The sequence below is a fragment of the Lissotriton vulgaris genome, chromosome 1_1 (assembly GCF_964263255.1).
Source record: "Lissotriton vulgaris chromosome 1_1, aLisVul1.2, whole genome shotgun sequence".
Lineage (NCBI taxonomy): Eukaryota > Metazoa > Chordata > Amphibia > Caudata > Salamandridae > Lissotriton > Lissotriton vulgaris.
Window position 1 is genome coordinate 1,396,981,861 of NC_141685.1, and position 72,089 is coordinate 1,397,053,949.

A 72,089-nucleotide genomic window follows, 5' to 3' on the forward strand; every position below is an offset into this window, starting at 1 on the left:
AAGTTAGTAATAAATAATGCAGCAATCACACACGCTAGTAATTTGACAGTGGGTGCTCCCTTTACTAGAATTCCCCGGGCATTGCTAAATTTTACACACATTCAATTAATTTATACAAAATAAAATGTATAGGTCCAAATGTTAGCTATATTTTTAAAAAGAAACCTAGGGGCAGATGTATCAAGTGTTTTGCATGTCGCGAAAGCTGCGAATCTCTATTTTTCAGCGTTTGCGACATGCAAAAAAGAAATTGGCATGTATGAAAGAATTCGCATCACACAATAGGAATTCGCATGTTTGCGAATTCCTAATGTGCGAGAATGGAGAAATCGCAGAATAATTAGCGAATTCCGATTTTACATTGTCGCATAATTGCGAAATTCGCATGGATATGTAAGAAATATTCGCAAATTGCGATTTTGCCTATTTTGCACATTAAGGAATCGCTATTAACACCAGGTAGAAGCAGGTGGTAAAAAAAAAAAACCTATAATTGAACACCCAGAATGCATTTTCACTGTTTCCAAAATGGCGGGACTGTACCTGATTGCCAGGAGGATGCGCATCCAAGCTCTTGGTCAGAGAAGACAACGGCAGGAAAGGATATTCCGATTACGCATTACGCTGTTCCAACAGACACAGGAGGAGATATATGAAAAATACAGGCTACATCCTCACACCATTCTTGACCTCATTACTGAATTGAAACCATTTTTGACACACCCAACTGCCAGAACACAATCAATACCAACACATGTGCAGGTATTGTGCTCACTGCACCTTTTGGCTTCTGGCTCCTTTCAAACAGTAATAGCAGAGGTTGGTGGAGTCTCACAGAGTGCCCTATCAAGTTTCTTCCATGTCTTCTTGGATGCAATGATCAGTAGACTTCATCATCATATATATTTTTCAAATACACATCAAGCCATACAGGAAGCCAAGTTGGATTTCTATCAAATTGCAAGATTTCCACATGTGATTGGATGCATAGATGGAACCCATATTGCCATCACCCCACCAGCAGCCATTGAATATGTATTCCGCAACAGAAAAAGCTACCACTCACTGAACATCCAGGTCATATGCAACGCTAAATACATAATCCAGGACATTGTGGCAAAGATTCCAGGGAGTACACATGACTCTTACATCTTCAGACATAGTGCAATACAGAGACGTCTCAGTGCTGGTCAGTTTGGAGATGGATACCTGCTGGGAAAGTAATACTCATCCATCCTCCCTTCCACCCAACCAATGTAATGGAACTCAGAGTCACTTTTTCCTCTCTAACTTGCAGGTGATAGTGTCTACGCAGTGCGTGATTTCATACTCACCCCATACTTGAATCCTGCAAATGCAAGTGAAAGACGCTACAACAGGGCACACCGGTCCACACGTGGGGTAATAGAACGTACATTTGGAATTCTGAAAAGCTGTTTCAGACGCATACACAAAAGTGGAGGTGCATTGCAATACAATCCAGAGACATGTTGCAAAATAGTGACAGCATGTGCAATGCTGCATAACATGGCAATCCGCAAAGGCACAGAAATTGAAGTGAGTGACTCAGACACATCTGATGAGGATGATGATAACCCTCCCCCAAGAATGGCAGTGGCAGGACTAGGAGCCATGGCTGGTCGTCAAAGGAGGGCAGAGATTACACGTAACTACTGCTGCATAGGTACTTCAACATGGTAAGTCATTTTTTCCATTGGCGGCTGCCAGCATGTTGCTCAAGTGGAGGCATGGCCTCTTGCTCTGCTCCAGTAGTGGAACGCCTTCCACTCCTGCGTTGCACCATGATGTTTGTTGGTGTGGGGTTGTTGCTACTCCTACTGGAGTTGTCCTCGCTTTCTCCCGAGCACAGGAGAGCCATTGCACCTGAGTGGGTTGTTTGCATACTTTCCAGTACCAATGTCATATTGTCCACACTCTTTCCAACAGAACGTGTGCATTCACTCAATTCACGCTGCATGTTCACACTGCGACGTGTGAAGTTGCTGGTGACTGCACATAGCCTGTTGATGGCTTTGGTGTAGTTGTGCATTGTGTCCTGCGCAGCCTGTGCAGCCCTGTTCCGTGCCTCCTCTGTGTTGACAAGTGTCAGGCAAAGTTTATCTATGGCATCAGCCATGCGTTCCTGGTTCTTGTTGGATTTGACTACCTGCCTATTGATAGATCTCAGTGCCTTATGTTGAAGGCGTTGTACCTCAAGCATGTTGTGCTCAAGGCCTGGAAACACTGTCACTACTTCACTTTGTCCTGTGTTATTTACAGATGGCTCAAGACGGAATGCACGTGCCCTCCTTGGACTTTGTGATTGCTGTTGTGAATCTTGGGAGGACACAGTGACTGTCTCATTGGACACTGCTTCTACATCTGAATTTTCATCCTCTCCCATTGGTTCTAGAGGTAGAACTCGTCGGCGCTTCCTTTGTATGGTCACAGGGGCATTAGTGACTTCATTTTCTATATCTGACATCACATGGGGAGGTGACAATTCAACATCATTGTCAGTCCAGTCCTCACTGGTATGTCCTGTGAATGTAGAGTGCAAAATATGAATTTGTGTTCATGACAAATTAAAAATTCTCTTGGCAAAGTATTACTTGTACTGCACTGTTTCAGCATTACGAAGTCCCTATTTAAAAAGTAATATAAGTAACTATGATTGAGTGTTACTATGTCAATGGGACTACCACTCCCATAATGCATTGCTATGTTCTTGTTTCACAGTGTTAATGGACTAATGTTAATCTTATATGCAGTGCACACACACACACACACATTCTTTGTACACACACATGGGTGCACTTTCAAATCCTCTTACCTTGTGCTGTTGCTGTGGGTTCTGAGCTGTCTATGTTAGCCACTCCACTCACACTTTCAGTTGTCAGTGTGGATTCTATCAGTTCCTCATGGGGTGTGGGTTTGTCCACCATGGAAGTTCCGCCACCTGTCAGGTTGGCATCTTTGATCCTCTCCGCAAGTCTTTCTTTGGATCTGAGTCTCATGTCATACCACCTTTTTTTGATTTCATCAATGGAGCGAGTGGTGTCTCCTACAGAGTTGACTTTCTCCTGGATCTCCAGCCATATTTTTCTTTTCCTGGAGTCAGGTACCTTAAATGATTTTTTCCCAAACAGGTCCTCATGGTTACACACCATTTCTTCTATTAGCACTTCTTGCTCCTTTTCTGAAAACTTCTGCTTCCTTTTTCTCTTTTCAATTGGCTGCTCCTCCTGTGCCTTCTGTGACTCCATTGCTGAACAAACAGGTCTGCTCTGCCTCAGCACACTCTTCCAACTGCCACTGGGTGTGGCTCTGGGTAGCAGGTGCAAGCAATCACTGGTACTTCCTGCTTGTGATGTCATCAACTTGTTCCAGCATTGCATGATTCCCGTTTTTGCGAACTCTTAAATTGCGAAAATCGCAATTATGCGATTCGCACATTTATCGCATTATTTTCTGCGATTTTTAAGAAATCGCTATTTTCTCGCAACAATTTTGTTACATACCATTTTGCGATTCCGAAATTGCGATTCGCAACAAATCGCTATTACGGACTCGCAAAATGGTTTTTTGATACATCTGCCCTTAGAGTCCCTCTACGTGTAGTCAATGTCAAACTGACATCGTGCGCACGTTTAGGGATACAATAATGGCCAGCTCCCTTATGCGGAAGCCCGGCACGTAAATGTGTGGCACATGCTGCGCCCGCAGCTGCGCCACATCACAGGTTCAGGGATGCTGCGTCTTACACAGTGGTCGAAGTGGGGGAAAAAAAGGAGGGGAACAGTGGGCAGAGAATCAGAGGGCGGGAATAACCCAAGGATTGGATCTCTGGGTGGAGCCAGAGGTGTGGCTAGAATGCGCAGATATCCCAAGTTTTAGTATTTGTTTGGCATTTCACTGCCCAGTTTTATCAACCAATGGATACACATGATTATTTAAGGTTATAATGGTTATTGACATTAAAATATATTCACAAAGTGGGATATGCTTCTAATCACAGAATGTACCAAATACGACAAAATGTGGAAACACAAGCACTTTGTCTCCGAGCCATGGAGTTTCTGTCATCAGCACTTCACCCTTTTTCAACATCAGTTCAAACATGAATGGCAAAATATCCTAGTTTGCAAATGTTTTCTCTAAAATTATGGCTCTGCCATATTTGCCTCATAATGCAAGATCTGCTGCATGATCTGACCATTTAAACTAATAAATTGTTCGTAGCTCAAACATATCAAAAATTTATATAAAATGTGACTTGTGTTGCTGCAGAGTGGATGGCCTATTGTAAAGGTTGACTGGTCACCTTTCCTACTCTTTCATTTGTATGTTACACTGGTACTAATAAGGCAAAATCTTTCCAGAGACTGTTAGCATGTGTACACACGTCAAAATAATAAAATATCTGAAAATATACTGCATTACGCTGCAGCCTTTTTTTTAATGCATAATTTAGTCTACACTACGGCATATTGTTGTCATCCTTTGCTGCATAATTAATTCCAGTGGCCCCACAGCAGGCAGCACATGTTAAAAGTGCTTGTAAATGAAGCAGGGAGACTGTGAAGTTTGCGAACTTAGTTTGGTGTGTGCAAATCCTGCATTGCCAATCCCTGGTGAATTGCAGCTAGTGCTGCTGAAACAAGGCCAATGGAGGTACCTGTGGGTGAGGCAGACTGGCCTCAAGGGCAGGGCCAGCCATAGCACTGGTGGTGTTCTGTGCATTAATGTTTGTTAGTGCCCCCCAATGACCACCTCTGAATTGATTCCCTCACTACCACCCTTTAACTGTGCCCCCCAAGTCTCCATAACCACTCTCTCTCAGATGCATTTAATTTGATTTACAACGCCACTCATACCATTGTAGGGTGTCAGAGCACTTTACATCACACACATTACACAGAGACAATAAATATGTGTGTAAATCACTGTATAGAAAATGTTACATAAGACTAAGGACTACAAGGTGTAGGAGTCACATGACAACCATCATAATGACCCCCTAAATTTGTAAAGTTACTGTCACCCGGCTTCATTCACAAGCACTTTTAACATGTGCTGCCTGCTGTGGGGCCACTGGGATTAATTATGCAGCAAAGGATGACAACATTATGCCGTAGTGTTGACTAAATTATGCATTAAAAAAGGCTGCAGCGTAATGCAGGATATTTTCAGATATTTTACTATTTTGACGTGTGTACACATGCTAACAGTGTCTGGAAAGATTTTGCCTTATTAGTACCAGTGCAACATACAAAGGCAGCAGTGAGAAAGGTGACCAGTCAACCGTTACAATAGGCGATACACTCCGCAGCAACACAAGTCATATTTTATAACTTTTGATACGTTTGAGATACAAACAATTTATTAGTTTAAATGGTCAGATCATGCAGCAGATCTTGCATTATGAGGCAAATATGGCAGAGCCATAATTTTAGAGAAAACATTTGCAAACTAGGATATTTTGCCATTCATGTTTGAACTGCTGTTGTGGAAAAGGGGATTAGTGCTGATGACAGAAACTCCATGGCTCGGAGACAAATGGCTTGTGTTTCCACATTTTATCGTATTTGGTACATTCTGTGATTAGAAGCATATCCCACTTTGTAAATATATTTTAATGTCAATTACTCATTATACCCTTAAATAATCAAGTGTATCCATTGGTTGATTAAACTGGGCAGTGAAATGCCAAACAAATACTATAAATTGGGATGTCTGTGCATTCTGGCCACACCTCTGGCTCCACCCACAGATCCAATCCTTGGGTTATTCCCGCCCTTTGATTCTCCGCCCACTTTCCCCTACTTTCCCCCCCCCACTTCGACCACAGTGTAAGACTCAGCATCCCTTGACCTGTGATGTGCCGCCGCTGCGGGCACCGCATGTGCCACACATTTACGGAGCCAGGCTTCCGCATAAGGGAGGTGGCCATTATTGTATCCCTAAATGTGGGCACGTTGTCAGTTTGACATTGACTACACTAGAGGGATTTTAAGTTTCTTTAAAAAAATATAGCTAACATTTGGACCTATTCATTTTATTTTGTACAAATTAATTGAATGTGTGTAAAATTTAGCAATGCCCGGGGAATTCTAGTAAAGGGAGCACCCACTAGCAAATAACTAGCGTGTGTGATTGCTGAATTATTTATTACTAACTTTGACGTTGTGCTTTAACTTTGTTTAAAAGTTATCATGAATTCTACCACCAAGAAGCCAATATTGGTAAATATGTGTGCTACAAATAATCCCTAACATACACTGTGCATACAATATATTTAATCTGGTGCTTTAATCATAAGCTGTTTTAAAGTATTGTGATAAAAATCGAATCGTGCTGAAGACAGCCTTGACTGGTGTTGGATCGAGGACCCGGAAGTCTGCACACCTAGCACACAGAGATAAAGCACCTTGTCAGAAAGTTTAGCGTTTTCCCTACAGATGGTGTTTGTTGGCCTGTGGCAGGGTCAGTCACATGTCCTGGATTCCTGGCATTTAATTGAGTCTATCACAGTTCTGCCCCCCAGTGTTTTTGTGCCCCACCTGACACACATTATGTCCGAGGATGGTGATGATGTTAACATTTTGCCCCCTCCTGGAAAATGTCTGCGGACGCCCATGTACACAAAGATGCATTGCAGGCAGGAAACGGGATCACCCCATCAACAAAATCGGCCCCCACCCGCGGTGAAACCTGTCCCCACCCTGCCATCCCACTGGGAAAATGCCCGGTGCCCCGTAGGCCAGTCCGGGCCAGGATCTTTGATTAAATTACCGACGGGAAAGAGATGGAGCAGTGCCCAGGATGCTGAGTTCAGCTCCACTCTGACCAAGTTGTCCCAGGGGATCAGGACCAAATAGGAAACAAGCCCCTGGCCCGAGCCTGCATTGCCCACCCCCTTGCCAACCAATACAAATGAAGCACCGTATTTCTATCACAGGGCATTGCTACAGCTGTTTTTTTAATAGAGAGAACGCTGGTACTGGTAGTCAAACCTACATGACTCTGTAAGTTCCCTTTCACACCCACACTGCCTCTTTTATTTATTTATCTTTCCACTTAATTCTCTCATAGATGATTATAGGTTGATAAGCTTTTTTAGGAAGAAACCTTGAGCCTTGCTGCCCCATCCTCCCCGCCTACACACTGGGTTCTCTGCCAATCACTCTTTTGCAATTTCCCTCAGAATCAGAGGTCACGCCATCTATATGAGTCACTTACCAGCTATATAAGGCGGAACCCTCCTGAGCAACACCAGCCTGAGCAGCAGAGATCGAAGATCCAGCCTGAGCAGCAGAGGCAGTGGATCCAGGCTGAGCAGCAGAGGCAGTAGATCCAGTCTGAGCAGCAGAGGCAGTAGATTCAGCCTAAGCAGCAGAGGCAGTAGATCCTGCCTGAGCAGCAGAGCATGGGGGACCAATGGAAACCGGTGAGTGTGAAGCAATTGAGGAGGTGAGTGTGAGTGACACGATGGAAGCGGTGGTGGGACAATGGAAGAGATGAGTGGGAGTGACACAATAGAAAAGGTGAGTGGGACAATGGAAGAGGCGAGTGGGAGTGACACAATAGAAAAGGTGAGTGGGACAATGGAAGAGGTGAGTGAGGTGACACAATAGAAAAGGTGAGTGGGACAATGGAATAGGTGAGTGTGAGTAACACAATAGAAGAGCTGAGTGGGACAATGGTAGAGGTGTGTGTGAGTGAGACAATGCAAAAGGTGTGAATTGAACAAAGGAAGTGTTGAGTGGGGTGAGATAATGGAAGAGGTGTGTGGGACAATGAAAGAGGTGAGTGAGAGTGGGTCAATGAAGGAAATGAGGGAGAGTGGGCCAGTGGAAGAGGGGAGTGGCACAACAAGAGTTAGGTTTTTGTCGGAGTATTAAAGTTTCCAGAAATTCGTAGACCTCAGCATGGCAATTTGAGGTTTAAAGGATAGGTGGTCAAATATGACACCATCGTTCTGGGCTTGATCATCTAGAGATTGAGGAGAACCAGGAAGGCAGGACACTATTGGACTGGCCAGACTGAGCCGGTTGTTGCCAAAAACAATCACTTCAGTCTTGTCGATGCGCATGACAAGAGTTAGTCTGTTGACCGGGGTGCATAATAAGTTGTGATTTGTTTGCATAGCTGTTAAACTGGTGCCCATACTCTGATGAGTCTGGCCAGTTTGTTATGTACATATTTAGGAGACTGGCACAAAGGAGGAACCGTTTTGGGTGTAAGAGACACCATTTGGCACCACTGTTTCTGAATTTCCCAGGGGGAGCAGCCCAAAGTGTGTTGGGGTTTCTCACCTCCCTATTCACTCTGTGTGATTAGGGGCATGGTTGGAAGTGTGTGGGGGCAGTTTTTTCTTCCGTGTACTCCCTTTGTATGTGCGAAAGGACAAATGAAAAGGTGAGTGTTAGGGGTTAGAGGATGGACAATTCAAGAGAAGAGGTGAGTGTGAGGGGGTCTGGAGTGGCTTTGGTGGGAAAACTGTGTAAGAAGTATGGACATGGATAATGATGGAAGAGGTGAGTGTAAGAGAAGTGATAAAAGGGAGCCGGGAAGGCTGAATGTACGGGGGTGAGGGATAGTGAAAGAGAGGGCCGAGGAGTGAAACATGAAAGGTGGAGACAATGGAAGATGAATTGTTAACGTACAATTGGATAATGATGACGCCAAGTGTGAATATAGTGGAAAGGAGGAAGGAGGAGAATAGACAAAGAGAGAACATAGAGTGACGTGGAGGCAAATGAGTGACACTTGGACACATTATTGTGAAGGTGAGAGGGGGCAATGGAAGGGTGGACTCTGAGGGTATGGCGGAGGGACAGCTTTCGTGAAGACTGTATCTGTGTGAAGCCGAGAGGCAAACCAGGGTGGAGATTGGGTGACCCAGAAAAATGTGTACACACGTGAAGTACATTCGACGATGCTTCACTATTACTAACAACACGTGCCCTTCTTCCCAGTCCTCGTCGAGTGAAGGATGTCTGAAGTCTACGTCACGTGCAGCACCAGGGAGAACGAGCGTCACCTGAGCGTGTGACGTAGGGCAGGCACGCAGCACGCGTGCACTCGTGAGGGAGATTGTAAATCCTCGAGGAGCAACAGGTGGTGTTCTAGAGTGTGTGCCTCACGGGTGAGAGTGCCCCCTGAGTGCACTTGTCGCTTAGAGGTGCGCAACATGTTGCCTCAGTGAGAATACCCGTAAACACAGGCTGTTTACTTTCTTATGCGTTGTCCACACCGCTGCAAAGCATGTATTTCACATGTGATGGTGTCCTGCTCCGATCCTGTGTGTGCGTCAGGGTGTGGAGCGCGCGTGGCAGGAGTGATGAGGCAGTTCAGTCCTCACTGGGGCTGTAGATCACGTGCTGCACGAGTGAGGGTGTTCTTTACTCTTCAGTGTGGGGTTGGTGACTTGCCTATGGGGTCTTCAGATCATGACTTCCTCCAGTGGAGGTGTGTCTATCACCTGCGTGTGTGGTGGAGCTTGAGTGGCATCAGTGAGGTGCTCTTCAATGTTCTGTGTGTATGGTGGCGTTCCTCAGACCTTATTCTGGGTGTGAGACAGGTGCTGCTCGAGGTTGTGATGCGTGTGCTGCACTAAGAATGGAACGCAAAGAATCTTATATAGCGCATTATGCCAAGGCGTCAAAGCGCTAGAAGCAACAGAAAGAAGCATTCGCTAAATTCATGAGAAAAGACAACATGCCATTACGGAAGAGAAGAGAGACACGTTTTTAATTGCTTCCGAAAGGCATAAAAAGAGTCCAGACTAGCAATTTGAGTGGGCAGGGGGTTCACATTTTGGCATCCGCTACAGAAAAGGAGCGGTCGACCCATCCAGCTTTCCTAAGTTTTGGAATAGTCATCTTCTTAAGGCAAGATGACCTAGGATGTCTTTTCTTTCGGGAGTGTACCAATGAAAAGCTGTTCTGAGAGGCACAGACCTTTGCTGGTGTAGAACCTGAAATACCATGAAGAGCGCCTTGAATGTCTAACAGGAAGTCAGTGAAGGGAGCGCAAACCCTCCCTTTCTGAGCGATGTTTGGGGACATTCAGAAGTAGGTGTGCCGCCGCATTCTGAGTGACCTGCAATCTGATGAGCGAGGACACTTCTGCTGTCTAAATATAAGCGTTACAATAATCAAGGCACCATGGGGCATACCAACAACCATTAGAGATAAACAACGCTAAAGCGCGTTTAGCGATGTTTATCCTATCGCTGGATTTCATCGCTGTGATAGCGCTGTATCCACAACGCTTTTCACAACAGCGATAAAAAATCCAGCGAAAGCGGGGAAATTGCCGTTTTGCAGGGAACATCGCTGGAAAACCAGCGATGTTCCCTGCAAAACGGCGATAACCTTGCTGATGCGACCCTGTGGTCGTATCAGCATATTCAACCCCCTATGTTAAGCATAGGTAAGTCAGGATTTTAGCAGGCGTTAGTTTTTGGCGTTAAACCGCCGTTTTCGCCAAAATATAATGTGTGCTAAAATCCTGTGGGCTGCCTTGTAAATATTGCAATGTGAACATCAGCAATATTTTACATGGTAGTCCATCCAAGGTAAGCCCAGTGACGCCCACTTTGCCTCTCAGAGATGCAAAGGGAGGCGTCTGGAAAAAGGGTACTAACATGCGATTATGCATGTTAGCACCCTCTTGTAAATAGGACAATAGTTTTCTCTCCACTTTTTTGGCTTTTTAAGCCAAAAAAGCGGAGATAAAGCCCTTGTTAATATGCCCCCATGTTTTCAGAGCAATTGCTACTGCCACTCTAGGCTCCACCAAAAGGAATGCAAAGATTTTTTTAATGGATTTTGATTATATAAAAACAGGAGCTTACAGTTCTATTGACCTGTGTGTCAAAAGTGAGAGAATTGTCAAAAATGACACCTACGTTTTTGCCTGAAGCCACAGGGGTAGGTAATGGGTCGCACATCTCAGGCCACCAGATTTCTGATGATACCGATTGCTGTGCTCCAAAAACCAGGATCTCGTCTTATCGGCATTTAATTTCAGATGATTTTCCTTCATCCAGGTACTAACGCTGACCATGCAGAATTTAATCTTGTCAGCTGTCCCAGGCAAATCATCAGTTAAAGAAACAATGATTTGTAATTCGTCTGCTTAAGACAGCACCTGAAAGTCAAACGACCTCACCAGTCTGGCCAGGGGTGCAACATATGTGTTAAAAACGGTCTGAATGAGGGAGGTCCCCTTTGAAACTCCGCAGGGAAGCTGGAAAGGATCAGCCCTGAACTTGCCACAGCTGACTTTATGAGTCCTATTAGTCAGAAAGGACTCTAAAAGTTCAAAAGCCGTATCATTCACCTCTGCCTGATGTAGTCTTTGCACCAGGCGGGATGGGGATATCGTATTGAATGCAGTTGACAAATCCAGCGTTACCAGAATAGCAGCACCTACCCAATCTACCTGGCACTGTATAGAATTTGCAGCGGCAATCAATGTCGACTCTGTGCTATGACCACTGCAAAATCCATTTTGTGAGGGTCTAAAAGATCATGTGGAGTTATGAACTTAACCAGTTCCTGGTTTAAATATGTGTCTAAAATCTTTGCTGGTGCAGGCTGCAGCGAAATAAGGTGCAGATTTTTAAGATCCTCCGCATCCCCACTAGGCTTTTTTTCGGAGGGGGAGGACTACTGCTTCCTTCCACAGTTGAGGAAATACTCCTGTGGGCAAAATCTGATGGAAAACTCTTGCAGGAAAGGCACAATCAGGTATGGAGGACGTTGAAGAATTGTAGGAGGACAGGGACCATCAGGTGATCCTGATTTTAAGCTCATAAGAAGATTTTCTGCTTCAGACAAGGAGATTAGAGTAAAAGCTGACAAAACAGAGAGCACATAATGGTCGAACGCATATTCCGTTACCAATGCAGAGGGAAGTTCTTTCTCCAGTACGTTGAACTCAGACTAGATCTTTAAGATCTTGTCTTTGAAATACGCTGCAACATTATTGCAAAAACTTTGAGAGCTTTCCAAGGGTTGCTGAGTACCCGGTATGCAAAGCTCTTTGACCACCTTGAATAATACATTGGGAGTGTTGGTGACAGTTCAAATTTTTCTAATTTAACTAGTGGATTTGGCTGCGGCACTAGCACGTTTATATATAAGTAACACTTCTTTGTGTTTACCTTTTTCTTCTGATGTAGAATTAGCCCTCCATTTTTCTTTTGCCTCCAGCACTGCCTTCTTAGTATTTTCAATTCTTCCGAGAACCAGGGTGCGGAAGCTTTGGCTCTAGTGCAAATCATAGATTTAATAGAAGCGACCTGGTCAATGGTGCCCGTAAGCCAGTTTTTAAAGTTATCTGCACTAAGTTTATGGGCATAATTATTATTTTCAAAAGTCTCTCTAAGCGCAGATGTCATATCTTCTGCAGAGATTTTATTCCAACTCCTAAAGAGTATAGGTTTATCCTGTGACTGTCCTACTTTCGTCTGCGTTAACATTCTATAAGTCACCCCTGAGTGGTCCACCCAGCTTAAAGGAAGAGTATCCCCCACCGACAATGCTTCATGGTTGGTAAAAATCCATTCCAATTTATGTCCTACTGTATGGGTCGGGGATTTGACCAGTTGGATAAATCCAAAGCTTGACATACATCCCAGCAGTTTGATGGAGTCATTGCGCCCCTTATCTTCCAAGTGGGAGTTAAAATCACCCAATGTAGTGAGCAAGGTAAAGACATTCGGCCCCAGGACTCGATAAACTGAGACCAAGAGCCAGGGGGTGATATATCAGTAACCCGGAGAGTGAGATATTCTTGATCACTTTAAGTTTAAACTCTGCCACCTCACACATCCCGTCAAAGTCCACACTAATTGGCTCTAAGGTGCACCTAATAGACTTTATTTTAGTATAATAGCCACACCCCTCTATGGAGGGGCCAGTCAAGCCTAACAATCATAAAGCCTGAGGGGACAGATGACACCAGGTCGGGTCCTGAATCCCCCTAAGCTTAGGTCTCCGTAATGATAAACATTCTAGATCCAACATCAGAAGGACTCTTCCATGTTCTGTGTGTGGTGGCGTTTCTCAGAGGTGCAGATCACATGCCTCCTCAGTGTGTGACCGGTGCTGCTTGAAGTTGCAGCGCGTGTGCTGCACTAAGTGTCTTCAGTATTCAGCGTGTGTCGGTGATGTCTGCCCTGGTGTGGCCTCAGTGTGTGACTAGTTATCTAGAGTGGGTTTGTTCACAGGTGAGAGGGCAGGCACTGCTGCTCAAGAGAGAATGCTCATCTTCTTAGATAGTCACGGTGTGAGGCACCAGGCAAGAGCATCTCAGTTCCCACTGTGCGACAGCGACACTCAGTAATGCCCTGCATTAGTGAGGGTGTGTCACTATCCTGTGTACGTGACAGGTGGTGCTCAGGGTTGCCAAGAGTGGATTCGTGTAGTGCAAAAGGTGCTCTTCAGTTCTGATTATTTGACGAGTTTACTGTGGTACAGAACATGTGCCGCATCAGTGAGGGGGTTCTTCGGTCGTCTTTGGTTCCCCGGGGTCTTAGGTGTTCAGAGAATGTGCAGCGCTAGTGAGAGAACTTCGTGTCATGTGGTGTTCAGCGCTGTAGAGTATTTGCTTCTCTACTGAGGCAGCTTTTCGATTCCCGATGAATGATTGGTCAATCTGGGCAGGGGCTGAACGCAGGCCCCTGCAGCCCCTGGGGAGCAGGTGGGGACCCCAAACCTTTAGGGGGCTCTAACCCTTCAGGCGGTCCCCACTGAGCCCAAGACCAATGATTATCTGTGAGAGATAGGCTACTCAGAAGCCTCTATCACATTCTGCAGGGGGGGGGGGCTCATAATATTGTGTTACACCAGTGGATCTGAGCTGAACATGTGCTGCACTAGTGTGAATGGACTCTCCATATGTCATTGTGTGACAAGCATACAAGGGGCTACAATGCATATGCTATACTAGTGAGGGTGCTCTTCAACCCGTAGTATGTGCCAAGGGGCCTGGGCACGTCATAGGCACTACTCAGTACCCGCTTTTAACAGGGAGTTATGAGGATGCATTAAGGAGAGGGTGTTCCAGGGAGTTCTGAGGATGCATCAAGGATGAAGTGTACGATGGAGTACTGAGAATGCACTAAGGAGAGGGTGTACCAGGGAGTTTTTGGAGGATGCAAGAAGGAGAGGGTGTACATGGGAGTTGTGAGGATGAATTAGGGAGAGGGTGTACCAGCAAGTTCTGAGGATGCATTAAGGAGAGGTGTACCACGGAGTTCTGAGGGTGCACTAAGGCGAGTTGTGTACCAAGGAGTTCTGAGGATGCATTAAGGAGAGGGTGTACCACGGAGTTCTGAGGGTGCATTAAGGAGAGGGTGTACCAGCAAGTTCTGAGGATGCATTAAGGAGAGGGTGTACCAGCAAGTTCTGAGGATGCATTAAGGAGAGGTGTACCACGGAGTTCTGAGGATGCATTAGGAAGAGGGTGTACCACGGAGTTCTGAGGATGCATTAAGGAGAGGTGTACCACGGAGTTCTAGGATGCATTAGGGAGAGGGTGTACCACAGAGTTCTGAGGATGCATTAAGGAGAGGGTGTACCAGCAAGTTCTGAGGATGCATTAAGGAGAGGGTGTACCAGCAAGTTCTGAGGATGCATTAAGGAGAGGTTGTACCACGGAGTTCTGAGGATGCATTAAGGAGAGGGTGTACCAGGGAGTTTTTGGAGGATGCATGAAGGAGAGGGTGTACACGGGAGTTCAGAGGATGAATTAGAGAGAGGGTGTACCAAGGAGTTCTGAGGATGCATTAGGGAGAGGGTGTACCTCAGGGTTCTGAAGATGCATTAAGAAGAGGGTGTACCAGGGAGTTCTGAGGATGCATTAAGTAGAGGGTGTGAGAAAAACAAGGACCCCCTGGTTATCAATACAGACTCCTAGGGCAGGGTAAACACCTATGTGTCCTAGGCTTTTTTACCCACTTAAGTAGAGGGTGTACAGGGAGTTCTGAGGGTGCACTAAGGAGAGTTGTGTACCTCGGAGTTCTTAGGATGCTTTAGGGAGAGGATGTGCCTCAGAGGTCTGAGGATGCATTAGGGAGAGGGTGTACCTCAGGGTTCTGAGGATGCATTAGGGAGAGGGTGTACCACGGAGTTCTGAGGATCCATTAAAAAGAGGTGTACACGGGAGTTCAGAGGATGAATCAGGGAGAGGGTGTACCAAGGAGTTCTGAGGATGCATTAGGGAGAGGGTGTAGCTCAGGGTTCTGAGGATGCATTAAGGAGAGGGTGTACCAGGGAGTTCTGAGGATGCATTAAGTAGAGGGTGTTGAGGGAGTTCTGAGGGTGCACTAATGAGAGTTGTGTACCTCGGAGTACTTAGGATGCTTTAGGGAGAGGGTGTACCTCAGAGTTCTGAGGATGCATTAGGGAGAGGGTGTACCTCAGGGTTCTGAGGATGCATTAAGGAGAGGGTGTACCAAGGAGTTCTGAGGATGCATTAAGGAGAGGGTGTACAACGGAGTTCTGAGGATGCATTAGGGAGAGGGTGTACAATGGAGTTCTGAGGATGCTTTAGGGAGAGGGTGTACCTCAGAGAGTTCTGAGGATGCATTAGGGAGAGGGTGTGCCAAGGAGTTCTGAGGATGCATTAAGGAGAGGGTGTACAACGGAGTTCTGAGAATGCATTATGGAGACGGTGTACCTCAGTGTTCTGAGGATGCATTAAGTAGAGGGTGTACAGGGAGTTCTGAGGGTGCACTAAGGAGAGTTGTGTACCACGGAGTTCTGAGGATGCATTAGGGAGATGGTGTACCTCAGGGTTCTGAGGATCCACTAAAGAGAGGGTGTACCAAGGAGTTCTGAGGATGCATTAAGGAGAGGGCATACCAGGGAGTTCTGAGGATACGCTAAGGATAGTGCTCTTCCATTCACAGTACAGAGATCTGGAGGGGTGCATAGAATATGCTACACTATTGACGGTGCCCTGCGATCGCTAGTGTAGGGCAGGAGGTGCGAGGGGCTTCTGGGCATGCACTGCACTCCTGAGGGTGCTCTTCAGTCCTCAGGGTTGACAGAGCGTGCCCAGGGGCTGTATTAATAAGGTAGGTCTTCAATCTTCACTGCACGAAGAGTGCTGAGGGATTTAGGAATGTGTTGCACTACTGAGGTTGCTCTATCAAAGGCAGTATAAGGCAGAGTATGTTCACGAGAGCAGAAAATACTAGTGAGGGTGTTCAGAACGTGGTCCCGGTAGTTCTTAGGCATGCAGACAATGTACAGCACTAGCGAGGGTGTTCTGCAATGTGGTCCAGGTAGATCTTAGGCGTGCAGACAATGTACAGCACTAGTGAGGGTGTTCGTCAATGGGGTCCAAGTAGATCTTAGATGTGCAGACAATGTACAGCACTAGTGAGGGTGTTCGTCAATGGGGTCCAGGTAGATCTTAGATGTGCAGACAATGTACAGCACTAGCGAGGGTGTTCTGCAATGTCGCCCAGGTACATCTTAGGCGTGCAGACAATGTACAGCACTAGTGGGGTACGCCTCAGTTGGTGACACTGGTGGTCAGTGGTAGAAAGACTATGATACACTGGGTAGGGTGCTTTTCATGCTACAGTGTGTGAAGGAGAGTGCACAGGGTGAAGAGAAAGCGCTGCACTAGTCTATAATATTCAGTGAGAGTCAGGAGGTTAGTAAAGGTGCATAGAATATGCTCCACCAGCATGGTGCTCTTCAGTACTCAGTGTGTGAAGCAGTCAGTGGTATATGCTGCACTGGTGAGGGTCCAGACTTCAGTGTGTGACACAGCCTTGGGATATATGCTGCACTGGTGCAGGTGATCTTCAGTACTCAGTGTGTAACACAGTCAGTGGTATATGCTGCACTGGTGAGGGTCCAGACTTCAGTGTGTGACACAGCCTTGGGGTATATGCTGCACTGGTGAGGGTCCAGACTTCAGTGTATGACACAGTGAGTGGTATATGCTGCACTGGTGAGGGTCCAGACTTCAGTGTATGACACAGTCAGGGGTATATGCTGCACTGGTGAGGGTGCTCTTCAGTCCTCAGTGTGTGACACAGTCAGGGGTATATGCTGCACTGGTGAGGGGGCTCTTCAGTCCTCAGTGTGTGACACAGTCAGGGGTATATGCTGCCCTAGTGAGGGTGCTCTCCAGACTTCAGTATGACACGGTCAGGGGTATATGCTGCACTAGTGAGGGTGCTCTTCAGTCCTCAGTGTGTGACATAGGGGTATATGCTGCACTGGTGAGGGTCCAGACTTCAGTGTATGACACAGTCAGGGGTATATGCTGCACTGGTGAGGGTGCTCTTCAGTCCTCAGTGTATGACACAGTCTGGGGTATATGCTGCACTAGGGAGGGTGCTCTCCAGACTTCAGTGTATGACACAGTCAGGGGTATATGCGTCACTAGTGAGGAAGCTCTCCAGACTTCAGGGTATGACACATTCTGGGGTATATGCTGCACCGGTGAGGGTGTTCTCCAGACTTCAGTGTATGACACAGTCAGGGGTATATGCTGCACTAGTGAGGGTGCTCTGCAGACCTCAGTGTATGACTCGGTCAGGGGTATATGCTGCACTGGTGAGGGTGCTCTCCAGACCCCAGTGTATGACACAGTCAGGGGTATATGCTGCACTAGTGAGGGTGCTCTCCAGACTTCAGTGCATGACACGGTTAGGGGTATATGCTGCACTGGTGAAGGTGCTCTTCAGACTTCAGTGTATGACACAGTCAGGGGTATATGCTGCACTGGTGAGGGTGCTCTCCAGACCCCAGTGTATGACACGGTCAGGGGTATATGCTGCACTAGTGAGGGTGCTCTTCAGACTTCAGTGTGTGACACAGTCAGGGGTATATGCTGCACTAGTGAGGGTGCTCTCCAGACTTCAGTATGACACGGTCAGGGGTATATGCTGCACTAGTGAGGGTGCTCTTCAGACTTCAGTGTGTGACACAGTCAGGGGTATATGCTGCACTAGTGAGGGTGCTCTCCAGACTTCGGTATGACACGGTCAGGGTTATATGCTGCACTAGTGAGGGTGCTCTCCAGACTTCATTGTATGATACATTCTGGGGTATATGCTGCACCGGTGAGGGTGCTCTCCAGACTTCAGGGTATGACACAGTCAGGGGTATATGCTGCACTGGTGAGGGTGCTCTCCAGACTTCAGTGTATGACACGGTCAGGGGTATATGCTGCACTGGTGAGGGTGCTCTCCAGACTTCAGTGTATGACTCAGTCAGGGGTATATGCTGCACTAGTGAGGGTGCTCTCCAGACTTCAGTATTTGACACAGTCAGGGGTATATGCTGCACTAGTGAGGGTGCTCTCCAGACTTCAGTATTTGACACAGTCAGGGGTATAGGCTGCACTAGTGAGGGTGCTCTCCAGACTTCAGTATTTGACACAGTCAGGGGTATATGCTGCACTGGTGAAGGTGCTCTCCAGACTTCAGTGTGTGACACAGTCAGGGGAATATGCCGCACTAGTGAGGGTGCTCTCCAGACTTCAGTGTGTGACACAGTCAGGGGCATATGCTGCACCGGTGAAGGTGCTCTCCAGGCCTCAGTGTATGACACAGTAAGGGGTATATGCTGCACTGGTGAAGGTGCTCTCCAGACTTCAGTATTTGACACAGTCAGGGGTATATGCTGCACTAGTGAGGGTGCTCTTCAGACTTCAGTGTGTGACACAGTCAGGGGTATATGCTGCACTAGTGAGGGTGCTCTCCAGACTTCAGTATGACACGGTCAGGGGTATATGCTGCACTAGTGAGGGTTCTCTCCAGACTTCAGTGTGTGACACAGTCAGGGGAATATGCCGCACTAGTGAGGGTGCTCTCCAGACTTCAGTGTGTGGCACAGTCAGGGGTATATGCTGCACCGGTGAGGATGCTCTCCAGACTTCAGTATTTGACACAGTCAGGGGTGTATGCTGCACTAGTGAGGGTGCTCTCCAGACTTCAGTGTGTGACACAGTCAGGGGTATATGCCGCACTAGTGAGGGTGCTCTCCAGACTTCAGTGTGTGACACAGTCAGGGGTATATGCTGCACCGGTGAGGGTGCTCTCCAGACTTCAGTGTATGACACAGTCAGGGGTATATGCTGCACTGGTGAGGGTGCTCTCCAGACCTCAGTGTATGACCCGGTCAAGGGTATATGCTGCACTGGTGAGGGTGCTCTCCAGACTTCAGTGTATGACTCAGTCAGGGGTATATGCTGCACTAGTGAGGGTGCTCTTCAGTCCTCAGTGTGTGACACAGTCAGGGGTATATGCTGCACTGGTGAGGGTGCTCTCCAGACTTCAGTATATGACTCGGTCAGGGGTATATGCTGCACTAGTGAGGGTGCACTTCAGTCCTCAGTGTGTGACACAGTCAGGGGTATATGCTGCACTGGTGAGGGTGCTCTCCAGACTTCAGTGTGTGACACAGTCAGGGGTATATGCTGCACTGGTGAGGGTGCTCTCCAGACTTCAGTGTATGACACGGTCAGGGGTATATGCTGCACTAGTGAGGGTGCTCTTCAGTCCTCAGTGTGTGACACAGTCAGGAGTATATGCTGCACTGGGGAGGGTGCTCTCCAGACTTCAGTGTATGACACAGTCAGGAGTATATGCTGCACTAGTGAGGGTGCTCTGCAGACTTCAGTGTGTGACACAGTCAGGGGTATATGCTGCACTAGTGAGGGTGCTCTCCAAAGCTATAATACCTGGGGCCTTCCCAATATCACAGGCCACTACAAATGTGGGAACTGCAGCGTTTGCCCGCTAACTGAGAACACTAAAACACTTGCTCTGGAACCGAATAAAACGTGGACCATTAGTTCACATACTAACTGCAACAGCTCAAACGTGGTGTATCTAATCACATGCCCCTGCAACCTGAGGTATGTAGGGATGACCGGCAGAAGAATAAAACAGCACATCTGCGAACACAGGAGTACTATCCGATGCCAGAAGTCAATGACAAAACTGACAGAGCATTTTCTATCCATGAAACACAGCCCGAATGACATCAAATGGACAGTCATAGAACAAATTGACAATAGCAGGTACCAAACGCAACGTCTATTCGAAAAGGAGCAACGTTGGATTTATAGACTTTCCACGCACAAATCTAGCTTAAATGACAATATCCCATGCAACTCTGTCCTCCCTAAGTAACAGCAGACCGGGATTGGTGTCCAAAGCTAGGGGCTTCCCCTGCACGTAATTCAATGTAAGAGACACTGTGGAACACCGGTTTTATTTAAAAGAAAAAAAAATTGATAATTTTTTGATTGATTGTATGAATATGGGGTTCTCCTCTGGACACAATGCCACTATAGAGACACTATGGAGCACTCCTGTAACAATACCGATCCAACAGGGTTTGCTAGTGAGTCCACTATTCCCTTGGATCCTCCACTCTGCCCACTAGTGTTAAATAGCATTATCGCTAATGATTCTACTACTTCCTATGATCCTCAACTCTGCCCACGAGCATTTATTTTAATGTTAATTTATGTTATTTTGTCTCTCTGTAGCAACAATCACTCTTCCTGAGCATTAAAGCCCCTAATTCAAACAACAGTGTTTTCTTGTGAGGCGCATTGCCCGATAAAACAACAGTGTTTTCTTGTGAGGCGCATTGCCCGATAAAGTTTTCAGGTCCACAACAGGTACAGGGTCTTTGACACTGATTAGCTACTAGGTGCCTGACAACTAATGATGCTCCATGAGCAGTCAGTCAAGCCCCCGCGACCGGCAGCATTCACTGGCTGCGGCAGGGGGGTGACGCGTTCATCCTAACCACACCCTTCCCGGAAGCAGTCAACTCCTTATTACTGCCACGAAGGGCTCGATCTCCACACTACGGGGCTCCCTTTGAAACAGCATAGGCACGACTTGCACCCGTCTTCCCTCCACAAGTAAAGTTGTTTTATTTAATCGCCGAAGCCGAAGGGTATTAATACCGGAGGCGCATTTTTTCTTCGCCTTCATTACTACCTGCCTGACCTCGCTGTTTTTCATCGACAGATTGTTGCGAGGGCTTCATATTGCAGGTTCGGGGACGCCCATGGAGCCATAAATTCCAGCGCTCCTTGTAAGATATTACTAAACGCCAAGCAGTGTTTGATTAAAGTTTATTAATTTCTCATCTATTAACTTTCGCTCACACGTAGGAGGTACCCTGGTACCGTCAGGTTCCCTCGGAAAGCGCGTTTGATTTGGATGCAGATATGTATGTGCTGACAGTAGCTACGCGCACGTACCACGATCACTTCTACCTCGACCACGAGGCATGACACCCACAATGCTTATTACTCTGTGTGCCTGCCTCTTCCACTAGCGCTGGCCACACGTATGGATGATAGCTCACAAGTAATACGTTTCCAGTGGGTTGAACCAATATAGATACAGAGATACAGCTTTTTTGTAACAAGCACGTAATGTCTGAAAGTTCTATTGGCCATAGAACACACACTCTCAGTTAGTGTGAATCATTGTTGGTCCGCCACCAGATAATACCACTGATGTTGTGGGGACCTCACAAGGTGCACTTATCATGATAAGATCTATATATGTGTATTTGTTTGTATATATATGTCTGTTACCCACAACCCTCTCCCCACCCCTTTTTTTCCCTAGGTTTTTTTCCAGAATTCAGGAGAAGAACACACTTTTTGATTTAGAATCACATTTTGTGATTCTGACTTCGCTACCAACGTGGACAGGGTGCGCCTTAGCGTGCGTAGACCATCCAGTTGGCGCTACATTGGTCCTGATGAAAACCTTACAATCACACATAGGTTGAAACATGTAGACCTCTTTTTAACTACACTATACGACTTATTAAAACACCAACAGCCCACCTAATCGGGCAACAGGAGTCCCACATTTTAATTAGTATCCAAGACACTCCAGAATAAAGTCTTTGAGTGGGTAACATTGGATACCTTTTAAACACATGATTACCTCTCTTGTACATATAAAGAAGAAACCAGCTCCACTGTAGTCAGGTGTCGCAGCACACTTGGACGGCACTCGGCTGTTCAGGTGGGACCCCGATGATGAAGCATGTCACCAACCAGGTGGGTGAGTGAGGGGTCTTCTAAAGGACAAAGGATGTCCCATAATGGGTTCTGATTAACGCACCTCGCCCTCCCCTACTGAGGTTGGGATTTATTGAAAGGGTTTACTCCTTACTTTGTTGTTTAGTTCTGATATAAGGGGACCAGGAGTCCTGACCCTGTCTCCACTGGCAAAATACCCTTCTACTCCCATATTGTTTCGCAAAATGACAGCCAATCTAGTCAGTGCAAATAATGAGTGCACCAATGAAGGAGCTTTTAAAACCTCAGTGTGTAACACGTGGTCACGGGAACAAATTCTATGCGGCACAAGTGATGGTGCTCCCCAGGCCTCAGCGTGGGAAGTGCAATTAATGACTGCACCAGTGAAGGTGCTTTTTTGTTCTCAGCGTGTGCCGGGGCCGTTCAAGGGAGGAGCTCCAACAGTGAGAATGTTATTAAATTGTGGGAGGAGCTGAGAATGTGATGCACACATGAGGGTGTTCTTCAATCCTTTATGTATGACGGTGGATCTGAGAAGTGCAAATAACGTGCAGCACTAGTGAGTATGATTCACTCCCCAGGGTGTGATAGGGACCCCTCTGAGGTCCACACAATGTGCTGCTCTTGTGAAAGTGGTCTAATTGTTTGTCAGTTCCTAGTGTGTGCCAGGAAGTCACCAGGGTGCAGACTGCGCTGTAATATTAAGGTGACGTTTCAATCCTCAGGGGTGCATGACGTGGTGCTCGAGTAAGGATGATCTACAATCCGCAGTGAGAGTGTTTTTCAATCTTCTAAGTGTGGTAGGAGTGCACATGACATGCTGCCCAGGAGAGAGTGCATTTCTTGCCTGGGAAACTCTGGGTGCAAGAAATGTGCTGCACTTGTGAGGGTTCTCTTCAGTAGTACGTGTGCAACCGGTTTGCATACAATATACTCCACTAATGAAGGTGCTGTTCAGTCCTCAGTGAGTGGATGTCAGATGTGGACATGTTTTGCTGCTTCATGGAGGGTCTCTTCACATCACGTGGCAGGGACCGAAGTCCACTTCTCAGCAAGGCTAGAGTTGTCAGGAAGTCCCTGAAACCCCTGCAGTGTCCCATGATGCACGCCTTGGAGCTGCTGCTGGAAATACTGACTCACATTTTGTAATGCACCTGATTCAGGAGTCATGTGGACTCTTTTCTGTGATCCGGGTCACATCACATGTAATGTGCCTTTTTGTCATGTTGCCACTGGTCTTCATTTTGTGTGATGTCCCAATATGGTTTTAAAACATGGAAAAGCCTACCTCTTCCTGGTCGCAGAATCACCATGGCAGTTTTCCAAGGCCGCCATTTGGACCATCCACAGTGGCGCAAAGGAAGTGCCCTTCCCTGACGGTGACACAGCGAACAGGGGTATCCAATATGGAAGGCAAGACCGCCGCGGTCTGTCGAGCCTATTTTGAGTTTCCCCACTGTCAACATTTTCATAGTGGTGAGCCCTCCATGAAAAGGCTAGTGCTGGAGAAACAGAGGGGGCCCTAGGGGGCCCCCAAGCCTTTGCCCCCATGAGAATGCATTCAGGGGGGCACAACATGTGCCCCTCTGTTTGCATGCACCCCAAGTTCCAGCACGGCATGGACTTCACAGTCCATGCAGTTCTGGAAATTCTTTTGCGTTCCACAGCAAAAGAAAAGCCCGCCAGACACAAGTTGTACTCATAATCTGGCGGGTGAGACCATGCACAGCTTCGGTGGTGCTGTGCAAGAGCAAAGCTGCCGCAGCATCACCAAAGTCGTAACCAGGCCCTTTGTTTTCAGCCACTGATATGGTGTCAATGAGGGCAGCACATTGTGTAATCCACCGACCATATTGTAATAGAGGGGGGTCAGAACAATATAGCAACCACCTCCACTCCAATGTCTCAATTTGTTTTCTCTTCTCTCACAGACACTGGTGACCGACAAACTTTGTCTGAGGCCTGGCAAGACTCTAATCATTGAGGGCATTGTACATTGTCAGACCGAACGGTAAGAGTTGGGGTATCTGAGGTGAAGGGAGCACGTTACAGAGGACAGGATAGGCACTGAAGGTGGAGGGCTGGCACCTGTTGGTGGGTCGGGGTGAAAGGGGTGAGAGAGAAGAAAGGACACTTGGAGGCTGAGAGTATGTATCTGTGTCTGGTGTGGAAAGAGAAAGTATGGACGTGCATGGGCTAGGCATTTTGGTGCATCAGGAGGGACAGTGGGGAAAGGCTGGGCATTTAGAAACAGGAGGTGTGAACTGCGGGTAAAAAAGTCTTTAAAATTTCGAGACAACCTGGCGGACATTCTCCTAACTGATTCCGATGTCTTTGTACTCCGCTGGGGACCACTGGTGGCCTACTTATCCAGGGGCTTGACTTCTGCGGTTTGTCCGCAGTGTCCGCCAACAGTGCCGGCTATGCACCTTTACAGCTTTAGCGGCCTCCTCTTTGAGACGCTGAGCCTTGGCAGCTATTCCGAATGTGTTATGGACTTTTCTGTGCACCGCCATTACTGCCTATATCACGGCCTATTTCTATCTTTGTTATTTACTAATTTACTTCTTTTACTTTTATTTTGTCACCACCGGATGGGGCGGGAGGGGGGTGGGGGGATACTGTTGGTTTGGGTGGGGGGTTACTTGTTCAGGACATCAGCATAATCCATCCAGTACGGGACGGTGACCAGCTTGGGGACTTTGCGACCCTGAACCCACCATAGCTGCTTCTGTTGACACCCGGGCAGTTGCCCGCCCTTTGTACTATTAAGATTGCAGTCTTTTGTATTTGGTCACATTTGATGCTCAATAAAAAGACAACTTTGAAAAAAAAAATGTCAAGAGAAAATGTAAGCAAAGTATCTTTTCCCCTTTAGCTTTAACATCAACATTGGGCCGGACCTCAACACCCTTGCTTTGCACGTCGATGCTCGCTTCCACTTTGGCACCTCCATCAATACCATCGTCCTCAACTCCCGTCACAACGGCAACTGGGCGGAAGAGGCCCGCTCCTATGTCTTCCCCTTCTGTCTAGGACAGAAAATGAGGGTAAGTGTTACGGCAGGGTAGTGGCAGAGGCTAGAAACCGAACCAGACTGCCAAATATGCCCTGACTTCCCGCATTCCACATGTTCCCAAACACAGGCCCTTCTCTCTCTTTTAGCCCTCTCGCACTTCATTTGGTTGTCATTTTCGTCAAGGGCACTCAGTGCTTTAAATGGAAAAAAATAAGTGCAGGTACTCACCAAATTGAGATGTGGACCAGGGGGCGGGGCTTTGGGGGTGGGGTGGTGCTTTGGGGCGGGGCTATGGGCAGTGAAAGGGATCCGGCCAGGGGCACACATTTAATGTGATTGAGATTGAATTGGTGTGCAAATGTGCATAATTATACTAACAAAGAGACTGTGGGAGAACCCACAGTTGAGGGAATGCACAGCTAAAAGACAAAATGTCTAAATCACAGTTTTTCAAATAACAGTGTACTATTCATGAGAAATGCTCAAAGGCAAAAATTTCATCATTTCATCTATAGTTTTTACTGATATAACATTATGCAAATCACATATGGTAAAGCATTGTTGACATGTACAAAAAACAATATAGACTGTCCCTGTCTGTTTTCAAAATAAAATTAAACAAACACTAGATTTGAATCATCTGCATTCGATTCCAATAACATGTCATCCTTAGTTTCAGAAGTCCCAATGCATTTCGGGTTACGAAAAACCCTTCGTCAGGGGAATGAGTTTTATGAATATGGAAATCTTCACATTCAATGTCTGGGGTGCAAATCCTATTAGCTTAGCAGTAATCTTACTGCATGTTGTTGTGTTTTGATTTCAGTGGCGACATTGAATGTGAAGATTTCCATATTCATAAAACTCATTCCCCTGACGAAGGGTTTTTCGTAACCCGAAATGCATTGGGACTTCTGAAACTAAGGATGACATGTTATTGGAATCGAATGGAGATGATTCAAATCTAGTGTTTGTTTAATTTTATTTTGAAAACAGACAGGGACAGTCTATATTGTTTTTTGTACATGTCAACAATGCTTTACCATATGTGATTTGCATAATGTTATATCAGTAAAAACTATAGATGAAATGATGAAATTTTTGCCTTTGAGCATTTCTCATGAATAGTACACTGTTATTTGAAAAACTGTGATTTAGACATTTTGTCTTTTAGCTGTGCATTCCCTCAACTGTGGGTTCTCCCACAGTCTCTTTGTTGTCTTGACATGGGAAACTAGGGTCGTTTTCCTTCTGGGAATAGCACGCACCTTCCTTACATACCTCAAAATATCCTACCTTAAAATTAGAATTTAATAACTGCTCAGATTATAGGTGTGCACCCGCACCCCCCCAGTATTGACATAATTATACTAAAGCATTTCTGGTATATTTTGATTATTCCATTTCCCTTATATGTACAAAATGGTACATTTATCATTAAAGTGGGCTTCTTTACTAAAACTTGATGCCCAGTGCTGTGCTACAGCATCACTGTCACCACCTTCCTCCTCGCTCTGGCTCTGGCTGCTTTACTCCGCTAAGCCAGCAGGAAGCCTTCCTTTCGATTTTCTGAGAGTCAGGAGATAGGCCTGTTAGCAGGCACTGCCCACACGCCTACCGTGCTATTGTCAGGGCTTTAAGTGGGCCGGGTCTTGCCGGTGCTCAGCACCGGCAGTTCTAAAAAGCAGGCGCCGGAACGGGTCTCTATCGGGCTCTCCATTCATTTTTGCCCTCACCCTCGTTGGAAAAAATTATCTTAACTCAGCAGGGCCACCCTTCACTGCCTTAGATGTACATTCAAAGTGACTCGTTATACTTATTACATAGTCTCATCATTTTAGAACTGAAGAATTTTCAATATTATATACAATGAAGCCAAAGTTGTTGCTTTTTTGATCTTCTACAACTAACAGCCTTTGACAAAGTGAATAGTGCTGGCTTGATGTAGGTGTAATATTACACCAGATTCTGGATGCAATGACAGAAGCAGTAAAATACCAGTCAGGCGACACACTATGCTAAACCACATATGTGTAACTTGTGTTTTTAAGCTATGCCCTTAATTATACCGGTCACATCCCTTTGAGAAACCCCCCCAGTTATTTCATCACACTTACAGCCCTGGCTATTGTCTCCACAGAGCGGACACAGTGTCAGTAATCACAGTGCACCTCGGACCCCTCCCAAACTTCCTTTCAGCTCAGAAGGAATGCCTACGGGCCGCCACTCAATTAGCACATTAAAAGGAGAGATTAGCACTCGATCAGAGTGCTTCATGAAAACGGACCCACTCATTGTTAGCTACGATGCGCTTCTCTTTGTTAAAGACAATTTCACTAAGCTTGGTTTACGGCCCCATGAGTACCTGTACTCTCTTTGGACAAAGAGAAGTTCCGGTACTCAGTACCTGTGAGTACCGGCCCATTTAAAGCCCTGAGTGCACTGCTCGGGCACACGCTGTCGATGAATTCAGGCGCAGTGGCTTCTGCCATGCTGCAGTCCATTGCTTCAGGAGGAGCGACTCAGGTCTTTGCCAGTGTAACATTTTGGATTACGCCTGAGTAATCTGCATATTTTGGGGAATTTCGCGTCATGCTTGTTATGCAAAATTCCTAATATTATGCCATTATACCACATTGCATATTTAAATGCCTTTAATAGTAAAAATGTACAGTGAACACGCCTTATGAAAACAGCAGAATGCGAGTGGCTGTTACTAGCTGTGCTTTCTTTTGTTTTACATTCTTTATAAAATGTGAAATGCGTCCTCCTATCAAAAATTGACACAAGGACACATTTCACCCTAAGGCAGAGCATTGAATTACTGTTTTTGATCTTATATAAGTACGTGTAATTTTACCAGACTTTTATTTAGTTATGATAAATGCAAATTATGCGCATTTCACACTCTCCTACCGTGGTCAGACCACTGTTGATTACTTTAGGTAATCAAAAATCAACATATATCCCTCTGGTTATCATTTAACACTTAACAAAAATAGTCCATTAACATCAGGTAAATTCGATCATTATTGCAGAATAACTTGGGAATGAAAAATGTGGTTTGCCAGTTTGGGGCATAAAGATATTGCTTATTAAATACTAGGGTCTATTAAGAGCAATTAAGAAGTTGATGGACTCTTTTCGAATTAGGTTATAACTTTCATTGCATTAGTCCTTCAAATAGGCCACACCATTGTGTACTACCTTTTTATGATCACTTTTTTATGTATTGTTTCAATATTTCAACCACTTGCACTGTGTGATCCCTTTACTTCACAGAGCAGCATTATTGCTTTTTTAGTAGATCCTTGTGTACAGTGCTGTAACTGTAAAAATCTGTTTTTTCGATGATCCCTGTACATAAAGGAATGTAGCATATCATATTGATTTACGTTTATCATTGCCAGTTATTCTGCAATAATGATCAAATGTACCAGAGGTTAATGGATTATTATTGTTAATTTTTTAATGAAACTCAGAGGGATAGCTGTTGTTTTTTATTACACAATACCCCTACCTCTCTGGGTATGAAGGTTGCTTCTTGGTGAATACAATGTTGATTACTTTGGATTAAAAATAAAAGAAGCATTGGCTCTCAAGAGCGGTAGAGGGATGCCTGACTCCAAGCGGGGACAGGGCAAATCTGACTGACTGTTGGAAAGTGGGTTATTAGCAGTGGCAAATGCACATCTGTCACTGGCAATACAGCCACGAACACAGTCTAGGGCTCAGAACAGGTCTTAGAAAATTATTCCCATGCTCAATCCTTGGTAGCTTGGCTGCAAGCAGGCAGGCTTTACTTAAAAGACAGGTATGTAAAGCATTTAAAAAACCCAATTCAGTAAATAATTAGGACACAACACAGAATAAAAATGCAACACCAATTTATAAAAATAGGAAATATTTTCTATCTTTAAAATGGCACCAAACTGAAAAAAAAACAATGTAGGAAACCGGAGATATGGATTTTTAAAGATTTAGCACTAAATAGCACATAGAGACCTGTAGCGCCTATTGGGATATCTGGTCATGCTAGACCGGGACAAAGTCAAAGTTTCAGGCTGATTGTGATGCAGCCCTGCTCGGCTATCCCTTGCGGTAGGTCTTGATCAAAGCTTTTACCTTCGAATTTAGCAACATTCCTGGAGCTTTTCTCTACGGGGTTACTCAAAGCTTTTAGCCAGTGCGGATTCTGTGCTGGTTTGCCGGCGTACCTTACGACAAGCTCCCGGTCAAACTTATGGAAGTCAGACATCCGGAGATTTCCAGGAGGACAAACCAGAGAGATCCAGGCTAGCACGTGGTTAAAAGATTGGCGGCTTGACTCTTGCTGTTGACCCCGGTCACCTCTCCTATGTTTGGAACCTTTTATGGAGCTTTTTCTTCAGGGGTCCCTAAATACTCTTCACCAGGCGGGTTTCGGTGTGGGTTCACTGGCTTGGGCTTCAGCTTACTCCCGATCCAACTCTGGAATTCAGACCTCCAGAGCATTTCATTGGGACGAGCCTGGATGGCAGGTCGGCTCATGGTTGAGTGTCACCAGCTTGGCTGGCCAGGTAGAGTCGATCCACTTATGAAGCTTTATTTCCAAAATTGCTCCAAAGTTCTCCAAACTTCTGGAACTTCTCCCTGAAGTTCCCCAAAGGGTCCCAAAGTGTGCAAAACTTACTCCAAGGGTCTAGACGCTCCAAGATGGTCCTTTAGAGTTTGGGAATTCCCTTCCCACAATCCACTTGGACAAAACCCTTAGAAATCCACTGGTAGTACTCCAGGCTGAGGATTCTTGGTGGTGATGTTCCAGGTGAGCTCTGTTAACCTGTAGTTTGCAGGGATCCCACTCTTTAGTCCTTTCAAAGCAAGGTAGTCCACAGGTCTGTAGTTTCAGATTGTGCAGCAGGTGCAGTCTTCAGAGTGCAGTGCCTGGTTGGTACACATCCAACCTCTCAGCAGGAACCCTTCTTCTTCCTTTTGTTTCAAGCAGAAGATCTGAGAGGCTCTGAGCCTCTCGGATACTTATTCCAAGTTCTCTGGGTCAAGCAGGAGGGCATTCCTGTCCAATGAGAAACAGGGCAACGCGCCAGGGTTTGACCATATCCTCCAAAGTGTGGCACTATAGTCTCCCAGAGAGCACTATTTCTCCAAAATTCAACATGGCTGATTTTCTGGCAGAGGGACAAGAGCTGGCTAAGCCCTCCTTCAGGATGTTTAATTTCCATACTGTACCTCCCCCTTACATCTGCTCATTCCTTTCTTAATGTTTACATCTGCCTGGGTTCAAAGAGTAGGGGTGTAAATGAAACTGGCCACTTCTGGCTGTCGCCTCCTTTTATTGAAGATTATTGTTTATGACCCCGCCCCCTGCTCTGTCCTTCCTATTTAGCAGAACCATGCCCTCCCAGAGTGTCTCTTCAACCCCCAGGGGCTCCTTAGCCCTTCATTAAAGCAGCCTGGCCAATCCACTTAACTCTGGCCTTCAGGTCTGAACACTGGAAGTCTAAATGTTGGCTTACGGACGAGAAAGTCTTACAACTTCCTGTCCGTACATTTTAGGATAAATTCAACAATAGCCTATTGTTGGATTTATCTAAACTATATTTTATGCCCCCTTAACATTATGTATTATTAAATACATTCTTGCCTTGTTACCTTTTGTGTTTGGGAATTTGCAATGGGGAAAATGAACTGGGCTGATTCTCCAACACCAGGGCTTTTAAAACATCTTTTATAAGGACCCTGGCTATATCTACAGGACCCCCCCTACTAACATCTAAGGGAAACTTTGAGGGTTCTGAATATGTCAAAATATTGCAGATCCTCGCTTAACAGTTCTCCTAGCCCAAAGTCGATTTTGGGAAGCAATCTGTGGAGTGAAATGTACAATTGCACTTGCCCCAGGGCATATAAAAACCAGTTTATAAAGACCCTCTTTATAAATACCTGACCCCTCACCCACCCACTACTGGGACGCCCAGGGGAGTCCCTGGGGGTACCCAATAAGCCAAAACATTGTACTATAATAATTATTAAGTGCCCCTAACACCAAAGTCGAGTTTGTGCACCATTTGCAATTTTAAAAGCAGTCCTGAAACACAAATCTGCTTTAAAACTGATCCCAGGCTTCTGCAGTGCACACATGCAAATGCAGAAAGGCTGCTGGCCCTAAACTGCCATGCCCTGTTATATACTAGGGACTTAAAGGTAGCTTCAATCCACCTGTCCTAGTATGTACTAGGGCCTTATAGGGGAGTTAAGTTAATGGCAATGATTGGGGCACCCTAACCCATAGTGTACCTTAGTGTATGTAAGGGTTTTTACTGTATTCTATGTGTGTTTTCAGCATTGCGCCGGTCCTGGTTAAGCAGAACCCAGGATCAGTCAGAGTCAGCACCAATACCAGTCAACAAAAAAGTTGGGGTTGCCCAGGGTACAGGATGACTGTGCAACACTGACTAAAAGCAATGATATACAAATAAAAGGCAACATTTGACAAAGTATCCAAGTCTACTGTTCCCACATTGAAGGAACCAATAAAACCTAAACATTAAAGAAACATTAGTCTCAGTCCTCTGCTCATGAATCATACAATGTAAGATTTTCCAACACTGTGGTGTTCACAAATATCGTACAAGTGGGGATTCTTCTCCACTGCCTTCCCTCATGAATTGATTTGAATTGAATTGAGCTTTTATATAGCGCAACTGTCACCCTACGGGTATCCTGGCGCTCAGACTTAGAAAAATCAACCTACACGCAACCGGAGCAATCGTAGGGGCAGTATTAAAGGTCAGTCCTAGGGAAGAGTCAAGTTTTCATGTTCTTTCTGAAATCTGTCAGCGAGTTGGCCTGTCTAATGTTCTGTGGCAGCCCATTACATAGTTGGGCGGCCACCACGCTAAAGGCCCCCCCCCCCCCATCCTGGAGCGCCTAAATCTAGTAGTCCCCAACAGGCCTGTACTAGAAGATCGAAGCTGCCTTTTTGGATTATACCAAGTAAATTTCTCTTGTAACGGGATAGGACCTAAGTTGTGCGCAGCTCTAAATACAATGCAAAGTGATTTAAAATGTACCCTTTCCTTGATGGGCAGCCAGTGAAGTTCTCTCAAGGCCAGCACTGTTGAGGACCTACGTTGTCTATGAACTGGTGCAAAGGTTTACTGTTCAGCTCATTAAAATATAATTGTGTGGCCTTTGAGCACAATGGAACCATAACATTACAGCTAATAAGAATATTCCCAAGACTTGGCTTTCTGAACCGAGAAAAAAAGAGTATGCACAGCAAGAAAGAACACAGCATTTCATTTAACATCGAGCTTCCAAATCAAGGACTACTGCGACTATGGCTACCTTTACATGAACACACTCTAACACTGATTAACTTTTAATGTGAAAATCACTCATTAAGGTCACTCAAAATGTAAAATCACGTTGAAATGCGATCAAGCAAAGATTACATGTAATACACAATTACGTGCAGTCAAATAAAAAATAAATGATACAAAATGGTAACAATGCTTCACTGCCCCTCACTTTTGGGAAGCTATTAGGTAAACTTCAGAGCATTCCCTTCTGTGATATTTAAGAACTTGGAACTGGAACAACAAGTGGGTCTGTGGACCCTTCTTCAATACAAAGCCTACAGGGCATGTGTATCCACTGTCTGCACATTCAGAGCCGGATTGCGTTTGTACTCCATTCCAGTGTCCTTTTGATGCTGCTCTCCAGACACAGCCTTTACATAAAGTGATGCTTGTCAGAGCAGGGTAGTCTCCAGCCTGAGTCCCCAAAACATATGCACAAAAGGTGTGAAGCTTTCAGCACCTGGCTGTCATCAGCCACCCTGAAATGCGACCAAGGGAAAGACAAAAGGCTGGCTTCACCTAAGAGGTCCCTTTTTCCTTGAACAAAAGAGACTACAGTCCCACCTTGACCCCACCTCACCAAACGGCAGTGCTTCAAAGAGACTTATTAGCAGCTCCTCTCAGCCAATGGCCTGATCGAATTTCTAAAGGATCCCTGCCTCTTTTTTACCCACTTCATTGTCTAGTTCATCTCTCCAGCTTCAGGATTGTCAGCAAAACACTTTCACTGTCTCTGAAAATAACCTGGCTTTCATCTTGTGCAAGAGGCAAAAGCAGGGGCATCAACAATGGATCCCACAGGCCTCCATTACTCTGGTTAACTCACACACACACAATCCATGTACCATGCAGACCACATGCACGTGCAAGTATTCATCTCATGAAGCGGCGGCTCCACCACTAAGGCAGAGGAACATCGCCCCACTGCATTTTGAGCAGTGGATAAAATAAAAATATAATGATAATAACACTATGTAATTATCATTTTATTTTTTCGGTTTCTGGGGCGGGTGGGGCTTGGCGGTGTCAGATTCAGCAAGGGGAGGAGTGGTGGGAACTTAAGTGGGCATGACTGATTGGCCGGCCGTCTTGGCCCGGCCAAACTGTTTTGCACACTTTGCATGTTCCCCACCAGGCTGTAATGCACAGCCCTGTGAAAAACATGCACTGGCTACCACTGCCTGTCTGAGCGCCGAACCACAGTGCTCAGACCAATCACAATGCTGCATTGCAGTGTTATGATTGGCTGAGGGAGCCTGTTTGTGCTTTATGCTTCAAGCAGGAGCAGAAGAGGATGACAGAAGGCGAGACGGCAGTCCCTGAGCAAGGTAACTAATGTTTTGAATTTACTGTTTTCTTTCCCACCTATCCTCCACCCCTGCCCATGTTACTTGGTGGCAGCTGCCACTGATCTCATGCACTTGGGATTTTAGCGCTAAGAAGTGGCACTTTACACTATTATGCCAGTAGGTCTTCATTCCAGTGGTACAGATCAAAATTTGTGGTCAAAGCAAGCATAGATTCACAAAAAAATGAATGCTACCTTCAACACTATATGTACTATACCTGTGACAGTGATTGTAGCCAATTTCTCACAATGAGAGCACACCTGGTGTGCCTGTCCAGGTTATAGGACAGCTCCAGGACCTCACTCATGTCATGTCATCTGGTGTGGCCCCTGCCACACTAGATTAGTGTGTGGCTACTGCCAACACAAAAAATATATGTGATACCAGGTAAATGCAGTAAATGCAGTCAAGTATTCCAGGCAGAGTAACAAGACTGTTCAGCCGTTAGGGGATATTCTCGTCCCAACACTGTGTATAGTATTAAGCTGTTAAAACAAGACAGAGTTAGCTAAAAAAAAATGAGGGCCTACGTCTCCCCATATTCACAGGTTAATTGCCCTTATAGTTCTTATTTCATCTTATAGTCCTATCAAACATCTGTCAGTATAATAGATGTAGCTTCTTGCAGTCAGCCTATGTACACCATGGCTCGATGCCACCACATACATCTCTCTCACATCTTTCACCCTTTCATCTGTACATCCATGGATCCTACCTTTAGAAAGTGCCTGTGGAGAAGATGCAATATGTCTCTAGGGCAAGTTGAGTGTGGTGATAATGTCACTTAGATACACTAAGGGCCTGATTGCGACCTTTGCAGTCGAACTGCAGCATCAGCTGTTGGGAGAATGTTGGCAAGCCGAAGGCATCCCGGAAAGCTGGATTTTGACTATACCACCCGGCTGGCAGTGTGCCAGCGGCGGTCTTGCGGTGGCGGCATGCTACGTCTCCTATACAGAGTCTGAAAGCAATGCTGCCGCACTACACCATCTCCACAGTAGTGTGTGCACTGTTGCCTTGCACCATATCATGCCTGGGGCACCATGCGCCCATGACAGTGGAAGCATAGGGGACAGTATGTGCCCCTGGCCACTACCCACACTGGGCAGAATCACCCTGGAGCCCTTCTTGAGGCCCCATACCTTCCTTTCCACCAACCTGTTCATGGCACGATTTCCGCCATGAAAAGGTCAGCGGAAAGGAAGCCCATGATCTGCATGGCAGTGCCACCCGAGATTGCGCCTTTCCCCACCGCCCCACCTGCCGGATCCTAGATCCTGCCGGCAGTCGGACCACAGAGGAAGCAGCGGGCAGCTTGCCACCCCGAGTACACCGGTCTTGGAACTGCCATACTCGTGATCAGGCCCTAAGTCTTTCACGGAGTGCTTTATAGCTGCCACTGAGCCCTGTTCCCAACAAATAGCCACTCATAGACAGCATGAGTGCCCCGGCTGAGACACAGCTCATTGAGGCTGCTACACTCCTAACAAAAAGCTCAGCACAGCCAACAGGTGAGACAGAGCAACAGGTTTATCAATCATGCCTGAGAGCATAAAGACTGACACTAGTAGTCTAGGAGCCCATGGTAGGTGTATGAAGTCCTCTTCCGATTGTTGAACCGTGCCCACCTCTAAACCAAAGTTTTCCATTCTCCATGGGGTATAATACAACTCGAGCAGATGTTTACAGCATAGCAAGCTATGTCTGTTATTCACAAAAATATCCATAGTCTGCGAGCAAAAGTGTTGCCACTGCTCACTTGCGCATGTAATCCACAAGCCTTTGGCATCTCTGTCTTGCAGCTAGCTGCAGTAATGTGTCGACTGATCTTGCATGTTGCAAAATTAGGTGCAGGAGTATGTCCTATGGCTGCTGCTCTACTGACAGTGAGGGTATGACAGTTCTCAAAGATATGTTGGAATATAAAGTAGAGATGGGTTTCTACTAGTCATCGGGTGCTTTTATTGAACAACATCTGAATTTCACATGGATTTTATGTTAGTTAGCAAATATTACATTGCTCCTGTGATATACAGATTTCATCCTTTGGGAGCCCTAGTCTGACTTTGTTCACTCTAGCTAATTAGTCTCAAATTATGATACAGCCTATAAATAACAACAGTTCCAAACTATTCTCAAACCTTTACATTTTTTTTTATTTTTTTTTTTATCCTCATTTGCCTGACCACCTCTTATTTAGCCTCCAACTGCCGACCACTCTATCCGGGTGCAGAGTTTCCTCTGTATCCTATGCTCTATTAGGTGGAACTCGGCAATAGATGGCCCGAAGAGTATCGTGGGAAAAGACTCCAAACTTGAAGTTTTATTCAGTTGAACTAGCCATTCTGAGCCGACTGGGGGGGGCCTAGTTCTTGGAGTTTCAAGGCATAATCATAGGACCGGGAAGAAAAAAAAAACCCCCGGTTATTGTCTCCAACGAACCAGAACGTCCCAAAAGATACGGCTACGCTCGCCGCCTGATCTCCTCAAGTCAGTTTTAGAGGTTGCGTAGAGAGACAACAGCCAGTTTGCGTGGGTTGGTGCTGAATTTTCAATCCAAACCTTGCATATCTCTCTTCTTGCAAGCAGTATGGCAAAGAACAGAAATGTCCTAGCGTGGCCCTTTATATTGTTGTCCCATCCAAATATAATCAAGGAGAGTGTGATGGAGATCGAAATATTAAGAATGGAGTCCAGAGTTGCTTTAACTTCATTCCAAAATTGTAATATGTTGGGGCATTCTTTGAACATATGGACGTCTGAGGCTGCGATATGGCCACATTTATTGCATTTCTTCCCTGGGATAAATTTAGAAAGTTTTAGCGGTGTAAAATATGCACGGATTGTTCCTGTCTCCTCCTACTCGGCCTTGCCTGCTGCCCCCTCAGTCTGCACGCTCCTCCGTTGGACTGGTGAAGAGGCCGCGACACCTCTGTCTCAGTGGCGTATCGGAGTTTCGAGACTTTTCTACCTGCCCGCCACTACCCTTGCTAACCGGCAGTCTCTGATTGCGAGATGGCGACGAAAGCGGAGGCCGAAAGACGTCGGAAGGCTGCTTCCCGGGGGGGAACGATCCAGACGAACATGATTGAACGCTACACCCAGCCGAGAGGCTCCCCCGGGACCGTATGCTTGGGTGCTGAAGGACTTCAAACGGACACATCGTCTGCGGCGGAAGTGTCGCTTCAAGACCTTATGGCTGCCATTACTGGACTCAAGGCTGACATGGGCCAGCAGTTCGAAGCCGTAGTGACCAAAATAGATACGGTGGCGGTGGACGTGACTCTGATTCGGGCCGATCTGGCCAAAACGAATGAGCGGGTCAAGGCACTGGATCTTAAAACGTCGAGCCTGGTGAACGATATGGTCGAGGCGCAATCCGAAATTGGCAATCTGCGTGCATCGCACGACCTACTGCTCAGGCGGATGGAGGACTATGACAACAGGGCCAGGCGGAACAACATACGCCTTGTCGGAGTGCCGGAAGGCGATGGTGCAGTAGCGACTGACCTTTTGGTCGAGGAACTGATAGTCGCCCAACTGGCTCCGGCAGGACTCAGCAAGTTCTTTGCCGTAGAGCGTGCCTATCGTTTTCCCGGAGGCCAAGTGAAGCCGGGGAACTCGCCGAGACCTATCATTGCCAGGCTCTTCCACTACCGGGACAGAGATGCTATCCTCCAGGCCGCCCGTAAACATGGTCCCATAAAGTATGACAATGCCTCCGTCTCAATATATCCTGACTTCACTCCTCAAGTGCAGCGGCAAAGATCAGGTTTCCTCGGAGTGAAGCGTCGCCTAAGGGACCGGGGTCTGAAATATGCCATGCTGTTTCCAGCTCGGCTCCGGATCGAATATCGGGAACGGGCGTATTTCTTTGATCAACCTGAACGTGCAGCCGACTGGTGGACTCGTTGCCGGCGGAGGACTTTGGGAGCGGAGGCCCTGGTGGTGCGGAAGGTGGTGCAGCGGCCCAGGGGTAACAGATGCCCTGGAGGTTTCGATTGAGACTGTGCAACGTATTGTACATATTGACTTATTCTCGAATGACTCTGCCCGTGGCGGTGCGGTAACGGGTGATTTCTCCCTTCCTCCTCAGGGGGTTCTTTGTGTAGAAGTATGGGGCGACAGGCACACTGCAGTTGGGGGTGGCTTTTTAGTCAGCAGGGGTGCAGGGAGGGGGGTGTTGTAACGGGTTTGGGTTCTGGGGTTGGTGTTTGGGGACTGGGTTATGTTTCGTTTATTTTGTTCTGTTCGCTGTTTCATGGTATTTCATGTCTTGCAATTACTGTACATAGTGGATGCTGCTGGGGGGTGGGTGTGGAATGTTTCTGCCGTAATGGGGGGGGGTGAAATGCGGATTCTTTCTTGGAACGTAAATGGTCTGGGCGACAGGATTAAGCGGGGCATTGTACTGCAATTCTTGAGGCGCCACGCCCCTGATGTTGTGTTCCTTCAGGAGACCCACTTGATTGGCAATGCCTGCAAGGCCTTAGACCGCCGGGGTTATCGACTGGTTGCACATGCGGGTTTCACCTCGGGTTCCCGGGGTGTGGGTATTATGGTGAAGTCTTCCCTTGCTCTTGCTATTGATGATGTTGTCCTTGACGGGCGTGGGCGGTATGCTGCTGTCTCTGGGAGGTGGGAGGGTAAACAGGTAGTGTTTGTTGTTGTCTATATCCCCCCGGGACTGCAGGCTACCACTTATGCTGATTTAGGCAGGACTCTCCTTGGGCTGCCAGATGGCTTGTTGGTCCTGGGCGGGGACTTTAATTCTGTCATGTCCGGAGACTGCGACCGACTACCCCCCAGAGTGTTGCCACAGTCCCAGATGTGGCTCAGTGAAATGGCTGACACTTTTGGTCTAGTGGATGTCTGGCGCTCACTACATCCCGCTCTCCAACAATACACCTTTCATTCTGGAGCACACGGCAGCCTCTCCCGTATCGATTATTTTCTTATGTTAGCCTCCACCTTGTCCACTGTTCGTGAGGTTCGGCATCTTCCCCGGGGTATCTCGGACCACTCTCCCCTTCTGATTACGATTTCTGTGGGTAGTCTGCCTAGCAATAGAGTTCCCCCGATCCCGCCCTGGCATTTTAAAAACCCCCGACTCCGCTCCGATGTGATTAAGGCAATAGATTGCTATTTTTCTGATAATTTGGGCTCAGTCACCTCCCCCACTGTTCTCTGGGAGGCCTTCAAGACGGTTATTCGGGGCTCCGCCTTGTCACTCATTGCTGCTGAGCGTAGGGTCAAGAGGGAGGCTGTTGTGGCTCTTGAAACCGAAATCACTGCGCTTGAAAGTGAGTTGGGTGGGAATGACACGCCCGCACTGTTGCACGAATTGGAATTGAAACAAGCGGACTATAAGGCCTGTGTCACGGACGCTGCTAAATTGATGCGGTCCAACCAACTTGGTCGACTGTATGATGTGGGTGACAAGGCTAGTAAGCTTCTTGCGTGGCTGGATAAGACTGAGCGTGCGAGTCGTGTTGTTCCCTCCATTGTTCGTGATTCTGGTGTGAATGTCTCTGATCCGGGTGAGGTTGTAGACTGTTTTGTTGACCACTTCCGTATGGTTTATACGCCTGTTAGTGATCAAGATGAGGCCGACTCCAGGCTACTCCTGCGTGACATAGCCTTGCCCACTGTGTCTGAAGCGGATTGCCTCGCTCTGGAGGCCCCCTTTACCGTCAACGAGATTGCCCTCGCAATTCGTTCCCTTCGTTCGGGTAAGGCAATGGGCCCTAACGGACTCCCCATTGAACTTTACAAACTTTGTCCCGACAAGATGGCCGCCCACCTGCGTCACATGTTTCTCGAGGCGGTTGAGGCTGGATGCCTCCCCCTTGAGCAGCGCCTCGCTACCATAGTGGTCATACATAAGGATGGCAAACCTCGTGACCAATGTGCCTCGTACCGCCCCATCTCCCTCCTTAATGCGGAACCCAAAATCCTCGCTAAGGTGCTGGCCAATCGGATGCTTGCCGTGATTTGTGACCTGATCCACCCGGATCAATCCGGTTTCATCCCTCGCAGGAACACTGCTCTTAATTTGCGTAGGCTCCACAGTGTTCTCGCGAGAGCTTCTATTCTCGCCGAGCCAGCAGTGATCGCCTCCCTTGATGCCACGATGGCATTTGACACCATTGAATGGCCCTATCTATGGGCAGCCCTCGCCAAATTTGGCTTTGGCCCTAACTTCATCGCATGGGTCAAGCTTCTGTATGAACAGCCGCTAGCTCAGGTAGCGGTAAATGGAAGGTGCTCGGACCCCTTCCCCTTGGGCCGCGGCACGCGTCAAGGATGTCCCCTTTCTCTGCTTTTGTTCGCTTTGGCACTCGAACCTCTTGCCGCGTGGCTCCGGTGGGAACCCTCGATCAAAGGGATCCGGTGGTCCCCTGACCTCGAGGACCGTGTCTCCTTGTATGCAGATGACATCCTCCTTTATCTTACTTCCCCTCAGAAGTCACTCAATGTTCTATTCGACGTCCTCACGTCCTTCGGTAAAAATTCGGGATTGGTCATTAATTGGACCAAGTCCTGTGTCTATGCCATAGCTGGTACTCTACCGCCTCTCCCGCGCAGATTTCCCATCCTGGTAGTGACTGACGGTTTTAAATATTTGGGGGTCCATGTATCCATGATCTCTTCGGTCCGCTATGAGCGGAATTTGTATGCCCCGCTCCGCAGACTGAAGCAGGATGTTCGGCGATGGCGCGATCTGCCCTTATCTCCGTTGGGCCGGGCGGCGCTCTTCAAAATGATGTCGCTTCCCCGCTTCCTCTATGCCCTGCAGAATTTCTTCGACCCCGTTCCAGCCCGCTATTTCCATGAAGTCGAGGGTTTGCAGCGGCAACTTATCTGGGATGGCCGTGCCCGCATTGCCTTATCTAAGCTCACTCTCTCCTGGTACGACGGAGGTATTGCGCTGCCGGATATTAGACGATACTACTGGGCCTCGCACCTGAGCGCCATCAACCATGCTACATACTCGCCGGAGCCCGCCCCTGCCTTTGCTTTAGATAAACTGCTGTTGCCCGGTGGTAACTTTAACAGGGCGCTATACTCTAAAGCCCCCTTCCGACTCCTTACGGGCCCGACGAAATGTGCAGTGCGGGCGTGGCGAGACGCTACGGTGGCCACAGGCTGGGGTGGTAGACTGACACAGATGACGCCACTGTACGACTCGGAACGACTGGGCAACCTGTGGAAGACGAAAGGGTTTGAGAAATGGGACATGATTGGGATAAGTACTGTGGGGGACCTTTGAACGCGTGGCGCGGTTAAGTCCTTTGAATCATTAAAGCTGGAATACCGGCTCGATGATAGGGAGCACTTCCGATATATGCAAGTGAGACATGCCTTGTCTTCTGTCTTCCCCTCCGGTACGGACGTTCCGCAGTCCTCCCCTTTGGAGGATCGAGTTCTAGATGGCCACGTCCCAGATAGTACCATCTCCCTGATTTATAAGAAGCTTATTAACAATAGAACTGACCAGCTCGAGAAGCTCCGGGCTGCCTGGACTGCTGACGGACTTGAATTGGACGACGAGGACTGGCAGTCCGCTGTGTCCTCCCCTAAGGAGGTGGCTATCCCAGCACGATTTCGCTTTGTCCAACTGAAAATTCTCCATCGCGTGTATCTCACTGGAATGCGTCTGGTGCGAATGGGTCTGGTTACTGACGGACGCTGCAAGCGTGGATGTGGGATGGATGGTACCTTTCTTCATGTTCTGTGGGAATGTCCAATGATTGTAGCGTACTGGTCTAGGGTGCATGACGTTATGAGTCGTGTCATAGGGGTCCCATTGCTTCCTGAGGCGCGTCGTTGTCTGTTGAATGTGTGGGAACCGACTGACTGCACTGCTGCCCAGACACTTTGGGTCACCCTAGGCAATATGATTGCGAAGAGGGATATTGCGCAGCTCTGGGGCTCCCCTAGACCGCCGGTGTTAAGTGACTGGAAAGAGAACATGGACTGGTCCATGTTCCGAGAGAAGACGGTATATGAGGCCCGGGGGCGTCCGGGGAAGTGGTCCAGAGTTTGGGCCCCCTGGAATGCTTACCGTGGAGACATTTGTTCCCCTCCACTTGACTACGAAGTCCCTCTCCCCTCCTCTCCGTGATTTACGTTCCTTTTCTCTACTCACCACATTCCTTGCTCTCTTGTGCGCGCCACCCCCCCCATGCCCTCGTTGTTTATCCAGTATCCATTCCCCCCTCCCACCTCCAGCAACCCTTGCCAATATGATACCATGTGTTTGTTGTTTGTGTTCTCTTCGACAAAAACATAAAATTAAACCTTTCTTATCCTAATTGTATGATATTACGCTCTTGCCGATAATGTCGATGCGATAGATTGCTCCAGCAACGTACTGCCTCGTATTGCACTTTTCGCTCAGCCTGTTTTTGTCATAGCGGCCGGCCCTGCGGGGTTGTAGGCAGATGCTGTGTATTGTGCATTTGTAAATAAAGGTTTTTAAAAAAAAAAAAAAAAAAAAAAAAAAATATGCACGGTGAATTGTAAAAAAATGATTGCGTCTTAGCCATGCGGGTTTGACACATTTATATAATAGGGTACAGGAATTCTGCCAGGTTTCGATGCTCTGGGCCCCCAGTTCTGAGCCCCATAGTTGTTCCGGGAGGGTGAAATCTCCGTCTATCTCTTCTAGCAGGCACCAGTACCATTTCGAGACCTCTTTACCCCCTGCAGGTTGCGCTACCAATTTCTCTTTCCTTTACATTTTGCTCTTTATTTAAGAAGCATACTCCAGCTAAAAGCAAGCAGAACCCGAACATAATAATTGCAATCAGAGCCAAAAGGTAGCCAATTTTTCAGGCAGCATCTTCATGAATCTCCGATTGGTAAAGAGGATGTATAGCGATAGGACACTTAAAAAGTAAACTAATGGTGATTGTAGGTGACAATACGGTGTGAATGCTCAGAAACATTTGTCATTGTAAATTATTATACACATGTTTTAAAAGCTCAAAAACATTTGAGAAGAAAATAAAGTGGTAAAAAATGATCAGACCCCCTCATGAAATTGGAATAATGTGATAATCTGCCTTCCTTGTGAATATTAAGCTCCATGATCCGCATTAGACATGACTGCACCTGCGCTAGTTGTCGCTCTTCTCCGGAGTATGCATCTGTTGCCATTATGGAGGATCGGTTTGTAATACGCCGCAATGTTGGAGCAGACTTTGCGGTCTGTGTTTATGTGCGTTTGCGTCTGTGCGCATATGGTATTAGCGCTGGTGTAAATGCATTTTTGGCTGTAACATTCCAGTGCGTGTAGGTTCACAAACGGTTTCCTATTTAGGGGGTCATTAGGATGGCGGACGGATGACCGCCCGCGATCGAAACCCGGAAAACCGCCGGTCCGATTAGCATTGCGGTCATGACCGCGGCGGTGTGAATTTCCGCCCGCCACTTTTCCACCGGTAGCAGTCCGCCCGCCTGCTTGACAGGTAGAGCTTGACCACAACAATTGTGGCGGATCAGGGCCAGGCTCCGCTGGCATAATTATGATGCCGGCGGTAGCCAGCTTTTCCGCTGCACTGGACCGCCATGGAAAGGGTGGTAGAGACATGTTCCAGGGGACCATTACGGGCCCCCAATGTGTTGGGGGGGTGTGGGTGCTCTCGGGGGTACCCATGGTACCCTCACATTTCCCTGTACCAGGTGGCATGCACTGTGCAGTGCTTGCCACACAGTGCACCGAGATGCAGGACATGCTCCTTTTCACTTCGCGGCGGTGCAGCTGGCAGCAGCGACCGCCGCAATGTTAAAGGGCAAATCCGACTGCCGCAGTCATATTTCAACTACCGAGCCGGTCCTTTCCCGCTACAATGGCGATTGGGGAGATTTTACGACTGTCATTCTAATGACCGCCATGGATAGGTTTTGCGCCACAGCAACATAATACAGCGCATTAATAAACATTCAAAGGGTTGCAGTGCAAATGCTACAGCACACATTTGTATGCACCAGGCGTAAACCATTCTGTAGTACGGCCCCATGTCCTCATATATTTGTTCTTGATTTTGACTATTGCTATTCATATTTGGGGATTCTATCACTGGGAAGTACTTTCAGGGGGTCTGGATATAGTTGGTTGTCTTGAGTATGACCCACACAGGTTGGGACGCGTGGAAATTTGCCTAAATTTTCAAACAACATGAATACATAAAGGAATGTATAGTTTTACATGTAAAGTGCTGTTATTAGGAAACGGTGTAGTTGTGAATAATACTCAGCTTTTTTTTAAAACATTTTTTCTTTTTATAATTTTTCTGCTATTTGATGAATTTTTCACTTTAATTCCCATTGTAAGTTTATCAAAAATGCTTCAGTGCAGTTACAACAAACATGGCATGAAAGTAGGCCTATGCTTTTTCGAGCTATTCATATAAAAAATGTGGTTATTTGCAACTGAAACATGCTCCTCTTGTATTAGCCTTTGGCTCGCTCATTCTCACTCAACCCAAGAAGGTACTGCATTAGGGAAAGGTCTCAGAAGAGCTACTGCCTTCTCCTCATTACTCGTCTTCTGCATGGAAGGTGTCAACTCAAAAGTTGCCAGCCTTGACAAAACAATCTCAGTGCTCAGTATGGTTTGGAACTATCTGTGAAAATTAGGACATAAGTGAGAATAGCAGCATACAGGGGAATTACTTTGAGTACAATAGTGACCCTGGCTGCCACAAGTCCAGTAGGTCACATCTGATCCACCGTCCTCCTCCTGTACCTATTCTGTAGTTTTTTCACTTCCAAATTTCTTCTTTTTCTTAAACTAGTCTCTCTCTCTCTCTCTCTCTCTCTCTCTCTCTCTCTCTCTCTCTCTCTCTCTCTCTCTCTCTTTTTTTATCTCAAACGTTGACCTTCTCATTAAGTATTGGATCCCAAGCTTCTCTTACACACTTACACAAACACCTCATTTTGTCTGTCATCTGAAGCTTCTTTCTCATGAGTCCCTGGAAGTCAGATGAAGTCATAGAAGGGTGCACTAGGGCAGTGACACTAGATGGTATTGTGTCCTTCAGGGGCAAAGCTGATCGGAGAAGGAAAATTGGAGATGCCACAAATTCTACTTTGAGTCAATAGTATCAGAATTACCTTTGGTCCCTGTGTCAGGGCTCCCATTTCCCATTGAACTAGCAGGCCAGGATCTTGACAATAAAGTGATCTCTTTTAGTGGCTGCAGGGTTAACCTTTTTCAAACACAGAGTTCACCTTCAGCTCTTCACGTTACCTCAACATCATCAACAAGGTCCTGATGTTATCCACAATCGTTTATTACCTTTCTCCCCTCTGATAATCTACTCAGCATCAAAATGTCTTATTATTTTTGTCACCAACTCTCCTTTTACTTTAGAGAAAGACACCCCTTAACCCTTTTATCAATCCACAAGCCTCTGCAGAGCACGCCTGTGTCATATCCCAAACCATCCACTAGTCATAGATATTGTTTCAATCATATTTTATTCAAGATCATGAATTACTTTGTTACAGATTAATGATTCTGGCATCATGCATTATATCTGCCATTTCAAGTGGCCACTTACAATTAATGTACAGAACTTTATTAAGTGGTATTTAGTGTGTTGTAGCGTAAATGTGCTGAACCTTATAAATGTTTATATTGAGATTGTTACTCTAAACCACAAAATAACCTCAGCTACCATACTAAGGGGCCGATTATGATGGCGGATTTCCCGCATCCTCCGGGCCGGCGGGAAATCCGCCGCGGATGCTGAAAAGACCCACCGCCAAATTAGGATGGCTGGTGGGTCTTCAAATCTGTCCGCCGCTTTTCCGCCGCGGTCGCCTTTCGACCGCAGTGGAAAAGCATTAACATGGCTGGCGTTGTGTATCAGACACCGCCAGCCATATTATGATGGAGTAGTAAGTATGCTTTTCCACGGCGGCTTTTCCGCCGTGGAAAAGCATACGGACCTTCACTTTGGGGGCCTGTTGCGGGCCCCCTGGGTGAAGGGGGGGGTGGGGGGTGCACATGGGGGGTACCTATGGTACCCCCCTGCATTTGCGTGAACAAAGCGACAGGCACCGCGTGGTGCCTGCCGCTTTGTGCACGCAAATGCCGTGCATGCATTTTTAACATTGCGGCGGGTGCAGCTTGAAGCTGCACCCGCCGCAATGTTCAAAATAGAGGATGTGACCGCACCCTGGCGGTCACATCCTAATCTGCACGGAGGCACCGCCGCTGCCCCTGCGGACGGTCCCTCCTACTCTATGGTGGCGGACGGACTCTGGTCCGTCCGCCATCATAATCGGCCCCTATATCTCCTAGGTCCTCTGATGGATCTTGTTCTGTGCTGAAAAGGACTCGGATACTTAGGGGAAGAATAATTATCATATGAGGAGCTAGAATAAGATCATCGTTAATTTTAATTTATTACTGATGGAATTTTCCAGGTAATTCTATCTCTAGATCAGTTAATTATAAGGCAGATTAATTTGGCCACAGCCAAATAATGAAATAGAATCAGCAAAGTATTTTACTTCAACTTGTACTTTTATCAAAACTGAAATGATTAGCATAAAAATCTAATTTTAGAAATTGAACTGATTTAATAAGCATTAACAAGCCTGTGAAACCCAATTTTGAAGAGAGCTATCTTACTCAGCCTAGGAAGATTTTCTCATATGAGAGACAATATTTTAGGAAATCAGTTATCTCTCACACAAAGCCTATTTATTTAAGTTCCGTAAGTCACAGAATCACCAGTTCCAGTTCATGGACAGGTTGTCGGCCCCTGTCCATATTGCAGCATCAATGCCACAGCTGTTTGAAGGAACCCTTCCAGCTGGAAAGATTCCACCATGCACACATACCACCCGGCAGCAAACTCAGTATATCGCAGTGTTCGCCTTGTTTCTGGAAGTCCAAGTCATCAGTCTCTGTACCACAAGATGGGTAGAGAAAAGATGGACAAGATAGGAACCACCCCTGCCTAGAGTTTAGGCAATTATGCTCCATCGATTTCTGGCTTACACCCTTTGACATCATCAAAATTTTCAGACCAGTCTATCCAGTTGGTCAGTTTCAATAGGATGTCATGATGTAGTAATTTAAAGAATACAAATGAGTAAGAATTAAGTAATCCATTACTTTGCATTTTCCTTAAGACCACTATACTTTAGTCATACAATTGGTTGTGACAGTGGAGTGGTGTGGCTCACTGGTTAGAGGCGGCAGACCCGGAAGCAGAGAACGGCCCGGGACCAGGGTTCAATTCCCGACGCGGCAGGGTTGTGAACCAGGGTCAACGGACTTGATAATTCTCACCTCGGTGCCTACTCTAACCAGAGATCACACTCGGCAGCTCTGGGCATTAAGCTTGCCTCATCTCTACAACGGCCCCCCACAGACGCCGGGGATGCCTGGTTTCACCTTGGAGATACCCAGAAAGGACCATCTCACAGGGAAAGCCAAGACGGGTTCCCCAGCGGTCTTCAGCGCCAGGACACCCCGAGATGGGGTAACAGTGCGCTTTACAAGTATCATCATTACATTACATTTAGGTTGTAGGCGAGTTTATGTTCTCATCCTTTGTCAGTTCTTTCCCAAGCATGTGCTCTAGGAAGTAACAATTTTGTTGCAAGACTAGTCAAGTAAGCTACAAACATGAAAAGAATCATGCAGTGTTACCACAAAGTTGAAACTTTACAAAAGGTTCCCATAGGCTTCAGACTATTCAGTTCCCACTAAGAAAGAAAAGCACGTTTTTGAGACCTTCATGAAACACAGCTTGGGCACGATGAATTTGTGCTGAAATATGAACTGCACATTATTTAAAACAGTGCATTAGTTCTTCAATTAGGCAAACTAGTGATTTGCAATTATATGATATGAGTATAAAGTGGCCATAAAAGAAATATTAACACTTCACTATAATTTTGCATATAATTTGTAAATCTCTCAACACGTTATAGTTTAATATATAATTCAGGATGTGATAGGCACATTTAAAATAAACCTTTACGAAGCACAAATTATAACATCACCTTGTGTAGCATCTATTTCTCCTGTCAATGTCAGTGCTCACATCACACATTCTAGTATTATTAACCATTTTCCTAACACACAAAATGGCTTTTCTTATATAGAAATGTCTATGTTATCATTTGTCTACATTCATCTATGCATAAAGAAAACATATGTTAATCTTTTTGTTAAACTTCACATTAGCTTATCAACGAGTAAATGTCATAAGAAACCCACACCAATCTTTCTGAATGCTTTTATGATGCAGTATCTAAATCAAGCTTCATTTGTGCATTTTTATTAAACTTGGTAACCTAACTCACATTTGTCATTATCATACATTAATGTCACAAATCCTTTTTCCAAGTTGAATTCATAGAGACAGACAAAATATAATGTATATGCTCTATTAAGGGTCTTCTAAAATCTTAAATCTAGTAACCCCCGCCATGTATCCATCAATAATAGTCTTTTAATAGGGGCCTGGGTCAATGTGCCGTAACTTCACTATCCTAAGTGTGTACAGTCATTAAACAGTGGTGTTTCCTTGCCAGTTATTCTGGTTGCACTTATATTGTGTAATCAAGTTACTCCTGTTCTGCACTTCTCCCTAGGGGCAGTGAAGTTAAGCAGTTTCAAGACTGCCATCAAATTACTCCTTTTCAGCACATTTTTCAGGGGTAGCAAAGTCGAGCAGTGGCGACTTAGGTCCTAATTTAAGGTTTGACAGACTGTACTCAATCTGTCAGGGTGGTGGAGGGCATTACGTCAGCCACCCTAATGGACTACAAGTCACCACATTTAGAAATGATCGCCAGCCAGCCGTCATCTCTATACCTTGAAAGGAACCGCTGTTAAAGTGGTTATTTTCAATGTTTAAAAAGTTTGGTGGACAGCCACCGTCAGTTTTGATGTCTAGTTACCATTATTTTTCAAAGTTTTTGTTATTCAGAAAAAAACTCCACTAGAGGAATGTTGTTTCTGTAAAGCAAAGATCTAATGACTCTCATACTCTGGCAGTTTTCTCCCAAATATGGAGTTTGCCACTGCTTTTTTTCTGTCCCTCACCACCAGGTTTATCTGGCAGTGGTGGGCAGAAAGAAAATACATTACACTGTCCACTCTAAATAGCAAGGATGGTGCATTGTCCTTCCTCTGACATCCTCTAATCAATTGAGCCATCAGAGGAAGTTGTGCTACCTTTAAATGAGGTGCATGGACCAACGATTTGAGTTTAGGTTGTTCCTTTGCGTTAGTGATGGAGTACCTTCTCTGCCACACTTTAAAAATAGGTCATTCGTCTACAAGGGGTTAGAAACGAAAATACAGCACCAATGACAGAAAGACATCCAAACTTAATATTCAGTCACTGCTATGAGGTAAATGGCACAAATATTAAAGTAAAAATATCATGTCACATGAATATCATGTCAAAAATATTGTGAATACCAATATATCGCAGAATAGAATTTATAATGTAGTCGTTGGTCTGTATGGTAATAGGATGGGAAGGTCAATAAATTGTAATTGATTTATTGACATTTTTAAATTTATATTAATAATTTATATTTTAGTAGTGAATTGTTATATTAAATACTAGTTGTCTATTTAATTGTTAATCAGTTCTTTTGTAACTGATAATTAACTTAGTATATTTTTATTTATTGTTAAAATTATTTGTTTTATTTGGATTCATTCATTGCTACATGTTTGTCTAATTAATATTTGTAAAAGGTGTTTTAAAGTTTTTATTTTGTTTTATTTAAGTAATATTTTCCTGTAAATGTTAATTTATTTAATGTTTGGGTGTTTGGGATTTTTCTGGGTCACAGGGAAAGAAGTGACTTTAATTTAATATTAATTAACTTATTATGTAGATGATTGTATTTGTATTGTTTTGGTTTATATTGTATGCAGCTTTTGTTTTCATAAAATAGGATTTAAAATGTTATTGTTGTTTGGAATTTAAATGTTTTCTAGAAAATATTTATGTGTTCAACACTTACCCTACATTTGCATACATTGGAGGTGGAATAGTAATCGGACTTTCCCTAATGTTGTTTAGATTGGAGTGGGAATAGCAAATCTAACCTCTTTGAAGTCGAGCGCTTTGCAGACTGTTGAGTAGACTGGAATGGGGCTAGTAAATGTAACCCCTCTGAAGACCAAAATTTTCTTACTGTTGAATAGATTTAAGTGAGAATAGTAGCTTTAACCACACCGAAGTACAATGCTTTCCCTTATGTGGCTTAGATTTGAGTGGAAATAGTAAATCTAACCCCTCAAAACAGTTTCCCTAATGTTGGTTAGAGTGGATTTATATTAATTTCTATTTTGTTGTTTAATTTTATTTTTCCCAATGTTTTTATATTTTGTTTTTTATGTGTATATTGTTTTAATTTTTGTATTTAATATATTATTGTAAGTATTTTTTTTGTTTTTGTTATTACTATTTTTGTAAATTTATAAATTATTAAAATATTGTTATTCTGTTCGTCTTAAAATATATATATCGTTGTATAATATTTGTAAATTTCACTTCATTTTAATGTTAATATTTAAATTAAATAAATGTAAAATGTTTAGTTATTTTTATATATTTAATGTCTATATCTATTAATATATATATTAATATATATGTAATTAAATTAAATTAAATCAATGATTTCAACTATTTAACATTCTATTATCTTGAAAGAATTAACTATTTCAAATAAATTACTTTGAAGTCAATATTTATTAATAAAAACAATATTGTTACCTTTTTTAACTGATATTCTCTTCAACGATATTTTTGACGCACTATGTTTGTCATTTCTATTATAAATACCTAAACACAATATTTTGGTAAACTATATTTTGACACAATATTCATGTCACATGATATTTTTGTTCACAATATTTTGTCATACAACATTCTAATACTTAAAATATAATAGGACTATGGGAACAGATAATCAGAAAACGACCAATAGAAATAGGATAGATATAAAAACTCACAAAAATTCCTGACACAGAGCCTGGCACCTTCAGAAGAACCAAATATATGGTTATAGGTTTGACAAGCTAGAGAGTACATTTTCAGATATCTTTCAGTACTAGCCTAGTGTTATCTTATGAGGCATTGTGCAGACAATCACAAAAAGGGTCAGGCCGCCTCAGTTTACTATTATGAATTGTAAATAGTTAAAATGTTGTGCTTGATAGAAAAATGGTAAGTGTATATTTTGGATGTGATCTGTGTTCCCGCTGATATAATGACTCTGATGGCAGCCCGGGCTAATCAGTGGATTGAAACTCTAATGTTAAGATATCAGTCAAAGCAATTCTAAAACTTCATGTCCTAAAAAACGACCACAAAACAAAGGTCTCACACATGTGATGTTCAGACTGCCAACAGATTCTCAGTATCCTGTTAACAGGGTGTTCAATGAATCCCTTACCTACTTTGATTACCCTTGAAGAGACCACATTTCAGAAGTCTATATCTCAAAATGTAGTAATCTTAGTCAAATTTCTTTCCATACCAGGGGCTCCAATAAAACAGCAAATGGATGGTGGATGCCAAAGGCTAGCCCGACTGAGTTCAAAAATGGGATTTTTGTCTTTGGTCTAATCACAGCTTTAAAGGATATTATCTACATATTCTTAAGGGCTGGAGAGATAAACTGCTCTGAAACCAAAACAATTGGCCACATGTAATGAAGTACAGCTTTAAGTGATAGGCTTGAAGAGGAAATAGCAAAGGGACCGGATGGAGGTTGTAGAACCGGGAAGGTTGGACATGGTTTACGCTCAAAACAAATTTTGGTGAGGAAACAGTAGATGTAGCTGCTGTTCTTCAGGCCTAGCTTTGGCTGCAGGGATATTGTGGATTCTGGACATCTAAGTCCATTAAATTAGCCTCAAGGCAGATCTTATCAACTGCACCTTGAATAGGCCTTTTTGACAGCGAGAGGACTAGAGCTGAGCTAAATTTAAATTAGCTGGTGTCATTTCAGGAACTTCATGACACAGTTACTAAGCAAACCTCTTCAAAATTTGCTACAAATGGAACGGAACTTGAGCGGCTGTTATTTGGGGTGCTTTCGTTTTTGCACACCGGAACATCTGGACGTGAGTGGCTGTTTGTGGTGCTTTTCTACTTGTGGCGTATTTCATGCTAAAATATATCACTAAATGATGACCTTGCATTTTGCCTAATTAAGTGTAATTGCTCATGTTTTGTCTTCATTTTGCATAACTAGACGAAGCAAATTACGTGAATTTCGCATAATCCTAGACAAGACACGTCTCTTTTTATATAGAAGGTCAGCGAGAGGATCCCTGAGGGCAATGTGACATGGATTATTTTTGTCCTCCTTCCTTAATTGTATTTTTGCAACTGGTCTAAACTTTTTCCTCTTCTAAAATAGTTTTGTCTGCCTTTCTTGTGCTGTGGATGTCAGAATAAAAATGTAATGTTTCTTCAGTGAGAAGGCCTGTCTGTTGTGCACCTTACAATGCAGAGGGATGAAAATATGGAGTGGAAAAAATATAATGTGTACCTTAGACCTAGGTTTCAGATCCCAATGGTTGCACCATAGTTCATGCAAATTGCAATAAGTTTCTGAAAAGTATGAACTAGCTTTACAAGTCCCCCACCATCAATGGCTTGTATTACATGCTTCCACAATCTACCTCCACCAGAAACATGCAGTTTAACAACTTCCACAGTCATGCATGCATTTTTTATTTTTATTTTCCATATCTTCCACCACCAGCAACATTTATTTACAAGCAGCCATAGCTCTCTTCCAACTGGGAGATGTATTTACAACCTGCCGATGTCCTTTTTCACTAGGGACAAGCATTTGAAAACATCAATCTCCGTGAGGGTCACATATTTACAAGCTTCCCATATCTTCCTTCACCAGCGATGTGTGTTTATGAGCTTCCCATGTGCTCCTCTACCAGGACATGTATTTACAAGATTCCAATCCTCTTCTGGAAGGGTCGTGCATTTGCAACTCCTACTGTCTTATGCAAGGGGTTTTAGAAGTAAAATTGGGGCAGATTACAAGATAATTCTAGTGAAAACTGGTAGCAGGTGGAAATGATAGAGCCCTGGTTGAACCTAAGAGTCAAAGAAAGTTAGAGGAACACTTAGTAGAGGTTTTGGGGTGGAGGTGAAGAGGAGGGTGGGGCTGGAGGAAGAGACTGATGCAATCAGTGGGGTTTGAGATGCTGGCAACATCCTGGTTGGCAGATACTGAAGCATGGCATGTTACCCTAATAGTGACCTCTACTTTTTCCTATTCATTGCAGGTAACCATACGATACGGCATGGATCAAATGCTGATCACTTTGCAGGATACTGTAAAGATTACGTTTCCAAACCGGCTGTGCCTGGATGTGGTCAACTGTCTGTTTATTGAAGGATTTGACTTGCATTCTTACAGTGTTGCTACAATGTTTAAGGAAGGATGCTGAAGCCTGTGGTGACCGCCTGGAGTACATGCCACAGAAACTCCCTGACTGTGGGAAGTCAGCCCGATTATCTAGAGAGGGCGTGGAGTTTGAGCTTATCCCATGGGGTGTCATCTTTTTCAATAAGGTCCTCTGTATACGAACATATATTCTGAATAAAGTTTTCTTTTCTTTATTAAATTGTTTCTTCTAGAGTTATTTATTCCTCTACATCTATTTCTGTAACCAGTAAAAGGGCAACACCTTCAAAAATATATCTCTGCTCTTACGACTATCCCTGCAAATGTGCTGCCTGGCTATGGTTGAAAAATCTATTTTTGGGATACCATATTCACTTTATAAAATGGATTCTGGTCTGGCAAAAGCTCTCTACGACGAAAGACCGACCAATGTAATTTCGCATCTGCAAATGGCAGAAAGACAGAAAAGCTTTTTTATATCCCTTTGTTCTGATTGTCCCAACTTTTAAGTTTAATAACAAGTGACAATATTATTCAATTATTCATTTACTCACTAAACATTACCTTAGCCAAATGTGATACCTGCAGGAAATACTGTCACATGAAGTGTCATTACAGGAAGTGGCCTCCCATGATGCCTCACTCAGTGAGGACGTCAGTGACACAGAGGAGAAGGAGCCTGGGTTGTGATGTAGTTAGTGTCTTGTTTGTGAGTTCTTACATGTATACTCAGCAATTCATAGATGCGTCATGTCAGAGAAGGAGGGCACGTGACTTAGGCAATGGTTGCATCAGAGTTCTTAACACTCTGTGAACAAAAAGCGCAGGATTTTTCAGGTTTCAGAAAAATAATTTGCATTGTGATTAAGGGCCTGATTACAATGCCGGTCAGACTTACATCTGACCAGTTCTGTGGTAGAAGCAGGACGGCCCAACTAGTAGTCGGCGGTACCACTGCCTGCATTACAAGAGACCGCCTTAACGGCTATCACAATGTGTATACTTTGTCTTGCGGCGTGTGCTGCGGACTTCAGCCCACGCCGCATTACAAAATATGCACATCTTACATATCCCTGCACTATGTTGTAGGCCTCATTTGGTGCCGGCCACATGGTGCAGTGACATGTAGGGTTCCCCATAGGTGCCCCCCAGGCCGCAAAGCGGAGGCTCAGGGGGAAGGGGGCCTGCTAGGGGCCCCCAAGTCACTTTCTGCCTGCCTTTTCATGGCGGGTTAACCGCCATGAAATGGCCGCCGCAAAGGGACATCCTAATCCCTGCTCAGGCCCGCCCATTGTATGGAGTAGCATTCCATCCGCCGCACTGATGTGATCCTTGATCCTGTCGGACACAGTGGTCTTTCCCCCCACCAGTCATGATCCGACCGCCTGCAACATAATGCGACGGTCAGACCAGATGGGCTGGATGGCAGTGGGACAGCCACCAGCAACCTGACGGTGGCTGTCCTACCGCCATCGTAATCAGGCCCTAAATCACTAGAAACTGTATTACTTGACCTTTGGCCTGACAGTGGCATCACCAAAAAATCATATGGGAAGAAATGTGACTCGAAAAGTGACTGGAAAAGATAAGGTGGCTTCTGACCCAGATGACAGCAAGAGAAATGAATGGTATGAGAGTGCCCTTTGAGCAAGAAGAAGCGAGGGCCCACATGAATGTCGTTACAAAAACATTATGGGACAATGCAGTGTTGTTTATTGGTAGCTAGTGATATCTGGAATTGGTGTGGTGTAAATGCCATCTGGACACCATGTAGTGACTAAACCTGACTTACTTGAAGGGTGCTTTCTGTGGGGTACTCCTAAAAGAAGCTCTTTAAAAACTGGATTCCAAAAGATCATTTTAGAACAGTATTTTCTGTCACATAAATATACAGAAAACTGATAGGTTCCGAGGTGTCACTTATGAAAAATTCCAATACTTTCAAGATGTGGCAAGTAAAGTTGACAGTCCGCAGGGGTGTTGAATGTCCACCTGCTCCAGAAAACGGTTTCAAAAACTGCCTTTACAGGACAGATTGACCTAAGAAATTTATACAAAACCATAGGCGACTACACTGTGACAATAATTACCACCAATCTACCTGGTCAAGCATTAATCCAGGAATGTGCACTGTCACAATATGGCGGCTAAGAGCATGCTAAGAATTACCACCATAGTTGCTAGGGCTGATATTCCTTTATTGGGCACAACTATTTGTATTTGTATTTTGTGAAACGCAACATTCATCCCAAGGGACATCACAGTGCTAGGATAGACGGAGAACCGGCTTGGAGTGAAAATATGGTAAATGCTAAAGACATCAGGTCTGGAGCCATAATCCATGAGCATCACTACTTGAGTCCTGAAAAAAAAAATGTCTTCAGCTTCTTTCGAAGACTCATGTGATCTTCAGTGAGAAGAAGCTCTAACGGGAGGTTGTTCCAGTGGTAGCTGCCAGATAGGTAAAGGAAAGACCCCCTGCTCTAACTCGTTGATGTGTGGGGTTTTGGCTAGAGCGTGACTGCCTGACCTAAGGTCGCGTGAGGGGACATAGAATTCCAATTTGTTGTGCGCTATTCTGAGGCTACGTTTATACAGTGCTTTGTGCGCGTTGCTTATACTCGGCTCTGTGTCTGATAGGCAGCCAGTGTAGTTCTTTTAGGCAGGCTGAGGCCGAACTATACCACGGGATGCCTACAATATGCAAGGACTTCCGACCATTATGATGGGGCAATCGGTTTCCTGCTATGGATTCCCACAATACCGTGAATTACTGTAATTATGGAAGGGCCAGGAGTGTCTGAGGGGAGTTCTGGTCACCATTGCACCAGGGATACCTACAATATAAGAAGAATTGCCACCATAATGCCAAAGTCAGCAGTAAACATGGTGTGGGTGTCATAATTGGTATAAAAGTGAATCAAGCAGCAAAGTTGCCAGGGATAACTGTGTGCACTACTTGAACAATGTTTTAACTCTTTTATCTCAATATTAGCTGTAATTATCACGATGATAAACAATGTTCATACAGAAAACAGCTTAGTCAAAAATGTATGTCCAAGAATATTTTCATTGTTACTCAGGAACAAAACAAATTTCAAAAGAATTTCAATCGATTTACACCATATATTCTTGTACACTTGATACATGGTACAAAAATATAGAAATAAAGTACAGTCTTCTTATTTCATGTTCCACTTAATTGTGTGATGCCATATGCATTTCGGGACCTATTGTCCCTTCTTCAGGGGACACTGTGAAATAAACAGATATTAAGCACTTGATTACCACCTTGTCATGTAACCATTATTTATAACTACCAAATTTAATGAAACTCCCTCTCGGTACGGTATTAACTGCATAACTCCCGCATGTATACCAAATTTCCAAGACGATAAAGTTGGTGTCATAATGCCATGGATTTTCCTCACATACTGGCAAGAATTACCACAATTATACCAGTACCAGTAATATGTGCCAGTAGTATGCCAAGTGTGAGTGCCAATGTGATTGGAGGCCTCAAGAAAGCCTACACTCTCTGCCCTGCTGCCTCAATAGCATCTACTTCCACTTTCCTTATCACTTGTGCTTCTACCTGACTCCAGGTGGATTCTAAAATGATCCCATTTAACTCCTAGGTCCCTATGAGCATGTTATTTGCAAGACGGTGGTAAATGCTAAGCCATATACTTATCGAGCAGGAGATGTCGCCAATGTTCACTGCACCACTATGAGGGTGTCCATCTGGAAGGAGGCACAGGCTGCCCTATCAGTGCCAACGAGGTGGCATATTTTCATATTCAGTGCTTGAGTAGTTCATGCAGTCCAGGTTTTCCCCTGAATTCTGCACTTGTAGTTCTAAATGTATAATAGTTTAAACTAACCTGCAAATATCTGTAGGAAAAAGAAAGAAATTAATTGAATATCCTCTCACCCATGGAATTAGGAAGCCCATTAGAACTGCCTCCTCCCCTGCAATTGAGAGCCAGAATCCCATGCAGGACCCCTCTCTGCCACAAGGCACAAATTGGGCTGTCAACATAGTTTTCTCTGGAGCCACTTTCCCAAAGAAAAGGCAGACTGAGAAAAACACATGCCATAGGAGGATACTGATGGGGATACAGCGATAGGATTTCCTATTGCAGACCTGACAACTCACATGATGCCACTGTGTGACACACGATATCTGCTCCTTTCCTACGGTCTCCTGGTGAAGAGCTGATATCACATTGCATTAAAGGGTAGAATAAAAGATGATCTGGAAACCCCTTCACAGTGTAGGTTTCCAGGTTGTGTTCAGAGGTCCTGCATAGCATATGAAGGGGAGTGAAACCTAACCAGGACATCAGCAGCAGCCTTAGAAGCATTTTGTTGGTGTGGAAAGGTGGAAAGACGTCCCTCACAGTGTGCTCAGCACTAGGCCCCACCCATCCATGGCCCTTCACCACCCCTCACACAAGGTGACATTTTGTTACAAGTCAGCAAATCTAGTATTGCAATCAGGTAACGACAGTGAAAGGATCAGCAACAGGGCTCAGAGTACCTGACGCCATCCGTACACAAACAACTTTATACAGGAGGGGCATAATGCATCACAACATTTGGAGCTTAATGTTGCCATTATAAGTAAAGTTACATTATGACACAACCCCTTTTCTTATAAAACATTAAGGAGGCACTAGAAATGTTAACATATTATACATAAAAAATAAGAAATAAATAGGAAGCAGTTTCAAATTGTCAACAATTTGTTCAAACTAATGCATGGTGCATAACTACATAACATAATTGCATAACAATACTGGGAGAAAGCTTGGAAATCAACTGGAGACAGACTCACAAAGTCTACCAGGAACCTGAACATGTTTCCACTATGGGTGAAACGTGGTTCATATATATCTGCCCTAGCTTGACAACATCAGGCGCACCTACACCACCTCCTTCTACTTCTTCACAAATGTCAGAACTTACACAACCACTCTACCCTTACTCGCTTATGTACATATCATCAATGAAATCATAACTTCCTGATTCTGAAACAGTTTTGTTATTACAAGCAAAATTAGCTGTCACTTTATGAACTTTTAGCTTTCCTTCATTCTCCATCTTCTAACCATGCAGAATTTGTTTCTACTTTAGAGCCTTTGAATGGCCTCGAAAACGAGCTAACATTTACATATTTTAATTGGTTACATCTTTAGGATTTAATATCAAGTTTAACAATACCAGGTTTTAAGACCGATGTCCTTTATGCTTTTCCTGACTCAGTGTTTCTGTTTTGGACCAAACTACTCATTTGTCATCATCGTCATGCATCTTGTAAAACTTCTGTATCCATGATGGACATAATGAAGATTGAGAATATCTCCCTCTCATAAATAAAATAAGAGAAAGAATGTGAAGGGTTCCTATGAATGAATGTCATTAATCTCAATGCTTTAGCAATCTCCATTTTGTTGGTCATAGACCACTGTATACATTGGTTTAAAATGTGATTTAGTCTTTCAACCATGCCATTAGCTTATGGACGCTAAAAGGCAGTTTGCCTGTAATGAATCCCATATTCCTTATGAAATGCTTTTATGGTGGATGACGTAAATTGGGCACTATTATCGCTTTTGATAATGGAGGATCAACCATCGCTGACAAAAAAACTTCCAAACATTCAGTCACTTTTGTCCTATTCTACAAACTTCCAATCAAATGACCCCCGAGAACTCCTTCCCATCCTCTCTTGGAGAAGTTGCACTGGCTACCAGTTCGTGAACGAGTAAAGTTTAAAACCTGTTGCATAATCAATAAAAGTATCTATGGCTCCTGCCCTCCATACCTGGCTGAGAAATTTGTCCCTTACGCCCCTATGCGCACCCTTAGGTCTAGCAATCAGTCTCTGCTCCAGGTTCCTATGGTAAGGAGGTCGAGATTAGGTGGAAGTGCCCTTTCCTTTTTGGGTCCCACCCTATGGAATAAGCTGCCCCTTACTCTTAGGCTGTGTGCTAATCATTTAGCTTTCAGGAAAATGCTGAAGACTTTTCTGTTTTGATTACCCTTTCCGCCTCTGATCTGTTGAGCAACATTTCTGTTACCTGCTGGCTGAGCAAAGTGCAGAGATACTCCTTCGGGAGTCGAGTCTAGCGCTATACAAACAAATAAATAAATAAATAAACCACTTTATTTAATAACCAAATACTGCCATTTTAGTCTTGTTTCTGGCTTAACTCTTGTGAAAGGACCTAAAAAATCAATACACAAGTATGCCATGGTAACATGGGAAATTCTACAGACAGTAGCGGAACTTCATGAGACTTAAAGGTCTTATCAGCAGATGTGCAATTATTCTAACCTAGTACAAACTTCTGAATCCATTCTATGCCCCAAAACAGTTGGCACATTTTCTCCTTAGTTAATGGTCTCCCAATGTCCTTCATGGTCAAGATCCAGAGGTTTGCATCTTAAACCTGTAGGAAGTACTAGCTTAATATTAGGACACACTACATCATCTTCCATAGATGATACCTTTATTATTTTCCAAAATGTTTGCACAGAAGAGAACTAAACTTGTTTAATTAGATTCAACAACTCTTGCACTATCTGTTCAAGCACTCAATCCACTCACCTTCACTAATGCTCCCTTCTGTGCACTCACACACTCGTGATCATACAGTCTTCAATATCATCTTCAACCATATTATCTCAAGTCCTTTAGTTCCCGTCTCATTCGTTACTCATGAGGTCAACCCATATTCCAAAGACAGAAAAAAACAACAGAAAATCCTGAAAAGGTGTCCCTCCCCCATAGGCAATAGCCTAGCAACTTTACCCAGCATTCCTCCTGTTCTTTTTTCTGTCTTTCTTGAGACAGGGACTAAGGACATACTACTCCTGTCAGGCAGAAGGCAGTTATAGGAAAATTGTACTGACCCGACGGTAGCCTCTTCCAGGATTAGGCTCCTCGGGTGGATATTCATCATGTAGATTTACAAGGGTATGGCAGCCTCGCTGATAGTGCATTATGGATTACAAATCGTCTGTTTGAAGTTGGAATCATGGAAGGAGCTGGGCTTTTTCCAGAGCGGAGAGAGTACTTAAAGCAGTGGAATATAGTACGTCTGCATAGCGGTTTGGGTGATTTGTGTTTGTGGATTGCTACCAGGGATTTCTTGATTCTTCATGGAGTGCTGTGTTTTGCTGCAATGGGGAAGCATTCAAGAAAAAGGAGGCATGCAGAGTCCTTCTCTTCCAGTGACCTTTCAGCCTCCCCTCCTTCAAAGCGTCCTGCCAGGGAGGGGGATGATGACCGTCTCAGGAGAATTATAAAGGAGACACTGCTGGAGCTTAATGTGGAAAAAGTGCCTCTAAAATAGGCATTTGTCAATGGTTAAGCTGATGTATCCTCTTTGTCTGATGGGGAGCAAACTGCAGTCCTGGATGAGTAAAAGGGGAAGTACATTGGTAAAGACTTACTTCCTTACCTTCTGGAGCATGTGAAGCAGGATATGGGGTTTCAGTATGTGGAATCTCCCAAATCCTATGAACTTTCTTCCTCAGGTGTTGTCTTTTTCATCACTTCCAGCAGTCAGCACAAATGGTTTTCCCTGTACATCCTGGTATCATGGGGTGGTGCACAGGCAGGTGCAGCCCATGCAGGTAAGAGTGGTGGGCAGGGTGGACGGGGTGGGTGAGAATTCAACATACGACGATGAGGGAAACAAATAAAAAATAAGAAAACCATGGTTTTCTTTTTTTTAAATGTAAGTTTCCCTTGTTGTCGTATGCCGAATCCCCCCCCCCTGCTCTTACCTGCATGGGTCGCGCCTTTGTGCAGGGAACAGAAGTTCCCAGATAAGATTCTAATGCTTAGGTTCATGGCTAAATTGTATCCAATTACAGATATGCAGAAGGTTTTGCCAAATTCAATTCCAATTGATTCCTTTGTCGCCAGTTTGGTGGGCCGTACATCTTAATTCATTCATTCCCATCTCCGTTGCCCAGGTCATGACGATTCTCAGTCAGGCAAGATCAGGATCACCATAGGACCCATGCCCCCTGAAGTTCTCCACTTGGCCCTGTGGTCTTAGCCAGGTATCTTAAAGATATCTTCAAATGCATGTTGTCTGATAGGTATTTCCCATTACAATTGAAGAGGGCATCTATTCTCCTACTGCTGAAAAAAACAAATTTGGACAATAAATATCCGAACAGTTACAGGCCAATCTCCTGACTTCCTTTTCCAGCTAAGATCGTAGAGAAGGCCATGAATATAGGCTAACCCAGTTTATTATCGATAATAAGCTTCTAGACAGTTCTCAATATGGCTTTAGCAGTCATGATAGCACTGAGCTTACATTGATAAACTTGTTGGAGGAAATTAGAAAGGCCCTGGACAAAGGAGGAAAGACAGTGTTGATCCTGTTGGACCTCTTGGTGACCTTCAACACGGTTGATCACAGTCTTTTTATAAGTTGCCTCTTTTCTGTGGATATCAGGGGCAGAACTTTTACCTACTGAAGTCCTTTCTTAGTGATAGGGATCAATTGGTGGAGCTTGGTGGACACAGGTCCCCTCTGTTTACTTTCCCTTGTGGGGTGCTGCTGAGCTCCTCCCTGAGACTGAACCTTTTCAATTGTAGTGTAGTTCCTATATTCCCAATAGGCTCTGCGCATTGGAATAACATATACTATAGTTTAGACGTAGGACTGAAGTCGACTAGGTCGCTATCGTATATATTAAACTTAATTGTGAGTGCCACCTAGCTCAGAGGTCACTAGAAACTCTCGAATTAGTTTCTTTTTTTTTTTTTTTAGTCCTCATTGAGCGAATTACCTTAAGGTAAGGAGGAGTCAAAAGCCCCAGTGTCTTTTCAGAGCTTTGTAAGCGAGGGGCCCGGATTTATCCTGAAAGACACAATTTCTAGCCTTGTCCTTTTGGGGCCTTCTTTTGTCCAAACCAAAAGGCTCACAATTTTCGGTAGTGGGAGGAGCTAGTCATTATGACTACTCTGGTCAAGTAATTAACTTGAAATCGTTGTTATTTTTGCCTTAATCATTGGACCCTCTGTTATTTCGTAAATTATACCTTTCCCACAGATTCCAGAATCGTTTTTTCTTTGTGTGTTTCTTTTGAGTCTCAAGCTTATATACCCTTAATACTGAATTTAGCCAATTTGTGAGTATTGGGGGACATGGTTTAACCCAATTAATACAGATGTCTCTTCTTGCTAAGAGGATCAAGACAAAAATTATATTTTCTTCATCTTTAGTTAGAGGCAGGGGTGTGTCGTTACTTGGTATCCCAAAAATAACCAATTCTGCGCTTACCTTTATCTGTCGATCTACTACGTCAGAGACAGGTAAGCGCAGAATTTGTTATTTTTGGGATACCTTTTACCCACTCCAGACGTCTATTGGAGTATTTTACGGGAAAAAGGGGTCTGTGTGAAAAGTATGACTGAGTTACTCTAGTATCTAGCGTTAAATTATCGCCTTACCAAACGTTGGGCGCCATGTAGTGTAGTTCCTATATTCCCAATAGGCTCTGTGCATTGGAATAACATATACTAGAGTTTAGACGTAGGACTGAAGTCAACTAGGTCTCTATAATATATATTAAACTTAACTGTGAGTGCCAGCAAGCTCAGAGGTCACTAGAAACTTTCTCGAATTCACAAGAAGGAATTCGTTTCTGACAACCGCTTAAACATGACTACTTTGGACCTCCCAATGCTCTGTACTTCCCAATGGCGAATCGTTTTGAATGCCTCTCAAATACAGACTGGGTGGATTGACATATGCGAGGCTCTCCAAAGGGAAGGGGACCTCAGACCAGTTTAATTCCCCTTCATAAGGAAGTGGCAACATCGGCCTTGATTACGGACAAACCTTCTTTTACTCCCTCTGATAGTTCGTTGGAGGCGCAGAACCGGAGTACACCATCTTTTCTCCCAGCCGCACCTCCCCCACTTTGTAAATTCCTTACCTGGAATGTGGCAGGTCTAAATGCAAAGGCGTCGGACCCCATATGGCAAGAGTTTGTAAAACAATACGACATAGTGGGTTTGCAAGAAACCTGGGACACCACAACTAATTTTGCACTAGATGGCTTTCGTAGTTTTTTTACCCCTGCAGCCTCTAGTGCAAGAGGCAGGGCAAAAGGTGGCCTACTTACACTGTGTTCCTTGGAGTTGGTAGGGGCATTCAAACAATTGGAATCTGCACCTGCAAACACGCTAGTCGTGGAGTGGACCGTACCTGGCTTCCAACCTTTCTTATTGGTTAATTTTTATAATTCCAGGGAGTCTTTATTTGTGAATGAACATTTGACTTCCTTACTACAATTTTTGTCAGCCTATAGAAGCGACTGCACCTCTTCCCTAGAGATGATTATTTTGGGTGATTTTAATATTCATCCCTGTGAGGGTGATTGCCTTAATGATAGTTATGGGGGCTCACCGACGGAAGCCATCCCCCATTTTGTGCATACAATTGAGGGTGAGTGCCTTGAGTCTTTCCTGGCGACTTTAAATTTATTTGAATTTGCTCAAAGTAAGAATGATCTCAGAGCCCCAACCTTCGTGGGGAAAGACGCCAATACGATTATAGACTTCATTTTTGTTTCATCTGGGGTACTAGCTAAGGCACGCGAGTACAAGGTGGTCACTGCTAGTTTCAGTGATCACAATCCTGTCCTCCTGATGCTGGACCTAGACTGTTTCCGGACCCATAATCCAACAGATGTGGCAGCCCCAAGGGACTTGATAACTAAAGACCAGGGAAGGCGCCTAAAATGGGAACAAATAGTCCCTGAACACTTCTTCCATTCACTTGCCCAAGAGTCAGAGTCAGATATGGCAGTATGTCTGGACCCAACTGCTCGAGGCCCGGATGTAGTAATCGCATACGAGGAGATATGCGGAAGGATTGCTAAGAATTTGGAGCTAAGGTCTACCGGGCAAAGGATTAAGAAACCCCAGAAATGGTTCAAGAAAGAATGCTCCCAGAAACATAGTGCTCTGATTAAAGCTCTAAAACAAAAACCTAGGGACAGGACGTTGGCGGCCAATTTAAGGAAGGATTACAAAACTGCAGTTCTTAAACGCAAATCCGGAATCAAGGAAGAAGCTTGGGAGAGCCTTTTATCTACGGATGTATTGAGAGACAGCAAAAAGTTTTGGGCCATTGTGAACCAGCCCTTCTTCGCCAATGAAGGGAAGACCGACATGGACTGTGTAATAGAAGATGATAGATGGGTAGCCCACTTCGAAAAGATCTACGAATCCACAGCACCTGGTCTAACCGATAATGCCCATAAATCCCCTAACCTAGTTATGGAATTTAGTAGTTCGGAGGTTGAAAGGGCGATTAGAGACACAAGTAAACACAAAGCCCCGGGCCCTGACGGGGTTCCTGCAGATCTCTACATCCAATACCCCCAATTTTGGTTGAAGATATTAATGAATGTTTTTAACGCAATACCCTCAGCTGGTTTTCCTTCCTCTTGGTCCACCTCCATTATTGTGCCCATATTCAAGAAAGGGAACAGGGGGGACCCGGCTTGCTACAGGCCAATCTCCCTGCTGGACTCTGCCGTTAAGATCTTGGGCAGGGTCGTTCTGCAGAGGCTTGAGGACTGGCTTGGAGAGAGCAGGATCCTCTCGGAGTTACAGTATGGTTTCAGAGCACACAGAGGGACCATGGACCAATGTCTCAACCTCCACCTAATTATCAGCAAGTACACAGTGGTGAAGGGGGGACTTCTTTATTTGGGTTTTATGAACTTATCATCCGCTTTTGATTTGGTCAATCGTTCAAAACTGTGGACTATTTTGGGCAATATGGGTTTGGACACAACTTTGGTTAATTTTCTGCACGACCTCCATTTAAATTTATTTGCATCTGTTAGGGTGAACAGGGATGGAAGGTGCACAGCAAAATTTAAGTCTGGAAGAGGTGTCAGACAAGGCTGCATTCTGGCACCTCTCCTTTTCACACTGTACATCAACTCCCTGGGTAATTCATTGAACTCAGTCACCCCAGACATTCCGCGTATGGGGGGGGGTACCTATTCCGGTCCTCCTATACGCGGACGACGCCGTCCTCTTAGCTCGGACTGGCACAGGCCTTCAAAAACTCTTAGATCACTTTGGCCTCTTTATGGAAGCTCTCGATCTTAGAATTAACTCGACCAAATCCCATGTTATGGTTACAGGTTCACGGAAAAAACACACGAAGATCAGATCTTTTAGCTGTAATGGTTCACCAATTTCCAGGGTCCCTTTCTTTTGCTATCTGGGCGTCACCTTCGATGAGAAAGGAACATGGGGTGCACAAATGAGATTAAAACAGAATGGAGTTACTAGATCCACTATAGCCCTTCTGCACTTCTCTAAAAAACTGGGATCAAAACCTATGGAAGCTATGACCCGTATCTATAAAGCTAAATGTTTGGCAATTGCCTCTTATGGGGCGGCCATATGGGGCTATGTCTCATGCCCAGGCATTCAGATTGCAGAAAATAATTTTTTACGAGCCTTATTATCACTACCTAAATCTTCCCCTATACACACAATTCATAATGAATTAGGCTTGGGTCACGTTACTGACCTCTTAAAAATGGCCCCAGTGATATATTGGGTTAAAACGTGGACAAACGAGGAAGATTGTTTGTCTCTGGATAAAGCCAATAACATCCCGTGGCTGGCGTATGTTAGAGCGGCATGCGCGAGACTAGGGCGTCCAGAAATGTACTCTTTACCACACAACTTAAAAAAAGAGGATGTAAAGTGGGTCAAGCTGCATTTCCAAAACTTGTTGGAGTCTGAAAGGGAAACGGTTGAATTAGGTAAACCAATGGTACGTTCACTTTTTCAACTCTCCTCAACTTTAGCCATGGAACCTTATTTGAAATATGTTACTAAGCCTTACCATCGCTTTTTACTCATAAGGTTCAGGTTTAATTTAATACACCTTGTGCTTGGCTCACAATCAAAGTGGGGTTTACCAGAGAACTTACCCCCCTGTACCTGCGACTGTTTTTCCACTCAGGACACCCTCCACTTAGTTATGCTTTGTGAACATTATTTGGTGGCTCGCAAAAAATTCCTGGTACCTATTCTGAAAAAATTTAACTTTGTCCAGGTACGGCCAGCATTATTATATCTACAGATGCTGAACTCGGTACAGACAACATATGGGGTAGCCTGTTTTCTGGCAGCAGCTGCCAGACAAAATAAACTAAGAATGGCTGCTATTTCTAACAACCAAAATTTGACACTTGTATAACTTTTGTTGGACACCATGTAAACTTGTTCTTACAGTCACTTATTTTTAACAAAATTTGGTTCTTTGTGTTCTTTATGAAGGTGTAGTAATGTCTTTTCATATATGTTTAATTGAATTTTAAACTTGTTTTGTATACTATGTCTTGCTTTTAAATAACCAAATAAAGTTTCTTTGACTGACTACTTTGTTTCCCAAGAATAAGAAAGCAAATCTCTAGATAACTATTTTACCAAGTCAATCGTGCATGCTTTGTTTCACCAGAGATGCAGAGAAATAGAGAGATGGGCGTTTTCAATAAAAGTATTTATTGAACAGTCTTCTTTCTCAAGCATAGGAAATGAACTGCTACAATCGTAATACTGGTTACAAAGTACAATGCATATAATACGAACAGTATTATAAAGTAGTACTGTAAAAGCATGATATGGTTTCTAAGCCATAAAGTGCATAAAATGTATAAAATACATACAGTAATAAATAATGACTAAAAGTACTCAACTGGTGCTTCTAAAATACGCCTACCCCGGTGTACCTAACCTAAGTCTAGTACTAGGGATGAAGTAAGTAAGGAGTAGCTTAAGTTTAGTAGTTCTCTGCCAGGAATATATTCCAAGAATTCTCTAAGAGGTCTAATCGTCTCCGTACCTTGGTTTTAGAATGGAGGAGGTCTTGTATCTCTCTCTCAGGACTCGATTTCCCAGATACCCGCAAGGGTAAGCTGGAAACACTGGAGCTGGATTTCTCGGCAAGAGAAAAGACAGCGTCTCTCTCAGGGCGTCAGCTGGAGGGTCGGCTTCCTTCGGCACTTGCTGCTGCAGGGCGTTCGGCAAGTAGATAGTCGATCTGCTCCAAACCACCGTGTGTTTGGGCAAACCTAGGCATATTTATACTTTGAAGGTGCTGAGTTTGACGCATGTTTGGACTTAATAACGTCACTCAAAGGCTAAATTCTTGGAAAACGCCAGGAGTTCTTGGAGAACTTAATATTCAAGCACTGCGAAGTGTCCCTAGCTGCTGAAGGCGGGTTTTTCCAAGAAATTGTTGTTAATTCTCGGAACTTAGTTGAAGTAGCCATGCCGTATTTGGGCTGTATGGCTTAGGCCAAATATGGTAGTGATTTCTATGCCTATATAAGGATATGATAAAGTATACCTATATAAGGGCATGACTCGGGAAAATTACACTAGGGTCCTAGATTCGTTTACAACACCCACTCCACAATCTTAAGTTCAATAAAGCTAACCTAGCAAGCACTGAACATATCTAAGGCTAGTGTTTACAATCCCACCCCAAAATACATAAAAATGCACTTGAAATGGTTGTACATGAGAAAACATATTGAGCATTTCTACAGTATGCATTTTAAGGAAGTGATGACATTCTAAGCATATAGTATCGTATCTAAATATGCAAACTGAATGAATCATGAAATTACATTTTGTGAAAATGGCTCTGAAATACAGAAAGAAAAAGTCGAGACCATTTTATAACATAACATATCATATCAATAGTTATAGTAATGAGGACAAGGCCAAATAGTTTCTCTAGGCAGTGAAAAGGAAAATAATTTCTTGTTCTCTAAGAATAGTTCTACTTTAAGCAGATTAGTCTGTGCCAAAAAAGTTCAATGTTTTGGAGAGAATATTTTTATAAATGGTCTTGAAAAAATAGAGTCCTAAAGTTAGAATTCATTGTTTTGAATAATTGAAGGCCGAATTTCAGAGTTCAGGGAACGCTGTGTGCATGAATCAAAAGTTATTCTCGGTGTCAGGAGAAAACATCAGATCATCTAGGCTGGCAAAGAAATCGTCTACCACAGTAGGTGAAAGTGGAACTACTTGATATAGCATATCAAATGTGCACAGATGAGAAGCATTGCCGTCAGCGCCAGGTGCCGCATTAGCAGTGTTCATATCAGATGGTCCCCGTGTGCCTGTTGATCCTCGTATCTCACCCTCAGTGAGACTTACTGGTGAGACCTCAATGAATGCCATCATCAGGATTGGTAGCCGTTGGGGACAACACAATGCATGAGTCATTACCGGACCTAGCAAGGCATCGACATCCGATGGCAGGACTGATGGAAGTGTAAGACAGATGTCCAACACGCATTCCTCTCCGCAAAGCAGGCATCGTAGAACAGGTAAGATGCAATCTTGCCAGATTGGTCTGAACGATAGAAACCAGGTTGTGTTCAGATCTCTTAAACGAGCCAAGCCAAGAATCTGTGGAATAGTCTCACGATACCTCATGGCAAGGAGGATCCTTTCCATGTTGGTCTGGGTATCGTTGGTTGCCAGACTTGCCATATCGGAGCAGAAGGAATAAAAATAGGATTCCTGCTACGAGTCCCAAGATGAAAGGCAGGCCGCCGAACACAGAGTGCACAAAGTTTGGAAAAATGCTGAGGACTGCTTTGAATGATGTTAACAGTCCTGAAAAAATCATCTTAAATACATGTGCGATGCCACTGGTATCAGACATGTTTAAGATTTGACTTAACAGTTCTGCGAAATGTACTGGGAAGTTTGTTGATAATAATGCATGTATCTCTGCAGATGTCCTCACAATTTGCAGATCATACGTTTCTCTAGACGAGGTCAGTGGCTCAGATTTTTGCAAAAGAATGGCTTTTATTCTGCTTAAATTATCAATTCGTATAGAAGAGATATTCAGTGAATGTCATAATGCCGTCCCACTGTCTGTCTTGTGCGTTGGATACAATACTTGCATACAACAAGTGACCATGGACGACACACTAACGAGATAAAGTTTTCCTGGCATCATGCCACAGCAGCTGTGATCATTCAACATAACGTAACTGCCATTGGATAGCTGCCTGAAAATGGGTTCTATCACTGTGGAGGGTGTACCGTGCAGGTGGCAAGAGAGGTTATTTGCAGAACCGTCACAGGCTCCGTGTAAATTAATTCCTTTGCACAAAAGTGTACCACTTAGTGAGTTCTTACAATTTTTACCACTAAGAAAACCTCTTTTCCCTTGTTCCAACATTTGTGTGTGTAAGGTAAAGTCCATGTCGACTTAATGTATTCTTTACCCAACCTTTCATACAGGCCAGCTGGCATATGCTGTAGACAATACTGAAATTGGAAAATCTTCACTGGTATCATGATAGTGCCATGAATTATCCATTCAATGAAAGGCTTCTCAGAAACTGTCAATGGTAATCTTTCCAGTTTTTCTATGCTCAGCACTGTATAGTCTGCTCCTCTTTGTGCCAAAGAGATTTGTTTATCTGTAAGGTTAAATACAGAAAACAATGACTTTGTGTTGATTAGACGCCATGGCACGTAGCCTGAACGAAGATTTTGCAACGTCCAGCCTAACTGCATTATAGAACGTAATTGAGACTGGCCATGTTGTAACATTAGCAAGTCCTGTTCCATTATGTCAATTGCAGAGGATACAATGCTGTCCAAAGAATATATTCTGGAGGACAGAGTCATTAACCCATTGTCCACAACAGAGAGAGCTTTCTCTAAATGAATACAATCAATTTCTCGTAGTCTTTCTGCAGTTTCCATTTGCGTTATTTTCCAAGCTTCGTTGTATGCAGCGTATATACCGGCGTATATTAAATGTTTTTGCTGTGGTTTGCGAGGCCCCATTAAGAAATCTCACAAATCATTGCTTTCTTTAAGTAAAGATAAGTGTTGTTTGATTTCCGGAAGTGTGGATGTCTTTAGCCACTCTAGGCACAGTTGTCCTACACTGTATGTTGTTACTATCCCTGGATGTTGTCTCTGGGAGTATCTTGGATCTGGCCTGTTCAGTTTTAACCCCTGTGTTTTGTTCAGGAATCTATCATGACAGTTATCGGTGTCTGTGGGCCAGATTAACCATTTTTTCCAATCAGGATTAGTTCTGTTTTGTGTTAAAATATATGGTACGTCCACATCCTTTTCTGTAGTGTCATTACTCTCAGATGTGGGTTTAGGTATAGACGTTTTATTCAAATCTTTTATCTTAGCCAGGCCAAGACAAGAAGTCTGTTGAACAGTGTCGTTTAAAAACATTATTTGTTCTGGTATAATGCAGGCTCTGAACAAGGCCTCTAAACATTGTACCTGCCAGTCTTTCGTGCCCCAGACTGTTTTTGTCTCAATGTTGTCTTTCCAAAAGTCGAAACCTAATGTAGACAGCCGAGCATAAAAGTTTGCAGAATAAATTTGTTTAGTATTGGTCAACATTGTTTTCATTCCTGTCTTATTTACATTTTTTAAATAAAACGCTTCTGGATTTGTAACATTAGACCCTGAGAAGTACGAGTTGATAAAAGAGTTCTGTTGTTTTTTCTTTGAGAGTTTTATTTGCTGGCCTTTCTTCTGGTTCACTGAGATCCTCAGAAAATGTATCAAAGTTGATGAATAGCCAGAGGCAGTTCTGTCAATTGTTTGAATTGCATCAGGATTGTTATTAATCTTTGGGGTTGCTTCTTCCTTTGTCATATTGGTATAGTCAGAGGCTACATCATTGTATACAGGTGTTTCTTGACTAACTGTTATTTGGGTCTCAAGAGGCACGAGTTCCATGGCTTTGTTACATTGTCCTTCTTTTCTTACTGCAGGTTTATCAAAGATGATAAGTCTTTCAGTTTGAACCTCTTGAATTGTAGCAAGATTTGGTCGTCTGCTACATCTTGGGAGTCCACTGGGCCTACTACTTATTATTGGCCACATGTTGGGTTTGACCAGGTCGATGGACACGACTCGGTTCCCCATTTTTACCTGCAAGGGGCGGTAGTACTACTGATCTTGTTTCTTGGATTGCTAAGACAGGTAGTGCTTTTCTGTAAGAAGGCCCAAATTCCTTCTTCACCACTATCTTTTCCCTGACTCGATCCCCAATCTTTGGAATCCAGACAGGTCTTGCTGGGACAGGTGGTTTTTCTTCAGTGGCTGTTGGCTTCTGTGTTGTGTTACTCAGACTTCTTCTTGTTTCATTTAAGTCCTGTAAAACAGCCAAACGATCTTTGACATCAAAGGGTTTTTGTTCCACTACTGAAGTTTGACAATCGAGGTCTTCGATTATCATTCTAGTACCAAACAGTAGTTCATATGGAGTGATTCCCCCCAGAGAATTTCTTGGCAGTTTGCTAAGACTACATTGGACCCTTATTATATGTTTGACCAACCCATCACCCGAACCTAATACCTTCGCTGTTATGGATTGCTTTATGTCACGATTTTTTCTTTCCACTACCGCATTACCCTCAGGATGGAAGGGACTAGAATACCGCAATGCAACGGCCAAGCTAACCATAGCCTCCTTGTAAGGTCGATAGCTAGACGCAGGACCCTGGTCAGAATGTAGCTTGCCGAATGCGTATGTCTGCCGATAAAGATTCGCAGATCCTTTATAACAGTTCTGGCGTCAGCCGAGCGCTGGGGCCATAACCAAATAAATCTTGTCCTAATAGTTGTGGGACCGCATTTGTCTGTAAGGACGCCTGCGGGTAGATAGTCTAATGCTGCCTAACAAAGGTATCTGTACTGGGCTGGCTACACTGTAGTCAGGTATCTGGTGGTTGTCAAAGCTA

At 44.6% G+C, this 72,089-nt stretch overlaps 1 protein-coding gene across 1 annotated transcript; it reads left to right on the forward strand.

The window, feature by feature from the left end:
• Positions 1–7,276: 7,276 nt before the first annotated feature.
• On the forward strand, positions 7,277–53,472 carry LOC147750574 (galectin-1-like). The gene is made up of 4 exons (XM_086966977.1): positions 7,277–7,450; positions 24,009–24,088; positions 24,956–25,127; positions 53,131–53,472. The coding sequence occupies exons 1-4, from the start codon at positions 7,430–7,432 to the stop codon at positions 53,293–53,295; spliced, it is 438 nt and encodes a 145-aa protein (XP_086823103.1). The 5' UTR covers positions 7,277–7,429; the 3' UTR covers positions 53,296–53,472.
• The last annotated feature ends 18,617 nt before the right edge of the window (positions 53,473–72,089 follow it).

Coding starts and splice junctions, on each gene's coding strand:
- LOC147750574 (XM_086966977.1), top strand. CDS start 7,430: ATGGGGGACCAATGGAAACCG. Junction 7,451..24,008: donor TGGGGGACCAATGGAAACCG/GTGAGTGTGAAG, acceptor CTTCTCTCACAG/ACACTGGTGACCGACAAACT. Junction 24,089..24,955: donor GTACATTGTCAGACCGAACG/GTAAGAGTTGGG, acceptor TTTCCCCTTTAG/CTTTAACATCAACATTGGGC.